The 70,682-nt window shown below is 39.7% G+C and overlaps 6 protein-coding genes across 15 annotated transcripts in view; 3 read left to right on the top strand and 3 right to left on the bottom strand.

Annotated features, from left to right (window-relative positions):
* Positions 1-2,773: 2,773 nt before the first annotated feature.
* psme1 (proteasome activator subunit 1) lies at positions 2,774-8,931 on the top strand. The gene is made up of 12 exons (XM_074622415.1): positions 2,774-2,863; positions 2,989-3,034; positions 3,360-3,392; positions 3,896-3,958; positions 4,178-4,279; positions 5,927-5,984; positions 6,412-6,509; positions 6,709-6,777; positions 6,880-6,947; positions 7,744-7,798; positions 8,057-8,143; positions 8,702-8,931. Exons 2-12 carry the CDS (start codon positions 2,996-2,998, stop codon positions 8,780-8,782), a joined length of 753 nt encoding a protein of 250 aa, XP_074478516.1. The 5' UTR covers positions 2,774-2,863; positions 2,989-2,995; the 3' UTR covers positions 8,783-8,931.
* Positions 8,932-8,969: 38 nt separating this feature from the next.
* On the bottom strand, positions 8,970-11,553 carry fitm1 (fat storage inducing transmembrane protein 1). Its single transcript, XM_074622413.1, has 2 exons — positions 11,145-11,553; positions 8,970-9,788 (listed from the first exon to the last, which is right to left on the bottom strand). The coding sequence occupies exons 1-2, from the start codon at positions 11,432-11,434 to the stop codon at positions 9,116-9,118; spliced, it is 963 nt and encodes a 320-aa protein (XP_074478514.1). The 5' UTR covers positions 11,435-11,553; the 3' UTR covers positions 8,970-9,115.
* A 2,326-nt stretch (positions 11,554-13,879) lies between these two features.
* dcaf11 (ddb1 and cul4 associated factor 11) lies at positions 13,880-28,630 on the bottom strand. The gene is given in 16 exon segments (XM_074622412.1): positions 13,880-15,108; positions 16,014-16,120; positions 16,833-16,985; positions 17,442-17,595; positions 17,811-17,996; positions 19,830-19,862; positions 19,864-19,888; positions 20,107-20,175; positions 20,555-20,609; positions 20,947-21,093; positions 21,933-22,033; positions 22,219-22,283; positions 22,553-22,671; positions 24,071-24,198; positions 26,567-26,807; positions 28,384-28,630. Coding segments are annotated over 15 exon segments (1,668 nt in total). The 5' UTR covers positions 26,794-26,807; positions 28,384-28,630; the 3' UTR covers positions 13,880-15,009.
* Positions 28,631-33,489: 4,859 nt separating this feature from the next.
* On the bottom strand, positions 33,490-41,287 carry thtpa (thiamine triphosphatase). 4 transcript variants are annotated; one of them, XM_074621816.1, is made up of 4 exons: positions 41,239-41,287; positions 34,869-34,938; positions 34,093-34,590; positions 33,490-33,991 (listed from the first exon to the last, which is right to left on the bottom strand). In XM_074621816.1, the coding sequence occupies exons 1-4, from the start codon at positions 41,275-41,277 to the stop codon at positions 33,891-33,893; spliced, it is 708 nt and encodes a 235-aa protein (XP_074477917.1). In that variant the 5' UTR covers positions 41,278-41,287; the 3' UTR covers positions 33,490-33,890. The 4 variants fall into 4 exon arrangements, with proteins under 4 accessions (XP_074477917.1, XP_074477918.1, XP_074477920.1 ...); XM_074621817.1 differs by having other exon boundaries at positions 34,093-34,587; positions 41,239-41,282; XM_074621819.1 differs by lacking the exon at positions 41,239-41,287 and adding an exon at positions 36,154-36,310 and having other exon boundaries at positions 34,093-34,587.
* zfhx2 (zinc finger homeobox 2) lies at positions 37,614-53,164 on the top strand. 4 transcript variants are annotated; one of them, XM_074621815.1, is made up of 6 exons: positions 37,623-37,750; positions 41,848-42,006; positions 44,542-44,602; positions 44,808-44,880; positions 45,008-49,206; positions 50,075-53,164. In XM_074621815.1, exons 5-6 carry the CDS (start codon positions 45,109-45,111, stop codon positions 50,498-50,500), a joined length of 4,524 nt encoding a protein of 1,507 aa, XP_074477916.1. In that variant the 5' UTR covers positions 37,623-37,750; positions 41,848-42,006; positions 44,542-44,602; positions 44,808-44,880; positions 45,008-45,108; the 3' UTR covers positions 50,501-53,164. The 4 variants fall into 4 exon arrangements, with proteins under 4 accessions (XP_074477912.1, XP_074477916.1, XP_074477914.1 ...); XM_074621811.1 differs by lacking the exon at positions 44,808-44,880 and having other exon boundaries at positions 37,614-37,750; XM_074621813.1 differs by lacking the exons at positions 37,623-37,750; positions 44,808-44,880 and adding an exon at positions 38,038-38,185.
* A 2,363-nt stretch (positions 53,165-55,527) lies between these two features.
* pabpn1 (poly(A) binding protein, nuclear 1) overlaps positions 55,528-70,682 on the top strand; it is a 15,283-nt gene continuing 128 nt past the window's right edge. Inside the window, exons 1-7 of one of the 4 annotated variants that reach the window (XM_074622547.1) lie at positions 55,528-55,999; positions 58,874-58,982; positions 59,726-59,793; positions 61,289-61,395; positions 62,430-62,517; positions 64,004-64,155; positions 70,089-70,682. The exon at positions 70,089-70,682 is cut by the window's right edge and continues 128 nt beyond it. In XM_074622547.1, coding sequence (XP_074478648.1) covers positions 55,865-55,999; positions 58,874-58,982; positions 59,726-59,793; positions 61,289-61,395; positions 62,430-62,517; positions 64,004-64,155; positions 70,089-70,284 — 855 coding nt within the window. In that variant the 5' untranslated portion in view covers positions 55,528-55,864 and the 3' untranslated portion in view covers positions 70,285-70,682. Of the gene's footprint in view, positions 56,000-56,270; positions 56,431-58,873; positions 58,983-59,725; positions 59,794-61,288; positions 61,396-62,429; positions 62,518-64,003; positions 64,156-68,913; positions 69,675-70,088 lie in introns of those variants that run through there. The other 3 variants (XM_074622549.1, XM_074622546.1, XM_074622548.1) reach the window with 3 other exon arrangements.

Here is a 70,682-nt window from a genome sequence, read left to right on the forward strand (position 1 = left end):
TTGGTCTATAAGATCTCGGAAAATAGTAAAAAATGTCAATCAGTGTTTCCCAAAGCCCAAGATGACGTCCTCAAATGTCTTGTGTTGTCCACAACGCAAGGATATTCAGTTTAACATCATAGAGGAGTAAAGAAATCTGAAAATATTCACATTTTAGAAGCTGGAATTTTTTTCCTTAAAGAATTACTCTGACTAATCAGTTATCAAAATAGTTGGCGATTAATGTAATAGTAGACAACTAATCGATCAATCGTTGCAGCTCTAGTAGACTCAGAATCATCATTTCTCTGTCAATAATCTACTGATTAATCAAGCAAATGAATAATTAATGTTCAAGCCTGAGTGAATAGGTAATTATTCTGATTTCTCCATTGTCTGCAAGAAGACTGATTTGTGCGGTACACTGTATGGTTACCATTTAAAAGATGTTGGACGTATAAAGTTCACCAAAAATAATGTGGTTAAAGTACCAGGTGATTATTAAGTAGTCCTAAGACTACTATATATGATCAAATGCTGACTGTATGTGTCTCTGAATTTTCGTTTCCTCACCCAATGTGGCACATAATATATACAAAAAGAGTGTTAACATTTTCCCATCAGCTATTTTCAAAGGTCATATTAGCTATATTAGCAATTCTTAATCAGAGTGATATGCAATGCAAGCAGTTTCTAACGAGCTAGACTGTGGCTTTCTGCAACCATTTGGATCTTTCACAATGCATTGACTCAGTCAGAGAGTAACTGTGGAGGGGGATGTTGACGTCCTGTAGAAAGAGATAATTTACTGACGTGGTCACAAATCCTGAAGTTCTCTACCTCCCACCTCTACCCGCCCTACTTTTTTGTTCATACACGACCTTTGTCCGCAGTATTTCTCAACAGCCTCCCTGAACTCAACAACACACGGCACTGAGTTTTTTTAATCACTCACTAAATCAAATCAAAGGATCAATAACTAATGATGCTGGCCCTGTAAACATGTGCGCTCTTTGACCTTTGGATCCAACTTTGAAAAATGCCTCATGCCCGATGAGTGATGTGTTATTGTGTCTCAGTGTATGCTACTACACACTACAGATGTTCAGTTAGTTATATTACAAAGATTTATGCAGCAGTAAAGCAAACAACCATCACATTATCACCTATTGATCAGCCAAGTGATTCAATTTATGTGTGGCCTATTCATCTCCTGACGTGATTAGAGATAATGGTTTTAAGTCTGAATCTAGTATAACACAGAGTATGTTGGCATAATGATGGCACGTAACAGTGCAGATGACTTTGACACTGCTAGTGTTTACAGTGGGAGGCTCTGACGTCCTTTCTGTCCTCTCAGGATCTTGTATTTATTTTAGGTTTTAACCATGACTGGGTCAACCTGAGCTCTGTCCACACAGCTCCTGACGAAAGAGCGTACGCAACAGCACACACACACTTTGGCCTTGGGTTTCTAGTGATCAATACTGAGATAAAGTGGTGCTCTCCTGCTGATGGGGTTGTTTGATTGTAAAGACCTGCGGATATTTTACAGAAGAATGTTTATATCATTTAGGCTAACTGGTTCACACCCTTTTATATAAGCATATGATTTAGTCTTTTAAAAAACACATATAATGACATACCTTCACAGGTTTACTCTGGTGCTGTTAATCATTATCTATTAACTGTAGTTTGCCACAAAGCACTTTCATGTACTCCACTTGGAACAGCACCATCACCTAGTGGACACAGTCAGAACTTACTGTAGTACTGAAGTACTGAAGTAAACTGTAACAAAATGTTAATGAAAACCATTGTAATATACAGTACAGTATGTGATAACTTGTGGAAAAGGGCTTAATATGATATATGGAAAACAAGTAGTTGTGCACACTACTCAAGCAAAAAATGTCAAAATGCATTGATTTTTCATAATGCCTTTTTTCAGTTATTGCAGTTGATGCATTTTTTTTCTTTATTTGATTTTTTTTATATAAGTATTTATTTATTTTACAGATTTTTAGATGTATTAATTCTAAATAATACATGTTATCATTATAGCTATAATATAGAATTATTATGCATAACTACTAATCTAAAAAAGAAACTTGATTTCAGTTTTTTATTCCCAAGGACTGCTTTATATATATATATATATATATATATATATATACACACATATATATATATAAGTATTTATTAAACATATACAGTATACTTATACTTATACATTTCATTGGAAATACAGGTCGGTGTTGCTACCTGCTTGGCATTACTGCCGCACCTCCAGCGGTGCCTTATATATATATATATATATATATAATATATATATAATATATATATATATTATATATATATATTATATATATATTACATATTTTATATTTATTTTACATATACAATACAGTATATACATGTATATGTATATATGTATATATATTATATTATATATATATATATATTACATATTTTATATTTATTTTGCATATACAATACAGTATATACATATATATTTTACATATTTTATATTTATTTTACATATACAATACAGTATATACATATATATATAAAAGTATTTATTATACAATACAGTATATACATATATATATAAATTCTAAATAATACATATTGATGATTATAGCTATAATATAGAATTATTATGCACAACTATTAATCTAAAAAAGAAAACAGTGTTAATTTCAGTTTTTTAGAGATCTACAGTATTTCTAATCAGTGGCTCCTGTTATAGGAAATGAAATGCCAAAAGCTTCCTTAAAAACTACAACTCCCACAATGCACCAGGATGATGTGATATTGAATCTGGGGAAAGTACGGAACTGCCTCGACTAACTTTCATTTTCGTTTTTTATGCTGAGTAACTGTGAGTATCGCACCGTGTCGTGCACGGCGTTGAATTACACAAATTAAAGCGCTTATTCTTCGTTATCTCGGCTTTGTTGAAGTTTAAACGCTTTTATAAAGTTGATAAAGTAACTTGCTCCGCAGAGACGACATGGCTGCTTTGCAGATCCGCGTCGAGTCCAAGAAACAGGTGAGCATGAATGTCTGCTAGCATGAGTTAACCCTGCTGTATAACGTTACCGACACGTTAAACCCACTTTCCCTTCATACTCCTGGTCGGTGACGCTGACAGGTGAGCAGGTGTTCAGATGAGTGTTTGTTCTGATAACTGGACAGACAGTAAGGGTCATATGAGGTCATAGGCTGTGTAAAGTAGGAGGTGAGCAGACAGTTGTTTAATTAGCTGCTATTTGTGTGAATAGGAGCTGTTTTACTAAATATCCTTCATATAGCAACAATGTCAAAAACATACATGAACATGATGATAACTCAATCATATAATCTCTTCATTGCAGGTGGATGACTTCTGCCAAAAGCTCAGCAAGGAGGTAATTTATCCAATAGTTGCAAATCTCTCCCAACTAGGGATGTCACGGTACCAGAAATCTAGTAGTCCATACCAATACCAGTGAATTTACACGATTCTCGATACCAATTCCATACCACGGTAAAAAAATAAATAAATCCCATGTAATTCAACACGCACTCCTTTATTAAAACATTTGAACATTACAAAAAACAGAGGCATGTAGCCTTTAAGTAATAAATAAAATGTCTATTGACATGGCAAAACAGAACAGTGGCATGTAGCCTTCAAGTATTTAAAACAAACAATATTGTCTGGATGCTCCGGTACCAGATGACCATCACAGGCATCGTTCGGTACCTTAAAATACGAGTACCGTCATATTTTTCGAATTTTGGTACCGAGTTGGTAACGAAGTATCTGTTCTCGTGACATCCCTACTCCCAACTGTCCCATTAATTTATGTCTGTCATTGATATGAACTGTGCTTTTTTTTTTTTTTATTTTTTTTTTTATAAATAACAGGCCGAAGACCTGGTTTCCAAATTCTTCCCACAGAAGATTGAAGAGCTGCAGATGCTGTTGAAGGTATCGATCTGTGGCCATACTGGGGTCCTGCAGGGTGTGGGGGGGGAGGGGGGGGTTCTTTAGCAAAATAAGACTTCCTGTTCTTTTCCTTAACAATAAAAGTATTTTATTATAACGTTTCTTTTTCTTGAGCCAAAATTCCCTCAGATGATGGGCTGTTCTGTCAATCAGTCCCTGAAAAGTTGTCAGACGTAACATGACATGTATGTTTTCCGTCAGACATCTTTCAGCTGTGATGACCTGGCATCCATGAAGGCTCCGCTGGACATCCCGTTCCCAGACCCAGCTAAAGAGGAGGCCAAACGCAAGAAGAAAGAGGAGGTACAGTACGTCCCACCCTCAGGAGGTTTGAGGCTGTATTGTCTTAAAAAATGATGTAACTCCGATGATGTGAGCATGCTGGTTGGAAGAAGTCCACATAAAGCATTAGAGGGTTAAGACATTTCTTTCTTTGAGTGCTGCAGTGATGATGTATTATTGTAGGCCAACCAGGAACTTGGCATCGCATTAGTTCTCTTGACAAAAAGCCAATGAGATTATTGCAGAAAATAAGCTCTGTGGCAAACACACGTTTATGATACTTACATGTTTTGTTCAGCAAGATAATCTTCACAAATGAACACCGCTTTTATGATTTTTAAAGCGTAAATGCGATCGCCAGGAGTAAACAGTTAACGTTAGGTTATAAACAAACTACACCACGGTCACATGACGTCACCACCACTGAACTGGGTGGACTAGTGTTCGGCATGATGACGTTTTGTAGTCTCTATAGCCACTTCTTAGCAACATGCCGTAAAAGCTTCAAAATTCACGAGTGGGATATTTACTACTGACATATATTTTATGTCGTAGAACAAAACTTTAAAATCTCTTTAGCTTCAGCCATCTAATCAAAAACCCATTTAAAAAAAAAAAACCATTCGACTTCAAGACGATGGAACCAGAGGTGCAAAACTTCAAATTCATATCCGGGTTTGAGGACTCATTCCTGCAGCACTCTATTGCCACTAGGTTTAATTTAGCTATCACCTGCAATTTGTTAAGTATTTGCTGAATTAAGAACACTTCAGGGGGTTTAAGAGGTTGAATGGATACTAAACACCAGTGCCGTATTATATAAATATCATAGGCTTCATAATAAGGAGTCTTACTTAAGTATTTTATTTTCCTAACCGTTGAATTTCTTCAGGAGCGCTGCATAAAGCCTCTCAACTGGGATCCTCAATCAAGGGTTTATATTTAGCGCTTCATGTAATATCAAGACACAACACTAAAACTGAGTCATTTGTTACCATGGCAACCAATCGCTGTGCAATTTCCAAGGACTGCTTTACAAATTGGCAGTGAGTGGGCTTTTTTTATTTTGGGTGAGTAAAAAAAAATATCTAAATTGCCCTGAATTATGTGTTTTATTTGGCTTCAAATCATATTCAGGCTATAGATTTTTTTATTAGACAAGTACTCAAAAGAATACCCATTTAAGGGATTGAAGTATCCTGCAGGGGCTTTTTGCAGCACAAAATGATCATTGATTTTAGGATGAAAGCAGAAAAATCACTGAAGCACAAGATATTTATTCACACTTTATTGTATCCCTTATTTATACAGATGTCCCCTCTATTTTCGCAGTTGCTGTCATATTGTGCAAATTGATTTAGAGGAGGAAAGAGTGCATCGCTGCCAGTGTTAATAGTTTTATGTGGGGGGAGGGAAATGGGTTTAAATACTATTTGGGATCATACAGCAGCTCAGGGGAACGAACGTGAGTCTGTTGGAGTGCTTTCAGAAGCTGTGTGCGAGGAGCAGAGACTGCTGGAATGAGGTTACATTTCTTATACAAAGAAAAAAAATCCAGCATTTGACATCTTCACTTAGCCAGCTACGGAAAGATGTGGGAGAGCTGTCTGAGAGATTAATAGGCGGTGAAAACTCTCTGACCTGCTGCCTTCTGTTCTTATGTTACAGAAGGAGAAGAAGGAAGGGAAGAAAGACAAGGACGGCGATAAAGAGGATGAAGACTCAGGTAGAGATGATGACGACGGCGACAAGTGATAAATCAACATACGGCAGTGGTTGGCAAACACTGTGCAACGCAGTCACTATTAAACAAAGATATCTCTGTTTAAAAAATGTTTATATGCCAGGATTGTGATATGCAAAGTTTAATTTCACAAATCTCATTGCAAGAGGTGAATATTTTAGCTACATCCAATCCCAGCAAAATATTATTGCTTTTCTACCGACTCCCTAACCAATAGTATTGAAATTCAGTCCAACTGTAGTAACTGGGGAGCAAGTGAACCACGTTTAATTGTTCATGAAATTTTGATATGCATGTTCTAAATTAATAAAAGAAATCCTCTTAGAAAGCAGCCCAACTGAACCAGATTGTTCTGATATTGTGACCAAGTGAAAGAATATTTAAGGATGTTTTTTTTTTTGTCCATTAGGTCCTCCTTGTGGTCCCATCTGCACCAACGAGCGAGTGGAGAGTCTCCTGGCGGAGGTCAAGCCTCAGATCCAGACACTCAAGGAGAAGCTCAACACGGTCAGTCTCTTAAATAGTCTCTTTGATTCGTTTTATACCAAGAAATGTGGTTATTACCTTTACTTATCTAGTGCACAACACGTGTAAATAATATGCCTTTGAGTGCATATGATTTTATGTAACAAAAGACAGAAGAAATAACACAATGACAAACTCGTATATCACACCACATATTAATAAATTCTGATTTCCCTGGCAGGTCTCAATGTGGGTGCAACTCAATATCCCTAAAATTGAAGATGGTAACAACTTTGGAGTGGCTGTACAGGTTGGTACCTGCTGATGATTTGGTGTTTGAACACTTTCACTTTCTCTCGTGTTGTGAAGTGTCTCCAGTTTTAGATTTTAACATCCTTGTTTGTCCAAACAGGAGAAAGTGTTCGAGCTGCTGACCAGCACGCGCACCAAGATCGAGGCGTTCCAAACCCAGATTTCAAAGTAAGAGCCCACGCCAATGCTGCTCATTAAGTGGTAGATTTTGTTTTATTTGAATGATAAACAAAAGATGCAGTCACACCAACAAGGTGCATCATCTCTTTCATCAATGCATCTACACCCACACAGGTGTTGCCAGTTATTTTGGCTGGTTATAGCAGCTGGGCACAGTCATGCTCGTCATTCGCTGAGATCATCAAACGCCAGAAGCAATTGTCAGCATTATAAATGTGTTAGTTGTTGAGCCCAAAATAGGTGCAACAAAACACAAGTGTCAGGCAGCTGTTCATGGACTGTACACACACACACACACAGTCCTGAAAACAGATACAAGTAGTCATAATAACTGAATACACCATAATTAAGAGCTACAGGGCATTACAGACGTTTACAAATTTGAAGGTTTGACCATTATTTACCTCTCATTCAGGAAAATCTGTGTAATGAGTTTATGCATCAGTGCATTCAGTGTGATATGCAAAAACACCTTCATTTTAAAGCAAAACTGTCACTTTTGAGAAAAGAAATAATACAATTCACCCCTCACAAATTAAAAGTTGAATTCATAAGCATTAAAGCACACCGTTGCTCGATTCAGTACACTCAGGTTTTGGTAGCTTGATCAGCAAAAGCTACGGTCTTGCTTTAATCAAAACTGGACTGGGGGTTTCTTGGATATCACAGTTACAACAGAAATTTGGGCACTCACTGATATTAAAGATAATTATGCAGTAATATATATAATTTTTATGACTGTTATAAATGAACAAAAGTAACTTGTCTTTCTCCTGTTTGTTAGATATTACAGCGAGAGAGGCGATGCTGTGGCCAAAGCCTCCAAGCAAAACCACGTGGTCAGTATCTCATATGTTGTCACAAAGTAATACACATGTATGTGTGTTTCTGTGTATTAATGGTCACACACTCAGTGATAGAATAAATTGAGATGAATGTCCATTGTGTGCCACCTGCACACCCTGTATGCTCTATTTGTATGTAAAATAATGACTTGTTATGATAATCATGTTGCGTAAATTGGGTACATACTGGATGAACCATGCACTGTATGCTTTTGCATATAAACTCTGTGTCTTGTGTGCTTTCTGCCGCAGGGAGACTACAGACAGCTGGTTCATGAGCTGGACCAGTATCAGTACAATGAGCTCCGCCTTATGATCCTGGACATCCGCAACACATATGTAAGACACCCAACGCCCTCTTGTTTACCGTTTGCTTTCTGAAAAGATTGTTTCATGTATGAAAAATGGATCAAAATCAAATTGTATAAAGTCCGTGTACATGTATCAAACCGAATATACCATCTGTTGCAATCACGCACTGTACTTTGAATACAACCACCCACACATCTATAAGATATTCCAGTCGTGTCCCAGCAGCAGCAGGGACGGTGTCTAAATGGAATCCGTTCCTTCTTAATAGGAGGGTAATTAAACTAATTGCTGTGCTTGTGTTAAATTGATTGGCGCTCCATCTCCTATCCATTAATCACTGTTTGTCTCCTTCCTCTGGCTATTGTCCTCCCGTGTTTGATGCTGTTAATGAACAAGGCGGTACAGGTGATGATGAAAGGAGCTGTTTGACACGATTACAGCTCCGGATCTGGGCGTCTCTCTCTCTTTTATTACTGCCTCTGACCTTTCTGTCTCTCTCGCATGCTGTCCATCTTTCTTATATCTTTCTCGCGCCACATTTCCACTGATGATTCCCTCTCTCTTTCTGTATCTCTCTCTCTGCAGGCTGTGCTGTTTGACATCATTAACAAGAACTATGACAAGATTAAGAAGCCCAGAGGAGACGGCAAGGCTCTCATCTACTGAGACTCCAGCAGCTCTCTAACAAGATACAACTAGTGTAGTATGACACTCAAGTAACAAAACACCTGCCCTGACCAAAAAAAAAATCTTCTTTTTCTTATTCTGCATTCATTTTGGTTCAGATTACAAAATAAAGCAACATGATTCCGATACTTCTGTGTGCTCTTCTCTTGTCTGAATGGGAATTTAAAGCTGTAGTAGTGTTGTCAAAGGTTTTTAGGTGATACACTACACCTAGATTCTCCTCGCAGCCCTAATAAGAAGCCACTTTGACTTTCCAAAACTTGAGCCTGAGCTTTCAAGGTCACAACGACATCCCCAAAACAGAGTTTCACACTACTTATGTTGTTTATCGATGTCTGTGGTGGTGAATAATCCCTCTCCCGGCAAACCAGGACAACCCCAGCTCTGTTTGAGTCTGTACCACCCCTGATAGAGTCCTCGCCATCCCAGGTAGCCCAGAGCTCCACCCAGCTGCTGCGCGGGGAACTTGGGGAAGTGCGCGAGCAAACACAGCAGCAGGAACATCCAAACAGCGAGTAGAACCACACACAGGAGGAAGATGAACCTTAAAGGGGCACAAGGTGACCTCTGCAGAGGTTTTGTTTGAGCCAGGTGAGGACCAAAGACGGACAATTCCTCCGCAAGCAGCAGGCAACACAAGCAGACGATGAGGACGTCCTGGGATACTTCGTAACCTCTCCACAACATGTTGGCTCTGAGGCAGGAAGCCCGGGTCTGGTCTTCATGCAGGAGCAGCAGGGCCTGTACAGAGGAGGCGGTGCCTTGGATGTCCTGGGCAGGGGTCATAAGTTCATAACAGGTTCCTGTTGCATCCTCCAGCAGGTTCAGGAGACGCTGGCAGCCCCACCAGAGCAACCCCGCGACCCCTATCCGAGAGAGGTGGCGGAGGAGGAGAGAGGGGGAGTGACGGGCGGAGGCGGAGAGGAGAAGGATGAAGGAACCTGTGAAGATGCAGGTCCAACCCCATGTGGACTTCAGGAACTTCCTGCAAGAGAGCAGAAATTAGCGTTACTTGAAATGTTACTCGTAAAAAAACAATACAATAATGCAATTAAAAATAGTCCCACCCAGTCAAATCCATAGGTACTTTACAAGGTCGACACTTCACATAGTTCAACACATATACAGCACTGCAATGGATTTATTACGGTTGACGATAACGACAAGTTAGGCAAGTACGTTCGTCCTTTTGAATCCGCTCAAACTTGTTCTACCAAAGTATGCATGATCGCTCCGCTAATGGCTTCACATTCATGAGGTACATAAGATCAAAATAACCTCACAAAAAAAGCCTCACGGGCATTCGGTTCATGTATTAACTGGTAGTAACTTAACTCCTGTACTTTAAAATGTGCGGTTGGATAGGTACCAATAAACATACTATTAATATTGTATAACTTTAACTGAACAGTGACCGCATTTGTGACACTGTCAGTGTAATGGGTAATTCATGGTGTAAGTGTTGTATAAGTAGAGAGGAGTCAGTCAAAGTTAGCTAACATTTATGGAGTTATAGGAGTGTCATAAAAAAAGAATAAATCTATAAAGAATAAGAAAATAAATGTGGAAATATAAAGATAAATAACAAGATATAAAAGAATAATTTTGAGCATTTTCTATTATCGATTTGTTCATCTATTTCTGTATACATGTATTTCTATATTTTAAAAATATGTCTTTTTTGCATATAAATTACTGAAATAAATAAATGTGAAAAATAAATGAAAATACTTAGATATATTCTATTATATTTTTTTATTTACCTTTATATTTCCAAATGATTTATTTACTTATGTATTCTTTATTTATTTCCCTTGATATTCACACTTTTAAAAGATACTTATTTTTTATTTTATTTATTCCTCTTTGTATTTCCACATTTATTTTCTTATTTTACAGATTTATTCCATTTTATGTCTCCTATAATAAAAAAATACAAAAAAATACATTAATTCTCATAATTGTTTACATTTATTGTATGTTTGGATTAATAAAAGAAATTCTTCTTCCTCTCTTCTTAATAATGTCATGATTGGCAATAACTTGATTTATGTAGTAATGTCATATAGCCTAGACCATGTTCAGCCATGCAACATATTAATGACTATACCTACTTAACTATATTTGGTGTGAAAGTGCAGTTTTAAATTTGAACTCCTAAATTGAACTGTTCTTCAATGCACCAGGTGAGTTTAATGACCTGTGGGCTCGTAGTGACAGCCATTGAGGACAGGCTTTAAAGGAGCATGCAGATCCAACTGAAAATCATGCAGCCACTTTATTCATTTCCAACAATAGCAACTAGTTATTTCCATTTAAAAGCAAAAAAACACAAGCATACCTGTACAGGTAGTTGTTGCTGTTGGCGAAGATGCTGTACTTTGACACCCAGAAACTCAGCACAGGACCAAACAGAACCACAGCAGACAGCATCAGGTGGAAATGTCGTCTGACCAGGTCGCTTCCTAAAATCCTGGCCAGTATGTTTGTTACAAACACCAGAGCGGCGTTCAGCAGTCTGAGGATGAACTTTCCCAGCAGAATCACATCTGCAGCCATCATGTGTAACTTCTCCAAGTTGATCTCTGGTGAGAAGAAGCCATTTGAGGAGTTTTCGGTCTTTCCATCCATGTTTCTCTGCTCCGTTTGCCTTCTTCTTGATGATACCTTTTGTGCTTTTAGATTCAATTTTGACAGTGTTTTTTCCTCTTCTTCTCTCTTTGTGTCCAATTAAGATCCCTGTGGTGGAGTCTGCCTCACTTTATTTTGACTTTGAAAGGCACAGCAGTTCTACTCTGGGGTGCCTTTCTACTTTATCACTGTCAGGAGTGCAGGAGAGCACACATGGTTTATAAAAATACAATCCCTCTCTCCCCTTTACCCTCTGAAGCCCTCCCCCTCCACAATGTGGACATGGTAACGCCTGCTGCTGTAACTGACCCCGTTATTCTCAAAACAACGACCCAACGCTTTGTGAATTTGATCCCATTAGATTGCAACAAATGATAAGAAAAACTTCAAAATAAAACTCTAAATTTTGCAAGATGGCTTAAAACAACTACTTTGCAATCACACTGGAATAACATTTGCATTTAGCATAAAAAAAACAACCTGCGTAAAGAATCATTCTGGCTTAAAAGGGCTCGTTTGGCTCCCTCTTTAAGGTTCTCCTTTAGTCTCTCCATTCTTAGAATCAGCTGTTGGAGCCAAAACTAATTTAAGTTATAAACTGTTGGCAGTCTGCATTTGGCGCCACGAACAGCTGCGTTTCTCACAGTGCTTTCAGTCTTCTTTATTTCCAGGCCCAGTCCCCAGGCCTGAGCCTCTTAAACCTCTTCAACTCCCAGAGCCAAATTGAGTAAATTTATCCCTTTCCGAGGGATTTATGCTCAATAAAAACATACTCGAACTGTTTTCACAAGCCAGGACATCCAGTCCCACCACTATATATAGAGTCCATATCCATACCAGTACTGCTGGAGTCCATATGTGAAAAGTGGTGTGCTAAAAACATAATAATATGTAAGGGATTGACATCTTCTGTTACTTTCTTCCATTTGCCTTTTCAGTAATTCAAGTGTTTCTGTGGCCTCCTCTTCCTGATAAGTGATCTGAAGACCTTTTCCTTTGATTGAAACTGTAGCTGAGATGATACATTATTACCACCACTGTGTTGGTGTATTAAGTATTGTATTAAATAGGAACACTGAAGTGTAAATGAACCCGGACGTGCCAACGAATCTCTTGTCTAATTTTAGACCACTTAACTGCACTTAGCTGTCATTACAACGACCTTCAGGCGACTCTGCCGTGGTTCCTGTAGCAGCTAATTGTAAGTCGTCTGTTATGTGTTACTGGCAAAAGAAACTTTTCACGTGATGTTTAGTTCAGTGTGACGAAATATTAGTTAAGTGCAAATGGAAACTGATCTCCCTTTAGTTCAACAGGATATGAAAATGCTGCATTTTCTCAGGGCCTCACTTTTTTGCAGGTTTAAAGGGGAACTACACACATTTTAAAAATTCATACATGTTATTCCTATGGTCTAAGACAGTCCAAAAAATATTAGTAAACATGAAGTAGTCTCTCCCAAATCAAAAACTAGAGTGCTAAAACTCAAACTTGTGATGTCATAGGGTATAAAGTGTGGAGCTGCTCCATAGACGGTGAATGGGAGATTGATTTTGTGGACCCACAGAATGTTTGTTTTCTTTTTTATACCTAAAAAGAAATGGGGAAGATAAGCTTCGTCCAAAATCACAATCTTTGTACTACATACCCAATTTGTGTACTATCATTCAAGATACTTTTGTATTAATAAACATGTAGTATGCATCTTTTCGGATGCACTGAGCAGTAATTTACGTCGTCACTTCCTGAGAGCCTCCTTGCCTGTTAGAGATGTGTAACCATGGTAACCCGTGCCAACCTCATGTAACCAAAACGACTGTTTGTGAGAATCAAAGTCTGAATTAAATTTAAAATATATATTACACCTAATAAGTGAAATCTTATATTTACAGTTGAATTGAAGCATTATTGATGTTACAGAGCTGTCCGTCACCGTCTGTTATGAACGTTGTCGTCACTACTGCATTGCATTGTGGGATATTTATACCGCCGTAGTGTCCAGTGTTGCATACAGTAATATTTCACCGGAAATAGTATGCAATTCGCGTACTAAGGTTTCAGACATACTAAAATACCACACACTGTTTTAGTGAACTAAATAGCATGTTAGTGTGGAATTTCGGACGCAACCGAAATGTTCCCATATACTCAGAACGTTCCCCTGGGTGCTCTCAGTGTCATCAAGAACATCTTTCTCATTCATTGTCTGCGGACTTTATACCCTATGACATCACAAACTTGAGTTTTAGCACTCTAGTTTTTGATTTGGGAGGGAGTACTTCATGTTTACTAATATCTTTTGGACTGTCTAAGACCATAGGAATAACATGTATGAATTTTGAAAATGAGTGTAGTTCCCCTTTAAACCCTGATAGAACACATGTAAAACTAAAAAAGTAATTTCTTCTCAACAACAGCAGCAAATACTCAGTAAAAAAGCTTTAGTTCGTGGCGATACACTGAAAGAAAGGTTTTATTGTTACTGTAAAACAACGGTCTTAGAGTGAAATATGGGCTTTGATATAAACACCTGAAAATTGCATATACAGATCAGTGTGTGAGTTTTGATCCGCGCACACATCCCCAGTCCCTTCACCGAGTCCCAACATGTTAACACACACATTCAAATCTTTTAAATGGATCACAGGTTTATATTGGCCAACAAATTAATTTTCTTTTATCGACTCAGGGCTCGCAATTACACAGCTAAATGCTGACCCATGATCAATAATAAGACCTCTGTGTCTTGAGTCTTGTTAGACTTGAAGCGATCTAAAGAGGTTTTAACATAAAATCATTGCGAGTTTGACATTAAAAATGACGTGACTCTGTAAACTAAGTGCTTTTGGGGTGTCTTGGTCAGCTCGGTATGCTGGAATAGGACGTTTTTGGGAGTGGTGGACCAACGGTAAAATTAGGAAAGTTACGCTTGCCAGGTTTAGGAGTCGTGACTAAGGGCAATTGGTAAATAACGTACTGGATTATTATAATATAATCAGTCTTTAAATGTGGACTTTGAACGTGAGGGCCCCCTTGAATAGGACACAGCTCGTGTTACTCATAACAGCAAGGTCAAAAGTCCAAATCAGCACACCGACAGCTATCTAAATACACTCCCTGAATGCACATACCATTAAAATACTATACATTTATACAGAATTATCATCGTCAGTTTCTCCCTGCAATATCCAACATTGATTTTTTATAGAACTAACTTACCATTAAATTTCACGAGCTCATTAAGTAAGTGCGGTGCTTAGCGTTTTCGAGCTTCAGCACATTTGCGTGAAGTGTTTCAGGCCTTTGTGCCTGACAGTGAGGCAAAAACAAAAAGGAAAAACAGAAGTAGGCCGTCCCACCAACGCGAGGCTATAATGCCTTCCAAACGAACACTTCACAACCACGCTATAACTGTAATCATTAATATCCAGCATTGAATTAAAAAAAGATATTGAAGTCTCTCCCGGTCTTTCTGAGCGTATTGCCTTCCTGCGTTAGGGCCAGCCTCGCCCCTTCTGTGGTGATGTCACTTCCTCCGACATCTTTTTCCTTTGTCAACCTTCTTCTGTCGCTGTCTAAAGGTCTTTCTCCTGTTGTGAGACTTTCTCCCGCTCTCTCTCCTCCTCTAGCGGATGGGTCTGTCTGTGCTCCCACATTCGCACCGCTCCGTCCCACTGTGGAGAAACAAAAAGGAGGATGAGGAGAGGGATCAGAGCTAAAATGCCCTGATGTTTTTACTGATGTTTTTACTGAGGTTTTACTGATGTTTTTACTGATGTTTTTACTGATGTTTTACTGACGTTTTACTGAGGTTTTACTGATGTTTTACTGATGTTTTTACTGATGTTTTACTGACGTTTTACTGAGGTTTTACTGATGTTTTTACTGATGTTTTTACTGATGTTTTACTGATGTTTTACTGATGTTTTACTGGCTTCCCACAGTAGTTCTTCTGGGACTTCTCTTAACTGAAGTTAGACTTTCCCTTTACTTAAAAAAGTTATTTCTTCTGTATTTTCTGCAATCTGTAACATATTTTTAATTAAAAAACACGTTCACATTAAACTTAAATTATTAAGCCACTTTGCTCGGGGTAGAACCTCGCTAACTTCCTGGCTGAAAAGGCTTTCTCATTTGCCATTTTTGTACTGTCATTAATTAAAATCATCAACAAAATGAATTAAGTAGTGGATGAACTTTTCAAATAGTGCATTAGCATGTGAGTTTACTAAAATATTCACGGTGGCGGGAGCATCTCAGTACACTCTGCCAACTTGATTGCAGTTTCGTCAACTTATTTCGTGCCGCAGTACAGGGCGACAACATTAGGATTACGGCTTTAATGGGTTTTTTCCAGCTATGAGTAAATAGTAGAGAAACTGCTAAAAAGTGCAATTTAATGCAATGTACATTAGAAACAAGATATAAAATACGCTCGTATAGTTTCGTAAATTATCCATTTGATTCTCTGTTATTACCAGAACACATTAAACTAATTATCTTAATTCCCCTCAATAAAAATCTTTTTACATTTTTAATGATCACACGCTTTTACACAGTTTGCATTAACAGCACTCACGGAACTGCTGACGATGTTGTCCTCGTACGGGTGCCAACTGACGTCCCTCACACACGCGTCATGGCCCGACAGTCTGGAGACCACGCCGCCCGTGAGGACGTCATAAACTGGACAGACACACACAAAGAATTCAACACATTTAGCTACTTGTAGTCATGTACTGTATGTCAGGTCCCTTTAAAGCTGCAGTATTTTTATCAAACGGTCACTATATCCTGACAGTAGTGCATGAGACAGCTAATCTGTGGAAAGATCATGTTCCTCTGTGTCGTCCTAGTGCTTAAAAATGGCGTTTGCAAGATTTCACTGCTTCCGAACGAAAACAACCAATCAGAGTCGAGTCTCTACAGCAGCTGTCAATCACTGCTCGCTAAACTCCGATCAAACGGTCAAACTAGGCAGCGCTGATCAAATATGACACAATATTCTGTTACTGTAATGGCTATTTCTCACCTCAAATATTATCAGAAACATCTTGTAGTTTACTGTTTAGCTGTAAAGTGAGAAAGTTTGTGACCCGGCAGCCATGTAGAAAACGCTCGAGCCAAAACCAAGCACCGCCTATCGGCTGGAGCAAACTTTCTCATTGACCGTTTTATAAAAACTTTTTTTTTTATCATATTTCAAAATTACCAACTGCAGCTTTAATTGCTGTCATACACATCCAAACTGCATTGATTTTCCATGTAAAAAATAACTACACAAAGAGTTAGACTGGGTTCATTGGTTGGCTGACACATTACAACGCAGTTATGAGACCGACACCCTGGGTGGAAGACTACACAACTACACATCGCAAAGGCACGTGGTGAGACTCACCGATGATTTTGCCCGTGGAGCAGCCGGAGTAGATGAACCTCTGTCCAGTGGTGAACTCTGGAGAGAAACGGCAGCGGATGAGGGTGTGCAGGACGCCGTGACCACGGTAGGTCATCACCGAGGTGTCGCCTGACAGCTTGTGTTTCTTCAGGGCTGAAAGAGACACGTACTATTTTCAGAAGTCATAATTTACCTCCCGTTATTTTGGTACTAGGACATACATTTGCATCACTTACATCCTACACATCTGTAATCAGGTGAAAAAAGTGGGTGAACTAGAACTTCTTTTAAAAAAATGTCCTTTCCCTCTCTGCTCCATACTCATTATCCAAGCTCCTATCTTTCACCTTTCCTCTACTCCTCCCCTCCTCAATGGTAATCACTCATTTCTCTATGCAGTGGTTTTAATACCGTCATATCCCCTTACCCCCACACCCACGTTTCACCTCTCTGTCATTTGCCTCTCTCCTTTCTTTATAACGTCATTTCATCTTTTATATCCTCCTCCTTTTGTCCTCTAATTTCCCTTTTCCTCTCCTCCCTCCTGAATCATTCACTACCAGTGGCTCCTTCTCTCCTCCTCCCGGTCTCCTCTCTCACCTCCCTCACCTCTCTGGGGAACCTGCTGCCAGCGGTAATCCCAGTTTTGTTGGGCGACGGCCTGGCGGGAAGCTGCCAACCCCTCTTTGGGCGAGAACTTTCTGACGTCCCAGAGTTTGATGGACTGGTCCTTCGAGTTGCTGATCAGATAGCGGGCGTCACCCTGCCGCAGTCATGGCACAGACGAGGAAAACACACCTCAGGGTTAGACCAACATGCTGGACTAAAGCCACATTACACTGGGCTAACATTAGCATTTAATTAACCAACTTCCAACCAATCATCAGTCAAATCCAACTACCCATAAGGCTTTGGGGAACTTGTCATTGACAGATTGCTAAAATACCAGCAGCATTCCTCTCCTCGCCGCCCCCCCACCTTGCTGTGGATGAAGGTGATGCCGTCTCGGTGGCCGGCCAGCTGTCCGACAGGCTGCGGTCTATCCTCCCGCAGCGTCCGTCTGTCCCACACCTTGCACAGCGCGTCGTCGCTGCCAGAGAAGAGCAGCTGGGACGAGCTGTCGGCGAACGCCACCGCATTCACGTCGTCCTCGTGGGCATCAATCTGACGAGCGGACACGCGAAAGAAAGAGAGTCAGTGTTTTCTGTGCGGAGCGTGTGTGTGCGAGCCAGGGAGCATGTGTGATTTCCTTTGTGAGAGACGGTGTGTAATGTACACGCTCGTGTGAAAGTGTCTTTGTCTGTGTGTACGTCGAAGTCGTGACGGACATAAACGTTTTCTAGAACTGATCCGGTATATTTCCTGTTTGATTTAATGGCAGACACATTTTTCTGCAAGATTAAAGGACACTTGAGGCTCTGACAAATTACATTATCAGAACAGTTCTCTGCAGCAGATGAGCAGGGAAGTGCGACAAAACAAGCTTTGGAAGTGTGGCTACACAACTGAGCTGCTGCATACCTTTATCAGAGCTTTTGTGACATGCATGTCAGTCCAACTACAGGATGACAGACACTCTGCCATTACAGCCAAACAAGTACAAACTAAAAAATGCACAGCCATAAGTGTAAATGAGGCTGATCCTTCGATCCATTATCCAATAGATTAGGAATCCTGTTCAAGCAGTAATCGTGACAATTGTTCACCCGTTCTGCTGGGAGATGCACGGAGGACCGTTTTAAAATAGAGCATTTGTTGGGGACTATTTTTCACCCACTAATTTGGTGCTCCAGTGACTATTTACAGCAGCAGAACGGTGTATGTGGGATCAACTCAGGATAAACTACAGTGCAATTGTCTATTGTAATAAAGGAACATGTCACTCATTCTACAGGTGTGGCTCATTGGTGTGTTTTTAGCAGTTTTAACAGCGCTCTATGGCACAGAAGTCCTAAAACCAGGAAATGAGTTCGCATTTTATCACTTCTGGTTCCTTCGTCTGGAAGACAATGGGTTTTTAGTTAGATGCCTGACACAAGCTTAAGAGATTTCATCGTTTTGTCCTACGATATAAAATACATCAATATATATCCCACTTGTGAATTTTGAAGCCTTTATCTGTCTTTAAAAAGGCGGTTGCTAACAAGTGGCTAAATGAGACTACTAAATGTCACCTTTACAGCCTTGTTTTGTATACTAACGTTCATGCAACCGTAGTGTAGTTCGTTTATAGCCTATGACGTTAGCTTTGTACTTCTGCATTCAAGCTCGGGTGTTCATTATCTTGCTGAACAAAATGTGTAAGTATCATAAACGTTTGTTTGCCACAGAGCTTATTTTCTGTAATAATCCAAAACCCAATGGGGAAATCCCATTTTGCTAACTTCCTTGTTGGCCTCAAGGAGGGTGGAAAGAGGAGACGTCACGCGTCATATCTTTGGGGTATAACACATGTGCGGTAAAATCTGGTCTGCTCTTTCTGAAATCGGAATGAACAACCGCAGCTCCAGTTACACTGTGCATGTGTTATACCCCATATCCCAAGACCCGTGTCCGCCCATGTCCCAGCCTCTTTCAATAGGCCTACATCTGGCCACAGGTAATACATTTGTTAACAATAAGAATAATAAAGACCACCACCAGACTTATCCTTTAGGTGACAGCAAAACATTGGCAAAAGGAACAAGTTCAGAGATCAAGCGCAGACACACTGACGCAGAGGTAATAAGAGGGACAGAATGAGAAAGAGCATGAGACAGTGGTGAAGCAGATGGTAGAGGCCAGCTACTGACTTCTACGCAGAGGGGGGTTGTGGGAGGAGGAGGAAGAGGAGGAGGAAGAGGAGGGTTTAACCCCTCTGTCCCACCGCAGGGTGGAGTTGGACACTTTCAGGTTTCGCTAATGTCCGGCTCACCTTGATCGCAAGATGAGGCCCAAACAGAGAGAGGTGGACGTGACTAAGAAGCAGGTGCAGAAGCAAAACACAAAAACACTAACCTTCAGCGTTCGTTTATTCTGCTCAAGATCAAAAAACGTAAAGGCAGCCGTCGTTTGCTCTGAAAGAAGAGAAAAGAGAGAGAGACTGAAACACATTATAATCAAGTGATTAAATGCATCTGATCACGCTGGTCTGCTTTATATTACATAAAAGGTGTTTTAGCTTTATAATTCAAATATTCACATCCTATAGGGACTGAATTTCTGAAAGAAACTTCCGTCCTGGTTTCAACTCTGTCAGTCGCTGCCTTGAAACATAAAAGCAAATTGTACTCACCCTCCCAGGATCTCGTTGCCATCTGTGGACGCAGCCAGTGAGAACACACAGAACCTCCTCTCATCTGGACTACAAAGCACACACACAAACACACAGGCAGGTTGCAGCAGTAGCACCATTATTGAATCACAGCTACACCGTCTACTGTCAGCATCCCAAACCAAAAAAAGCTTGATGAGGGCACGCATCACCTCTTACAACAATGCTATTGTTAGGAATGCTGTGAGTTTAATGGTGGTGCTTTGTTGAAATAATGAAAAGTCTCCAGTTAACAAAGTAACACACACACACACACACACACACAGAGCGAGAGGATGGATGTTGAGGTGACACGTTCTGACAGCATCATTCATCCAGGTGGTAATGAAGGGAGAGGAGGGCCGGCTGGTAGGGAATGATAGATTACCTGCTCCGTAATGTTTTAAGTTACTATGAGGGAAACACTAACTTGAGGTCCAAGGCGGTGTGGTTCTCGCTGTCTCCATCTATACTGCACAAATGAACTGTGAGAAAGACACACACAGATAGAGAACATATGAATAAAACAACATATAGGAGCTATCTCTTATATATATTTAGGACAATTACCTATCCAATTTGTAGGTAGGAAACTTTCAAAAAGAAATGAGAATATTTGGTTCAGTCGCACCAACTAGATGATCAGATCTTTATTAACTGACCATTAACCTTTTAAAGCCTGTTGGAGCATCAGTAAAATTTGAATATGGATAACATGGATGGATCTTGGGGGATCATTAGCTGTGGCTCTAAACAAAACGCTACAATAATCATCATCGGCTGATTGCATTATATTGTATCTTACAGGTCCGTTAGCCTTACTGTAGTCAGACCAGCTGGAGTAGAGCACATTTTGTGCGTCGGGGGTGAAGCAGACGTCCAGCACACTCCAGCCCACATCCCGAGCCTTCACTGTTTGTCGTAGGTGAAAGCGTCCCCTGGTGGTGTCGTACAAGCGGATGTTCTGGTCTGCGGCGAGCAACAGAAAAATATATATATATATATTTATAATCAAATAATGGGTGGCTGTTATCACATGACGCATCTGGTTGAGGTCCGTTGTCCCTCGCCTGTATTGTTTGCTTATAAAAGAGAAAATAAATCAGTAATATGCATCAATATATGTTAAAGAGGACCTATCATGCTCACTTTCAGGTGCACACTTGTATTTTGGTTTTCTACTAGAACATGTTTACATGCTTTAATGTTCAAAAAACACTTTATTTTTCTCATACCGGCTGTGCTGCAACACCTCCTTTCACCCTCTGTCTGAAACGCTCTGTTTGAGCTCCTGCAGCACCCCCCCCCCCCTCCCGAAAAGCCCAGTCTGCTCTGATTGATCAGCTGGCCCACTCTGTTGTAATTGGTCAACCGAACCAACCTCTTCAAACTCTGCTCTCACTAGCTTTGTTTGAGGGTGTGCCAAACTAGCTGCTAGGCGGGTATTATGCAAATATGTAACTTGGTGACATCACCACGTTACGAAAGAAAAGGCGGGACTTCAAACGAGGCGTTTCAGACAGTAAACTCCCTTTGACGTGGACTTTGGCCTTGGAACTTTTGCAGACCTTTTACATGCACTAAAATCCATAGAACACACTAAAGAAAAGCACAATAGATCCTCTTTAAAAAAGGAATTCAAAAGTCAATAATACTTGTCCGTCAGTGACCACATTCTGTCTATAATGACACTACATGAACGGCCCTGATGATTTGGTGGTCTGCTCAATTTTAAACAAACACTAGGAGTCATTATCAGATCTGATTCAGTTCCTCTGGGTTCTCATGTTGGATCTCGGGTTATTTACCTTGGCAGGCGGAGAGGAACATGTTGCCATCCTCGCTGTACACTCCACAGAAGGCTTTCTGCTGGTACGTATCCTTGTGGGATACATAGTTGGGCAGAAAACTGTGAAGGAACAAGGGGTCAATATCAAGATTTTCACCAAATATATACAGCAATCATGCTAAATCAAGAGTTGTTTTTTAATGTGTCACTTTTCTGAACTAATTGATTTTTATTCTTTCTCTGTGTCACCTTCTGGTAATTCTTTGAGGGATATTGGAAACATGTAGAATTTAAACAACACTTACTGTGTGCGGATACGACTGCACTCCCCATGAGAAAAACTGGAGCCTCTACATCTGCCTTGTTCCCTCTAAAAAACACATCAGCAAAGAAAACTGGTCAACATTTATTGGGAATTAAACTGGCTGACAAAAGCAAGTGACTAAAATCATTTTAATATTTGGACAAACTGGGTTGAAAATAAAATACATTAAAGTAGAGCTCTTAATTATTTCACATGTCTGTGGATGAATAAGATGAAAACTAATCATCATCATCTTACTACATCCTTAGTTCTCGAAATTCAAGAATAGCACTCTAGTCTAACGCTGCTTTCAGGTTGTATATCTGCGGTCTGACCTCTGTCAGCATGTGGGTGAAACTCTGTGGGCCTTTCTGGGTCATGGAGCCAGTGGCCAGCAGGATCTGAGTTCGGATCTCACTTCGGTCCACCTCATTTGTGTCGGGTTGGGAGTCCACTAGGAAGAAAACACAAAACAAAACAAGTCTTGGTATTAATGGTGCCTTCAAATGGGCTCCTTTTTACCGTGTTCATGAGATGATTCCATATGAACGCCCCTCTCTTGTGGTATTCACAACCTCGTAAGTGGAAAGTTTCTGAAAGCTCCGAGTTCACGACTTGTGACGTGTTTGTTGACGTCATTGATTGTCACTTTAGTCGTATATTATTATTCATCGTACATTTTATAATATGTCTGAGGAAAAAAACACGGGACTCACTACTCACTAGCTAAGTAAGTTGTGAGTTGTAAATTGAGATTTAAACATTTTAAAAGATGATTTGATTTGTACATGCTTACTTAACTTAATTTTATACTACTTACTTAATTTCCTCTAACACTAATAACATTTATTTTGGATCTTACTGAATAAAAAGACGATAGCATTACTACAACATGATTTACATCTTTATTCGGAAGACACTGACACATGACTGGCGTGGATTCATCCTGTTTCTGCCATTCTGGGTATTGGGTGGATTCCAGCCACACAGAATCCAAACAGCCAGAAGCACACTGTCCCAAAACACTGTTAAAAGTAAATGTTTTGGTTTTAACAGACTGTCATAATCTTTCCAATGGATATGGCTGCTGAAACTGTATGCTTTAGAAGAAGAGTAAGCAAGATCCAATTTATCTTTCCACCCATATGCCTGGAAAGTGAACAGCGTCAGCAGGAGGGCTGTCAAAGTTGGCCAAAATTGACGTTCAAATATTTGTTCTACGAAACACGTAGGTTCAAACTATTCGAATATCTATTCAACCCACCCCTTTGCTAAATATAATGACAAACATCGCGAAAAAACAACAACCGACAATGTACTCAGCCAATCGCCTATTGCCGATATATTCATCCAACACCTAAATGAAGGTGGCAGCTGGCTGGAGATCGCCTGAAAGTCATTTCCAGTAAATATCACAATATAAAACGTGTGTTTTCTGTATAAAAAGTACACACGTCGGAAGATAGTAAGAACTACTCACCCATCTTTTAAGTTGTTACGTCTCCAGTCTGATCTTGAGCGCACAGCTGATAGCTACGTGGTTTGTTTACATGACGTAACGTAACACTGGCTGTCAGGACACAGTGTCTCTCTCTCTCTACGGCTGAGATCTCTCCGTCATTACGGTTGTTGTTGTTGAACTATTCCTCGTTCAGCTTGACCTAATGTTACATTTTCAATTAATGAAAGTGATGTTGTGTGACTCCCGTCATGCGGCGCACTCGGTACGCGCCACGGTAGTGCTGCCTTTTTTCACAATCGAATGCTAATTTTCATATTCGAATATCTTTTTTCTTTTTAAATATTTGAATATATTTTTGAATTTAGGATAGTCATTAACAGCAGGACGTTACCTGGTGGATTGTATCGGTCACCCAGCCGACCCTCCCAGGCTCCGTCGCTGTCCTCATCCGAGTCAGAGTACGACTGGACCAGCTGCAGCCCGGTGGCTCCACTGCCATGGACCAGTCGCACCTGGCCCCTGCACACACAAAAACACCACATCAGTTCAACAACCGATCAATCCAAAACGGTGAGACATGATCAAATGAATCTACAGCGAGTGTACTGTGAGTAAAGCTATAGTCTTGTAATGTGTGTTGTTTTTTTCCACTGAGCAGCAGCTCCACTGTAACAGATGGGGGGGATCAGTAGCTCGCTCCAGGCAGGGTAGTTTAATGCTTACTGAAGTGAGAAGCGAGAATGCTACTTATTCATTTCAACTCCTCCAGATCCCAGTACTTACTAGTTCTGGCGCCTCTGCTGTGTTATTACTAGAGGCCCCTGCCGCTGTCATGGATCTGTTACAAGTGCTATTTAGAAGTGGTATTTAACAAAGGAATATTCAAAAATTTCCCAGCCACTTTAACAGCATTTAAATCAAACAGGAATAAGGATGGGAAATTCCCAACCATCTCTCAGCTTTAGCAGCACTGAGATGTAATGTAATGAGATGTATGCTCTCTTGACAGAGAGGAAATAAGCTTTCCCTCTGCTTAGTGCCATTTGAATAGTGTCTAATAAACTCATAAGATACAAGTCATCTTCATAGCAACTCACGTAGATGTCACAAGTGTTACTTCTTTTCCATGTAATTGGTCTCATATCTGAAATGATCTACCCTAAAAATCTCAATTAGATATAGGCTAATCAATTTAGGATGATCTGTACTAGGGGTTTCACAATATACCAGTATTGACAATAACCATGATATTTAAAAATGAAATATTGATATCATGTTAATAATACACATATGATAATATTGTGTAAATAATCCAGCACCTCTTAAATCATTTTATATATAAGTTATGGTTACAGACTCTCTCTCCATCTCCCTACACTCGTATTTTGAGTGTAATCCATTTGCCAAAAAACAGACAAAACGCACAATAAACAAAGTTTAAAATTAATTTGACAAAACAATTTTTTGGGCTTTGAATCTTCAGTCAGAAATATTCAAAGTTATTTGAAGCTTCACAGCACAGCTGTACGATATCCCTCTGAGAATAACTAATAATTATTAATTATGAATATGAATAATGAATAATGTTGTGGGATTATTCCTTATTTCATGGGCTATTTCAGAATTTATACATTATTATTGCATGCTTATATATAGGGATGCACCGATCCGACTTTTTCACTCCTGATACCGATAGCAATACCTGGGCTTTGGGTATCGACTGATACCGAGTACTGATCCGATACCATTGTTTAATTAATAAGCTGTAGGCCTCACTGTGTGGAAGTGACTGGGATCATTCTTTTATCAGGCTTGACATAAACACTGCTTTTCTAACTTTGTAAAACAAAATGTAACCAATGAATACATAGATATAAATTTACTGAATTGTAATTTATTGTTAAAATAATAAATCGTACATATTACGTAAAAAAACTTCAAAATTGACAGGGATTACAATTCAAATGTAAACCTGTTTAATGCAGCAACAAATTGGTCAAAACTTAAACAGGAATTAAAATGACAGTATAAAATGTATATGGTATATAAATATATAATTGAATTGAATAGATCGGCCCCATTGTCACGATACCCAATCCAGCTATTTAAATCAGTATCGGCCCGATATCCGATCCTGTATCGGTGCATCCCTAATAAAGAAAGTTAAAGATGAATTTGACTGAATTTCCAAATTTTCTATAGACATCACAATAACATCGTTGTCGTGAATTCTTTTGGTTGCAATAATCGTGTAGTGAAAATCTGATATTGTGACAGCCCTAATCTGTACATTTCAAGAGTTTAAAGTGATGAGTTGGTGCATGTTTTGAGTATTGACCCTCACTCAAACTACTATGCTGTGTGACCTGAAAAATAGAAATTCCTTTACATTTATGTAAGGTAATATACAGCATATTGAGGAGAGGAAAACATGCACATTCTCAAAATTGTTTGTGGTGCTGGGAGTAGATCCCCTCCAATATGTACTTTTTCAAAAAAATGACTTGCTCCCGCACACACTTTTCTCTGCTTTATTAGTCAACGTTTCGGTGAGGTGCCAGAAACGTTGACTAATAAAGCAGAGAACAGTGTGTGCGGGAGCAAGTCATTTTTTTTTTTTAAATATACAGCATATTGCACAGAACTGCAACACACGATTGTTTGTATTGTTCCGGTCTCTCAGTACTGCACTTCTACTACTTTTAGTGATTACCTACTTTTCCCAAAATTACTAGTTATTATCTCAGCTATCCCCACAGCTTTATTTTCTTATGTCTGGGGTTGTTGGATTTGTGACACTCCCTACATGGATAAAAACACCACAAAATGATAAACTGTGCCCAGAAGTGTCCAAGTTATTTGTTGTGTTAATATTAAAGTATTTTACCTCCTCAGTAGGTAAGCCAGCACTTCAGCTAAGTCAACGTCCTCCTCTGATGCTGTCTGTCTGTCTCCCTGCTGCCTGTCAGCCGTCCTGCGGCCTCGGCTGCTGCTGCTGCTGCTACTGCTGCTGCTGCTGCTCTGGTTCGGTTCTGATGATTCAGACTGCTCAGCTGGGTTGCCACTGGAAGAACCCCTTCCACCAGACATCCCAGAACTGGACTGAGAGCCCATAGACTGAGGAGGGCCTGGGAGAAGGGAGAATCATATGACATTAAATTACAGATTTACCTGGGGGAAGCCAGGTGAACACATGATGGATGAATAGAAATAGAATAGAATAGAAAGCTTTATTGTCATTGTATTAAATACAACGAGATTCACAGTTGCCACTTCTGGTCAGTGCTTTAAAACAAATACTTGACAAGACTAAATGAGGCAGATAAAACATGGTACAGGTAAAACACACACACAGTTATAAAGCAAATAAAACAGGAATAAAACAGGTAAAGTAGATGTATTAAATAAAATAGATTTAATGTAAACAGAGGTAATTGCACTTGTAAAATAGGTAGGGTAGATGTAATAAATAAATATAAACAGAAGTGTTACACTAGAAGTATAAAATATAAAAATAGATGTAATGTAAACAAAGGTAATTGCACTTGTAAAATAGGTAGGGTATAGATGTAATAAATAAAATGTAAACAAAGGTAGTTGCACTTGAGGTGTATATTGCATCAAGGATATATTGCACAGACAAATGTACTTCACATTCAGTGTATTAATATTAATACATTAATATAAATAAAAGTGATGTAATAGTAGGTAATAATGGCTGCAGATCACAGGCTGCTTTATTAGCTAAACTGGCAGTGTATTAATATTAATATAATAATATAAATAAAACCTAAAGTAGGTGATATTGGCTGCAGATCACAGGCTGCTTTAGCTAAACTGGCAGTGTATTAATATTAATATAATAATATAAATAAAACTGAAAGTAGGTAATTGCACTTGTAAAATAGGTAGAGTAGATGTAATAAATAAAATGTAAACAAAGGTAGTTTCAATTGAGGTGTATATTGCATCAAGGATATATTGCACAGACAAATGTACTTCACATTCAGTGTATTAATATTAATACATTAATATAAATAAAAGTGATGTAATAGTAGGTAATAATGGCTGCAGATCACAGGCTGCTTTAGCTAAACTGGCAGTGTATTAATATTAATATAATAATATAAATAAAACCTAAAGTAGGTAATAATGGCTGCAGATCACAGGCTGCTTTAGCTAAACTGGCAGTGTATTAATATTAATATAATAATATAAATAAAACCTAAAGTAGGTGATATTGGCTGCAGATCACAGGCTGCTTTATTAGCTAAAACTGGCAGTGTATTAATATTAATATATTAATATAAATAAAACTGAAAGTAGGTAATTGCACTTGTAAAATAGGTAGAGTAGATGTAATAAATAAAATGTAAACAAAGGTAGTTTCAATTGAGGTGTATATTGCATCAAGGATATATTGCACAGACAAATGTACTTCACATTCAGTGTATTAATGTGAATATATTAATATAAATAAAAGTGATGTAATAGCAGGTAATAATGGCTGCAGATCACAGGCTGCTTTAGCTAAAACTGGCATCAATTCAAGCTATCAGCTCAAGCTATTATACCTTTGCCTCTTCAACATTAACAAACAGAGAAATCAACCATAATAACACATCTGTACTGACATGTTATCTGATCATAATCAGGATGCAGAGGTGGATGTTGTTGAGCTAGCTATGGATGCTAACGACTCACCGTTTCACTGTCAGACGGTCTCTTGTTGACAGCTCCTCGGTCCAGCTCTCTCTCTACAACTAATTACCCCGACAAGTAACTTCCTAGAGGTCTGCCGTGGGTCGCTTATGAGGCCAGATAGCTGTGCTCTGACAGCACAGTGTGGTTGGATCAGTAGCTACCAGGCTAGCAGGGCCAGACCGTGAACAGCCATGTTGTTTACAAAAGTGTGTAAAACCCTGTCCTGCCCTTTAGCCGTCACGTGATCAGACCCGTGCTGTTCATCCTGCCATACACAGACCTGCTCCTCCTCTCCATGCCAGTTCAAAACACAGCAGGATTATTTAACTATTAACTACTATTTACTATATAGGAATAAATTAAAATTAAATAAACTAAATACCAATGTAAAAAAAATGTTTTACACAAAACAAAAAAACTAAAAACAAATACACAGAGTAAAAGAAACCAGGCAGAAACCAGTAGGCCCACAAAAAAACATATATATATACATATATCAGCAGACTGAGGAACAGTTTTTTCCCCCAGGCCATCAGACTTTTAAATAGATAATTAATTTGACACATTCTTACACAAAAATATTTCTTATACTGTATATACTGTATATATTGTTAATACATATGTTCTTAATATGCCCTTGTATAAAGTATTTCCTTTTATAATTGTAATGTAAATGTAAATGTAATATAATTTATTATTTAATGGAGCTTCCTAGCGAAAAGTATTTCACACGTTTGTACCTGTACAACCGGCGTGACAATAAACATCTTGAATCTTGAATCTTGAATCTTGAATATGTATATATATATATATATACATATGTATATATATATATATGTATAAATATATATGTATATATATGGCATATTCCAAAATGTGTCAAAAATCCAATTTATTTGATACATATATAAGTAAAAAAAAGTATACTTCACTCAAGTATACTTTGCTCATACAAGTATGCTTGGCTTACAAGCCTACTTACCAGTAGCTTATTAAAGTGCGCCTCTACATAGTGCATATTCTTAAATAAATATATGGCTCACCACATATTTTAAGACCCTCTTCACTCAAGTTATATTTACCTCCTCTTTAAATGTTTGACTATCAATTGTATGTTGTATGTATTGTGTGAGTTGTGTTAAAGGTTGGTTATATACTTTTTAACTCCGGATGTATTTGTGGGTTGTAAATAAACTTGGGATGCTGTTCATATATTCAACTTGGGATGTAAATAAATCTGGGATAGTTTTTATATTAATTATATTATCATTGTATGATATATGAGTTAATAGAGGAGAAGTGAGAAAGGGGTAGGGTAATATACGTTTTTCTTCTACCTACTCCTTTTCGGACACTATAACTCTTGTTTTGTTTGTTATTATTTTGTATCTGTTTTTATTTATTATATGTTCGAAATAAAGTCTTTCATTCATTCATTCATTCATTCATTCATTCATGTATTGATTGATAAACTCTGTACACATGCAGACACTTGTGACATCACAAACCGTGAAGCCAATCATGGTTCAATATGTCAACACACTGTACATGCACACAAGTGTCAAAGTAGACATGTGAAACTTGCAGCACAGAGTAAAGGTGGAGTGGCTATAGACTTGCTGTAACTATGTCAGACTGTACTTGTGCTGTTCTGGGCTGCAAACCAGAACCGGGATCTTCCATCCACTACTTGCCCAGGAACCCTGTGCTGAAGCAGCTATGGATGGACTTTATTTACAGACACAGCAGACCTGCAAACACAGTGGTGATCCGGATCTGCGGCGCACATTTTAGCAGCGACTGTTTCGTGAACTTTTGTCAAAGGTCCATGGGTTTTGCCAAAAAGTTGATCCTGAAGCCTGATGCAGTGCCATCAATTTACCCAGGCAGCCACCCAGGACTTCAGCACGTAAGTATTATATAAAGTAACCGAATGTTCGTCTTTTGTGGTTTTAAGCATTTAGGACGAGATGTCTTTTGCTTCAGGTCGTTCATCCGTTAAGTTATGGGCTGTGGTTGTGTGCTTTTGTAACCGTAAACCTGTCCTGCAAGAATCCTGCAAGAGGAGCTTACTTAGCACGTAAGGACGTAGCTGTGACGCAAGGACGTTGGTTGTGACGCTCTACGTATTGATTAACACGCTCCTGCAAAACCTGTGTCAACAACATTGGAACTGTAGTTTCTTTCTTACATAAAAGCCCTTAAAGTCATGAAAAACAAAAAATGCATTGAAACTTGAAACAGGTACAGACCTATAGCCCTTAATTTAATTTATTATTATTTTCATGTATAATTTTACATATTTTATCTGTTCTTGTTATGTATGCACCTTGTCCTTTTACTCCAATGCAATGATCTATGAGCCATGTTATTTGTAAATTTGAATTTGTTCAATAAAAAAACAAACAAACAAAAAAAACATTGAAACTGTATGTCTAGTTCCCTCTTTGATAATTTCTTAACTTTATACATTCTTTTCTATTTTATTATACTTGTTTGATATATATATGCCTCGTTTCTTATTTATCTTGTTGTTCCCTTAGCTGTAAAATGAGAATTTTTTTATTTATTTATTTATTATTATTATTTTTAAATTTTCTTATTTTTCTGGGGTTTTTTTGTCCTTTCCTTTTTTTTGTATATGTTTCATTTATGTTGCTATCGGATTTAATTCATGTATATGTATAAATGTAATTGTTTATGAAATTAATATAGGCAATACAGTAACAGAATATTGATTCATATTTGATCTGCGCTGCCTAGTTTGACCGTTTGATCGGAGTTTGCGAGTGATTGACAGCTGCCTCCGTTGAATGAACAGCCAATAGGAACGCCCTCTCTCTAAAATGACCTGTGATTGGCCAAAGTCTCCTGTCACGGGCTAGATTTTTTAAAACCTGAAAACAGAGCCATGATGAAGTGTAGAAGTCTAGTTTGAATTACAATATGCTGAAAGGTTATTATAGATTTTTTGCACAATGATACCAAATATATTCTGCCTACAGGTTTAACACCCCCACCCCTCAAAAAACCCAACAAGGCATATTGAACCCTGAATCCTATAGACAGAATATGTCTCACCTATTCGTATCATTCTTTAAAGTCTGGCTGTGTACACTAAATACACATATTTGCTTTTTTCATGAAACTTCTATGTTAATAATTTGTAAAGAATTTATCCAGTATAAGTTTTGTATGAAGGCTGCACTATATAGCTTTCTAAATCAGACATGCTGCAGTCTGCTATACCAAAAACAAAGCTGAAGTAAAGGTGGGTTAAATCAGTCAACATAGGCGTGGTTTAAAAGGTTAAAACTGTTAGAATATCATCTTGGTAACATCTATATTCATTCATGATGTGGTTTGTAATTACTGTGCGTTTCCTGTGAATTTAACGCAACATTGAAATATTGCTTTGTTTTTTGTCTTTTATGAAGGGGCCAGCTGCATTGTGTTTAAAAAGAGCAGACGTGGCCTGTCAGTGTAACTCAGTGGTCTTGCATGACGTCGGCCTCCAGTGTAGTCTTCCTGTGAAAAGGACGAGGACTGTGGGGACCCAGCTGTCAGAAGGCAGACTGATATACAGGAGAAGCCTGGGTGGGTGTCTCTCAAATGACTGATGACTGCTCTCTGTGTGAAAATGCTTACCCGTGTATCACATTACCCTATATTGTATGCAATCTGTTATTGTGTGTGTGCATCACAGGTGTCCAGACAAAGCTGCACACAACAGGTGTTGCTACAGTAGAGACGAGAACAGCAGAGCAATCCGTCGGAAGGCTAATTTCAAGCTCTCAGAAACCTCCTCCATCACCTCCGGCTGATTGGCCACAGCCTGAAATTGAAGATGATGATCAATGCGTGACAGTGGTAACTCATCTTTTGTTACAAGTCTCTTTCTCTCTCTCTCTCTCTCATGGAGGAATCACATAGTATCATCACAGTACTGCAGAAATGGATGAGTGTGAGGATTTGAGTGAACTGACCGAATCCTCGTTTTTATAGATGAAAACGCAGCAGACTAAATCCTCCAGTGTCTGCATACTAATTACTATTTAATCTATCTTGCTTAACAACAGCATGCTGCAAAAATGAAAACAGTTCATTAAGTGCTTCCACTCATCTATTTCTACAGCATACCATTGGCAACACTACACTTTTAAGTTATCTCATTATAATGAGAAAACATCTGTTGTTATTGTAAAAAAAAAGTTTTGTCAATTTAACTAGATTATTCTCTCATTTAAAGGAACAGTGTGTGACATGTATGGGAGTCTATTCACATCTATATTAGTGTATAATCACCTGAAAATAAGAATCATTGTGTTTTTGTTACCTTAGAATGAGCCGTTTGTATCTACAGATCTCTTCCTTCCTCGGCCGCCATGTTTCTACAGCCCAGAACGGTCAAACCAAACACTCACTCTGGAGAGGGCCATTCACATTTTTGCGTCAGCCAGCCACCGTAGTTCTTCTACACGTTTGACACACGGGAGCAAAGCAATGTACTGTTGTGGACGGGAGCAGCAGAAAAACTTATTTTAGCCACCTACAAGAAAGGCCCACCTAAAAAAAAATCAATATCAGTTTAAGTGTACGCTCTGGGTAGAATAGGACCAGATCTGGGTAGAATAGGACCAGATCTGGGTAGAATAAGACCCGATCTGGGTAGAATAGGACAAGATTTGTGTAGAATAAAACCAGATCTGGGTAGAATAAGACCAGATCTGTGTAGAATAAGAATAGATCTGGGTAGAATAGGACTAGATCTGTGTAGAATAAGACTAGATCTGAGTAGAATAGGACCAGAGCTGAGTAGAATAGGATCAGATCTGTGTAGAATAAGAATAGATCTGGGTAGAATAGGACCAGATCTGTGTAGAATAAGACTAGATCTGAGTAGAATAGGACCAGAGCTGAGTAGAATAGGACCAGATCCGTGTAGGACCAGAAAAGGATCAGATCAGGGTAGAATATATTAGGACCAGACCAATGATGTCATTGGTCTGGTCCTAATGATCATAATAACTACTCATCACTAATATACTGTATGGGTTTTTTCATTTTATTTCTTTTCTTCAAAGAAAAATACAACACGATCAAATGCTTTCCAAAACGTTCCCTTTATACAATTCAACAGGTTTTTCTTTCTCTCATTCAGAACATATTGAAGACACAGAATCCATTGAGTTTGTTTTTGTTGCAATTTGTGTGAGGTTGACCCACATTTTTAGGTAAAATGCCTGGATTATATAGGACACAGCCGCTGAGCACCCCGCAAGTTTTAATTTCAAGGACCTAATGCTGTTTTCTAAAGTTTCTAATTCAGGAAGTGTCTTGAGAGATTCAGGTCTGTATGGTGATTAAACACAGTGCATCTTTACATTTTTGTTTTAATAAAAATAGGCTTTCTAATACATAATACCCCAGTAAACAGATATGACTATGTACAGTACATTTTAAAGACTATTTATCCCTTACAGTTACAGATAGTGTATAATAATGTCTTACAAAATATGTTCACTCAGTAGTTTAGCATAGTGCTCTGGGTGATTTCTCTGGAGGTAAACATGCATTTTCCCTTCAACTCGCTTATCTCCAGTCAGACCTGTGAAGAAGAAGAAGAAAAAATATTTATAGAATGGAAATTGATATCTTACTTGATGAATATAAAACATGATACTGAATGCGTTTTTATTTAGAGCTCACCCAGCTTTCCAGCCGCTCTCTCGATCTTCTCCAAGGCAGACTGCACATCTCCTCCCTCTGGAACTAGGACCTCTATCTCTCCCACGTGGTAGCCAAAGTCAGCTTGGTCGAGATCTATCTGCACCCCTTCCTCCTCTAAAGTGAACGACCGCCGATCTGTTGTAAACTTTGCGAAGCACACTAGATTAATTTTGCTCAGCCAAGAATCCTCCTCCTGTGAGTGGCTTGCCTCTGTCTCTCTGTCCTCACAAACATCTTGTATGACCTCTTTCACTCTCAGTTGAATTTCAGGCAGATTGGTTATCTCCTTGTAGCGGGAACACAGTGCTGCCGCTTTAGATTGTTCCTCAGACGTCTCTTCTGTCCCGTTGACCGTCGTCGGGCACTTTAACTCCCAGTATGCTTGACGTTTACGCAGCCACATGTCCCTCAGAGTCAGGTCAAACTTGGGGGTGTCAAAGTACTGGTCACAAAACTGCCGCTGACCAACACACACTGCTGAGTAAAAGAAGCAGGAGGAGAGATGGATGATTTAAAAATGGATAAATAAATATAAAAATACTAACGAGGCTGATACAGATAATTAAACTTCATTATTAACAAGAGACAGATTGTTAGTGTCACCACAGTTACAGTGCAAATCACAGCAATTAGTGTCATTAAATGAATTCCTTCAGTGACCATTTGGAAGTTGCTGCGGATCACAGCATCAGTTAAATGCCTCACTTCTAAATTCACCCATGCGTAAATGTGTGGTAGACAAATTAAACACGTACCCCCGATCTCCTCCAGTGTTTTCAGAGTGTCAGCATTGCACAGAAATTTTCTTTCCACTTCCACACTCATCTGAAATGACATAGTAATAAGATCAACACCTACAATAGTGTACGATTACAAATCCAGCTAAAGACTGCAAGCTTTAAGACTGATGTTAATCTTTTTAGTAAGTAACCTAATAGGAAGGTGTACATTTCATATAAGAATGTGTTTTTTTTAATCATTAATTAAGAAGGCATTGACCATATTAAGAAAAAAAAAGTTTTGGGTATTTTGTTTTTTGACGCTTTTTCTTAGAAAACACCTTACAAAGTTTACACTCAAGATTAACAATAGCAGGGATCACTTATTCTAACACCTAGTCAAGATGTCAACATCTTGATTCCATTTTTTAAATGTATACATTAACCAATGGTAAAAAACAACAACAACTAAGTACATTTATTCAAGTACTGTGCAGTAAGTAGAGTACGGTTTTGAAGTACCTGTACTTTACTTGAGTACACACATTTTTATATGCTACTTTTTTTTTGCTTTGAACGACTATGTTTCAAATGGAAATATTGTACTTTTAGCTCCAACAGCTGTAGTTACTAGTTGACATTGTACATTTTTTATTTTTGTTTGTAAAATTATATAAATTATTTAAAGTTACCTTAACTTCAACCTGCTACATTAAAATGCATTTGACACAGTAATGAACCAGTAATGATAATATAATGGAACTATATATACATACATACATACATACATACATACATACATATGCATTTGACAGTGACAAACCAGTAATAATAATATATTACAACTACACATACACACACACACACACACACATATTCATAATATTATAGTATTAATATTATAATAATATAAATCCCTTCTGATTTTTATGAGTAATATTTGTGGTATTACTTAAGTATAATATCTGCTTACTTTTTTCACCACCACTACATTCAAACTTTATTTACTCTGGGTTCTCAAAATTTTAGCTTGGTTGGTTTTTGAGAATTTCATAGTTATCCTTTTTAGTATTTTCAAGACCCATTGTAAACTGTCTCTGAATGCTCAAAACTAAACTGTTACTGTTGTATTCAACTATATTACTATAAAGTAATATAGCAGGTAGCTTCCTGTAGCCGCACCTGTGACATTATAAATCAGGGTGGATTCATTCAGCTGCTGTTGTAGACTCATACATGAACTACGAGTCAAAATCACCAAATTGAACAATAAAGTTAAAGAAAAACCATCATCCATGTAGCGACCCGCACTCTCACACACCTTCACAAGTTAAGTCCTGAAATCCAAGTAATTCGGCATCAAAAGCAGCTACACATCAATCCCATCAGCCCATACACGTCAGCGAAGTGTTGTTGTTTTTTTTGCACAGGCGCAATTAGAGCCACCTATCAGGGTGTTCAGGAACATCACTTCCTGTCCCAGTAACGCAGAGGAGCACATACAGATGGTGCAGCTTTAATCCTCTCTGCTGCTTCATGCATATTTATTGCACATACTCGACTGTTGTGATGTGCGCCACACCTATCATTTGATTAAAAACACATCACAATGTGGTCGCATGGTGCTGAGTAATGATATCTCTATTATTCAGCCTTAATTAACTCAGCACAGTCTTTGTGTTGGCACAAATTGGCAGAATGGGGATTTTTTATTCACCATTAATGTAAAAACGAGGATTTCACATTAAAGTAAAATAATGTTTTTTATTATTATTATTTATCATGCATTTTTTTCTTTTTCTTAAATGTATTGCTCAATAAATAATTTAATCATACATTAATTAAGATAATAATCGAATTTCTGCTGGGGTTACATAAGGGATTTGATTTCACATTAAAGGGGATTCCATGTAATCTAGGCATTGAAATGCTTCTTTTTTTTGGAAAATTATCTATCATGCATTTTTTCTTTTCTTAAATTTATTGCTTAATAAAATAATTTCAGCATACATTAGCTAATAATCTTAAGGCTACATAAGGGATTTTAATGTAAAATTTCACATTAAAGGGATTTCAATGTAATCTAAGCATTGAAATACTTTTTTTTTTTTTATTATCTGTCATGCATTTTTTCTTTTTCTTAAATGTATTGCTCATAAAATAAATCATTTCAGCATACATTAGCTAGTAATCTTAAGGTTACATGAGTACAGTCTTTGTATATCATATCTCTTATTATTCAGCCTTAATTAACTCAGTCTTTGTGATGTGGTCCAAGTTGGCAGAATGGGGTTTTTTTTATTCACCTTTTAATGTAAAAACGAGGATTTCACATTAAAGTAAAATAAATAAATACTTTTTTTTCTCATTTTTAATTATACATCATGCATTTTTTTTTCTTTTCTTAAATTTATTGCTCAATAAATAATTTCAGCAAGTTGGCAGAATGGGGATTTTTTATTCACCTTTTAATGTAAAAAAGTTCACATTAAAGGGGATTCCATGTAATCTAGGCATTGAAACACTTTATTTTATTAAATGTTGTACAATCTATCATGCATTTTTCTTTTTTCTTCAATGTATTGCTCATAAAATAAATAATTTCAGCATACATTAAGCTAATAATCCTAAAGTTACATAAGGGATTTGATAGCCCTGTCTCTGTCTGTCCCCTATCTGAATGTCAGCAATCAGCCTAGGGGGGAGCTGTGGTCTGTTTACTAGACTAGAGGAGAAGAGGGGAAGGAGAGAGGGATATAATGAAGAGAGGGAGGGGGAGAACAGGAGAGAGAGAGAGAGGGAGAGAGAGAGAGAGAGAGAGGAGGGCAGGCAAAGAAAACTTTTCACTTCTAGAGGAGCCACGGAGGAAAGCGTGTGTGTGTGTGTGTGTGTGTGTGTGCGCGCGTGCGACCATGCAGGTAAGAATTCGCTAATTGCTTCCGAACTTTAATTAATTAAAAACGTCGATCGCGTTAATTGTGCTGTGTTGTGAAGCGCCTTGCGAAATGGCCTTGCGACTAGAAAACGGAGCATACTAATCCGATCTCTTATAGAAACCCAACATTAAACCCAAACTTTTTCTCTGTCTCTGCTTTCGCCTGCTAGTCTCTCTCTCCTAACACCACCTAACACCACCCCCATCGTCGAGGCACGTATACTCTCTTCTCCTAGCGTCTAATTCCTGCGCCAATTACGCATCGAAAGCTGTAATAAATGATAGTTTACATGGCCATGTGTTGCACCGGGAGTGTTTAAGGTATGGATTAGGACGCGTCAATACGGGATAAGGGGTGCTGGGCTGTGGGAGAAGAAGAGGAAGAGGAGGAGGAGGAGGAGTGTGTTCTAACACATCTGTAAGCGGAGAGCTGCTCCACACGTTCATTAATTAGACTGGCTTTAGTCCGGCGGTTGCTAGGCCTCAATTTGCAGAGCTTGTTGAGTAGCAACCAGGCGGCGGGGCGGTGCAGCGCTAGATGCCCGGCTGGCAGTGCACAATCACAGGGGTAAGGTTAAACTCGAGGCCGAGGCTTTTTTACATAGTGTAATAGTGAGTTTGTCTTGTCCTGCTGGGTGAACTCTGCTCTGCTCCTCTGTGTGTGTTATTGAAGCTACCTTGAACCGAGTTAGTAGAGCAGGGAGTAGTTAATTATCTGAATGCTAAAGTAGCTTAGCATAAGTGACACGACTGTTATTAGCTCAAATGTTTATCATTTCTAACAACCGGTCCGAGGCTTTAACAACGGAGAAGTGGTGCCACTGCGGGTGTTTGTTGTTTTCAGTAAACTATAACTGTTAACCAGCTCTACCAGAAAGACGACTGGCTGTGTTAATGCGACGTTAAGAGGAGCAGGAGGGGGCTTCTTCTCTCAGCCTAGCTAGGCTAGCTAATTGATTCCTCTCTGGCTAATTAGACTGATCATTAATTAGCCAACTATGAGCACAGCAGAGACATTTGGGTTATATCTTTTGGCTTTTTTAATTATGAAACTCGACATGAGGATTCTTGTAAACGTGATGTACACTCTGCAGATGTGTGGACTTGTCGAAACATTATCTTGGTCATATATAAGCCTGCTAGCTGGCTAATTGGTGTGACGAGGAAGTGAGGATTTGTAGCTGTGTTGGTATGTTCTCCTCGTTTTGGTTGCATTTTGCGATCATGATTGCTTGCAGAACAATACGGCAAAACGCTGTGTACTAGTTGTCTATTTTGACTATTTGATCGTGCACATCGAGCTTTATGCAGCATATTTAATATATTGGTCAAAACTGTGGGGAAATAAGTGGTTGGAGAGACTCATTATAAATACAGTGCATGTTATGATTTAGATTGAGTGTTACTCCACTGCATTTAATACATTAGTTTGTTGAAAGTTGCAAAAAGGTATGAAACAACGGATCTTGAAATCCAGACTAGAACAGTTATTTGTGTATTCGTGCACGTCGAGCTTTATGCAGGATATTTAATATATTGAGTCAAAACTGTGGGGAAATAAGTGATTGGAGAGACTATAGTTTTTGTCAATACCGTGCATGTTATGATTTGGATTGAGTGTTACTCCACTGCATTTAATACATGTCATGTGCACATGTGATATCAGTTTGTTGAAAGTTGCAAAAAGGTATGAAACAATGGTATCTTTTATCTAGAGTTTACAACAGTAAACCTAATGAAAGCATTAGATGCATGTTCCTTTACAAAAAGCTGTGTTGTGAAATCCAGACTAGAACAGTTATTTGATCGTGCACATCGAGCTTTATGCAGCGTATTTAATATATTGGGTCAAAACTGTGGGGAAATAAGTGGTTGGAGAGACTCATTATAAATACAGTGCATGTTATGATTTGGATTGAGTGTTACTCCACTGCATTTAATACATCAGTTTGTTGAAAGTTGCAAAAAGGTATGAAACAACGGATCCAGAAATCCAGACTAGAACAGTTATTTGTGTATTCGTGCACGTCGAGCTTTATGCAGCATATTTAATATATTGGGTCAAAACTGTGGGGAAACAAGTGGTTGGAGAGACTATACTTTTTGTCAATACAGTGCATGTTATGATTTAGATTGAGTGTTACTCCACTGCATTTAATACATGTCATGTGCACGTGTGATATCAGATCAGTTTGTGGAAAGTTGCAACAAAGTATAAATCTTGTATCTAGAGTTTACAACTGTAAACCTAATGAAAAGCATTAGATGCATGTTCCTTTACATTACAAAGTGTTGATTTATTGTGCAATTTGTTACTGTCATTGTAAGACATAGTGAATGCTTGCAGAAAAATCGAGACTAGTGGTCTATTTTGACTAACAGTTATTTGACGGTGCACGTCGAGCTTTATGCAGCATATTTAATATATTTGGTCAAAACTGTGAGGAAATAAGTGGTTGGAGAGACTCATTGTAAATACAGTGCATGTTATGATTTAGATTGAGTGTTACTGCACTGCATTTAATACATCAGTTTGTTGAAAGTTGCAAAAAGGTATGAACCAATGGATCTTGAAATCCAGACTAGAACAGTTATTTGTGTATTAGTGCACGTCAAGCTTTATACAGCATGTATGTTCCTTTACAAAAAGCTGTGTTGTGAAATCCAGACTAGAACAGTTATTTGATCGTGCACATCGAGCTTTATGCAGCGTATTTAATATATTGGGTCAAAACTGTGGGGAAATAAGTGGTTTTGAGAGACTCATTGTCAATACAGTGCATGTTATGATTTGGATTGAGTGCTACTCCACTATATTATGCATTTAATACATGTCATGTGCACATGTGATATCAGATCAGTTTGTTGAAAGTTGCAACAAGGTATGAAACAATGGATCTTTTATCTCTAGAGAGTTTACAACAGTAAACCCAATGAAAGCATTAGATGCATGTTCCTTTACATTACAGTGACATACCAGTAATAATAATCTAATACAACTACACACACACACATATAGATCATATTATAGTATTAATATTATAATAATATAAACCCCTTCTGATTTTTATGAGTAATAATTGTGGTATTACTTAAGTATAATATCTGCTTACTTTTTTCACCACCACTACATTCAAACTTTATTTACTCTGGTTTCTCAACATTTTAGCTTGGTTGGGATAGCAAGCCTTTTTAGTATTATTTTTTTATTTTCAAGACCCATTGTAAACTGTCTGCGAATGCTCAAAACTAAAATGTTACTGTTGTATTAACTATATTACTATAAAGTAATACCGCAGTATAGTAGGTAGCTCCTGTAGCCGCACCTGTGTCATTATAAATCAGGGTCGAATCATTCAGCCCGAGCTGCTGCTGTAGACTCATACATGAACTACGAGTCAAAATTACCAAAATGAACAATAGAGTTCAAATAAAATCGCCATCCACGTAGCGAACTGCACTCTCACACACCTTCACAAGACAAGTCCTTAAATCCAAGTAATTCGGCATCAAAAACTGAGCAACACATCAATCTGATCAGCCCATACACGTCAGCAAAGGTTTTTTTTGCACAGTCGCAATTAGAGTTGCAACAAGGTATGAAACAATGGTATCTTTTATCTAGAGTTTACAACAGTAAACCTAATGAAATCATTAGATGCATGTTCCTTTACATTACAAAGTGTTGCTTCATTGTGTAATTTGATACGGTCATTGCAGACAAAAGATTTGGGAACCTCCCTACAAAACATGGTTAATGGTGAATGAAACTTCAAAGACCTGTAAGAGTGGGATACTGATCTAGGATTAGTTTTACTGTTTAAACGGGACACGGCGTGCCTATTAAAAAGATATGGTAACTGACTTCTGATTGTGGTTTCAAATAGTTAAATGCATCAAAGCATGATAAGTGCTCGTCACCTAGCTAAGGTGTGTAACCAATAAGTAAGAGTATACTTTTATCTTGGTGGGTGCAGCTCACATTTTCCTTTGTTTCTCTTTTCTGTTTTGCATTTGTGATGAATAATAACGGCTCCAGAAAGAGTAGGATTCTCTAACATCTATTTTTTGTTTTGTTAGGAGGAGTCTGGAGAGACAGTGAGCAGTGAAAGCAATGGAGTGGCAGAGTGGCTGTGCCCCCTGTGCCAAACAGGGCAAACAGACAGACCTTCCCTGTCTCTACATCTCACTGAGCAACACAGCGTACTTTCATCTTGTGTCGACAAACTGCTGGACATTGTAAGTACGGCCGGGCTATTCTCCCTGAAGGGTAGAACTTGATTACTTTGGGTAGTGCATCAATTATGTGCGTAATGTTTAATGAGCCCACTTGTTGCTGGCTGATATACAGGGGTTGGACAAAATATCAGAATGCCTTGCAATGCTGTGGCTCTGCAGTAAATACAAATTATGGGATGCGGCAAGGAAAACTGCATTAGCAAAGAGGAACAGCAGTCAACTTTTTTTTGAACAACTTTCACCAACATTTAAAATGACTCTTTAAAAACGCATGAGCTTCACCAAATCAGTATTCACTGCTGGGCTAGTGTATTATAATTTGTTTTACTTTGTAAATGTCCACCCTCTGTAGTATATGTTATGGTGTATGGGTATATGAGAAAGAAACCCTTAGATGGATATCTTTATTAAGCCCCTGGTTTGGTCACTCATGCAACATTTGAAAAACACACACACACACACAGAGACACAAATAAGTCGGGCACGTTTTAGTAAACCAAAAAGTTTATCCTTTGACGTTCCAATGTGTAACTATTGCTGGGTAATAACATATGTTATTACCAGGTTATAGCATATGTAAGTGCTCATCAGAATTCATATCTAAGTTTTTCTTTTTTTATTCAGCTGTTTTATCAAAATACAATGATGTCTATCTAAACATAAAATGTCTATTACATTTCTTAATAAAAACATCAGCTTAACAAAGTAATGTTCAAGATTATTTACACACAATCGTGAAAATATACACTTACTTATGCATAATCCATTAATACATTAGTTAGATGAGTAATTAGTAGTGTGAATTGGGACAACAGTTTTATGACATACTGTTTAATGACTTGTTTGTGCAGATTCACTTTTGGCAGTCAGCATTTTAGTAGGGCTGTCCAGAATACCATTTTTGGGTTATGAAGCTTCGGTGAGAAATATTTAAAGGTATTCGAAGCTTCGGGACAGCGCTGCTGCTGCACTACTGTACACAGACGCACCTCTACACATAACAAACAGCAGTATCCGTCAGAGAATAACTAATAATTATTAATATTAAGTATGAATAATGTTGTGGGATTATTCCTTATTTCATGGGCTATTTTGGGATTTATACATTATTATTTTTTATTATTATTTTTATATATATATATATATATATATATATATATATAAATAAATTTAAAAAAAGCATTTGAATACTGATTTGGAGGTTGATTACCATGGCAACGGTCAGCCCTACACTTTAGTGTTAGTGTTAATTATTTTTAATAGTTTGAATATTTGTATGTTTGCTAAGGTAACGGTACACAAAAAATTCCCGGTTCGGTATGTACCTCGGTTTTGGGGTCCCGGTTCGGTGCGTATTTAGTACAATAGAGAAAACAAAGAAAATGCAAAAAATAACTTTTTCATTTATTTTGAGAATGATAAACATTCAACTGTTGCTCATTGGTCCTAATTCTTAGTTTATCTAAGGCACTCAAATACTGGCACATTGTCAATAAAAAATAGGTAAATAACAGAAACGTCTCTAATGTAAATGTAACCCAATCAATAAATTATTGGATCAATAAAATGTTTCTGATTCGGTAATGTCCCATCATAAGACTCTGACCTATTGATCATTCCTGAACTGCATCTTGTGCTCGTTCATACAGGGCAGGCACAACGGACTGACTGTAATGTACACGTGAAGGCACATTATAGCGAGGCTCAAAACACTTTGACCATATGCTTTAATTCTGTATCGCCTGTGGTCACACATGTAGCGATAAACACTCTTATACCATCATTGGCACGATCTGAATCTGCAGTAATCTGCGGAGAGAAGGACCCGCAGTCCAGTCTGTTTTTGTTTCATTTTGCCCGACACTTTGAGGTGACACCGTTGTAAATTAAATGTTTGAAGTGTATCCACAGACATAGCCGCTTTCAGTTTAGCAGTGTCGGCATACAGTTTGACTTAAATTGTTGTCAATTGAGCTTGACTAACCGGGCTAAACCAACTAGCATGCTGCCAAAACTTTCCCGGATTAAACATAATCGCGCGCTAGAATTTCTGTTCTGCGCGTGCGAGTAGGGGACCTAAACAGCTGGGTGTACCGAAAGGATGCCTCATACCGAACGTCCTATACTGAACAGCTCAACAAAAAAAAACCTATTGTTTGGATTAACCAGCCAAATATGTCAGTGTGAAAGTATTTGCTGAGTACAGATCAAATTAGAAAAAAATTAGCACCTCAATGCACACACTATTTGTAACGGGTCCATAACAATTTAGTATGTTGAGTGTTAAGAAATAGAGGGAATCTTATTGGTAGATGAAGTGATCAAAGACTGCGTAATTTATACCCTCAGGGTAATTTGTAAATTAGAGGCTAGCCAAGTTTGCTATGTGTAATATAACCACACATCAATGAGTCACGCCCAAATGTTGTGCTGCTCCAAAGCTACATAGCATTCAGCTCATCTGAAAGGAGGCGTTGCAGAGTTAAAGTTTGCTATGGGGATTTTGTTGACACTCCTTTAATTTTCTTTTAACAGGCTGTTCTGAAACAGGGTGCCATTGGAGGAGTACAGGACAAAAGTGCTCTGAAGTCTTTAGGTGAGTGTAAAAAATACTTAAGAAAATCACAAAAGAGCACTGTAAAAACACACATGCGTCCTTTTCTTCATGTTTTTTAAATAACATTGGAGAAGTGCAGTAATAAATGCCCTTTTTTCCCAGCCAAAGCTGATTTAGTCCATAAATTGATTATTATAATGTGGATTTTTGTGTGGCACTAAAATCGTGTTGTGCCTATTTCAAGACTATGTAAAGAAAAAACAAAGAAAGGCATTATAGATGGAAAGTTGCCCCTGATGTGGTTTGGCTGGCTGCAGGTGGGTAAAAAAGGTTGATATTTACTGATAAACTGTTACATTCAGTATGCAAATGTGCACTTCTGTTATCAGTTAGACCTCCATTTATGAGAACATAAAAGTTAAACCTGTGTATTCATTTTACCAGGTGCCGAATCTTCACAACTGAAGCACGCTGAAGACGTCTGTTCAGATCCCTGCCAGTCTAGTGAGAGTTCAGACGCTACCCAGACGCTTGGAAACAAAGAGATGGAGGAAGAAAGAATAATGAAACAGGAGGGAGGTGAAGCTGAGCCAGAGCCAGAAGAGGAGGGAAATCCACTCACAGGAGCCAAACAGCAAAATGCAACTGAAAACAAAGAAATCCCAGACGGTAGTGAGAAGTCAGTTGTTAAAAACGTTGCGCCAGCTGAAAATAACACCCAGTCATTCAAATGCAATGCCTGCCTGGAAACTTTTCCTGGCAGAACTGCCTTGAAAGTTCATTACAACTCTGCATCCCACATTCAGAGGATGACAACAGGCTCTGTAAAACAAGGTGGGGACATTGATCCCCCGGCCCCCTCAGTTCCTGTGCTATCTCGGCCATATATATCAAACAAACCCTACCAGTGTGCTGTATGTCGAGTCTCTTACAATCACGCCATCACCCTCGAGAGCCATATGAAATCTGTGTTGCACCAGACCCGCAGCAGAAATGCTGGAATTGCCGCACTTGCTGCAAACAGCGCAGTTTCCACTGCTAGTTTGGGAGGTACCACCACCAGCGCTCTAAACACTGTAGTGACCACATCTGGAAGTGGAACCAGTCAGTTAGTTACCACCACCAACTGCACTGCTCCCGGGACCTTGATGGTGACTACCACAAAAGACGGAGAGCAGATTCAAACTTCCCAAGTGGCTCCCTCCCTCCTCACCTCCCCTGTGGCCTCGGCTCAGGCGGTCTCAGCCTTTCTCACCCTCCTCACATCTAGTCCCAACACCCTCTCGCACTCCCTCCTCCCCTCCCTGTTCGCGGCCGGTGCTGTTCCTGGTGCCGCCATGTCTCAGCTCGTGCCTCAGCCTCAAATGGTCATGCCCTTGATCTTGAATGGGCTCCAAGCCCAAACCCAGCAGCACCAAGAGAACCAGCAAGGCCAGCTCCTAGCCCAGTGTGTGCCATTTGTAGGTCTCAGCACAGCCCAGCAAGCCCTCCTAACCCAAAGACTTAACAGCTTACAGAACCAGTGGCCCTCTGCAGGAGTTCCAACAAACATACAGCTCTGCCAGGAAGAGCAAAAACAGACTATAAAGAGTGAGAGAGAACAAAAAAGACAGGACAGTGATGAGACAGCTGAAGAGAAGGTCTCAGATCAGATCAAGGACAGGAATAGCTGGACTACAGAGAACATTAAAACAGAGAAGCTTAAGGATGAGGACAGTAAAGAATCTGCACAGTGTCCTAATATAGAAGGCAAAGTGGAGGTTGAGAATAATGAAGACAATGGGAAGGCACATAGAGATAGCACAACAGATGGAGACAGCTCGACTAATCAGTTGGACCTGGAAGGTGATAAAGCAGCTAGCCTCAATCTCTCCCCAGCGGGCACAGAGAAGAGCCTCCGCAATAAGAATCTCTCGCCTTCTGCATCTGTGCCCAGCAACTATAGCCTCAGTCCTTTAAATTTAAACCTTACACTTAGCCCTGATTCCACTCCTCAAAAATCACAATCGGGCACGAGCCCTTGTGGCTCTCTTGGCACCCCGAAATCCAGCCCGAGGACAAATGCCTTAACTAGCAGTCAAGCTCGACCCCATTGTAATGCAATGGGATCAATTTATCCAGACCTTCCAACGCTGTCAGAGTTCCAGTCGGAGGTTCTCTGGGCGTTCTTCGAGTCGCGTAGTGAGGCTGATGCTGCGAGTCCTCCCCGCGAGGACTGCGAGGCGCTGGGCAGAGAGGTAGGGCTTTCAGAGGAAGAGGTACGCAAATGGTTGAGCCAAGCCAGACATGCAAAACAGAGGCAGAGGGCGGCAGAGATGGAACACCTGCGACGCTTGGCAGGGTATACAAGGCATGCCCAATGTTCAGACAATGACTATGATGACGAGGAAAGCTCCCTGGTTATAGCAGAAGGTGAGGATGACGTTGAAGCGTCAGGTAGTCAGGCAATGGATTTGTCTAGTACAAGAGGGAAACGCAGACGGAGAGTTTTGGGAAGGGAGGGTCAGGGAGATTCCTGTCTTACTTCTGACTCAGAAAACGAGGTATACACCTCTGTCATTGTGTCGGATGAGGAAAGTCAGAATGGGTCTATGAGGGAGGGTCCTGAGAGCCCTGCTAAAGATGAGTCACAGTGGGAAGTCCACGGTGATAAGGGGCCAATGGGAGGAAAGGTCTTGCGCTCCACAACTGTGTTTCTCTCCGATGCAGAGGATGAGTATGAAGATGAGGAGGGTGGAGGGGGTCAGAGGGCCAAGAGGAAAAAACGAAAGGGGGAGTTTGAGCGTGACGAGGTGGAGGTGAAGAAGGAGAGACAGGACCCAGATGTGGATCTGGAGTTGGAGGCCCAAGGGGATCCCCCACAGTCCCACGCTGAGATTCCAACCAGTGCTCTTCACTCACTTCCCCTGTCCCTTGCTCCTTTTTCTACTCAGTTCCTCAGCCCCTATGTCCTCTCTCTTACTCCTTCGTTGATTGATGGGAGTAAAGTACCCATCTTTACTAACCCACCAACTATCACACGCTTCTCCAGCTCTCTTCTCTCGCAGTCTCTCTCCTCCCACAGCCAAACTTCCCACTACCTGTCCAACGGGGGTGACTGTGAGTCCGCTCTGGATCTCAGCATGGGGAAAAACAATAAATCTGCTTCTTCCTCATCATCTATGGCTGATAAAATTGCAGCACAGAAGGGACAGCTGCTAGACGGGCTTGGCTTGAGGCCCACATCCAAAGGTCTGGTAGTCGTCCAGGTGAAGCCCGAACCCGTTACTTCCATGCTCTCTTCCAACAGCAGTATGAGTCTGGTGCACTGCAACAACATGACAAAGTCCAGTATTTACATGAGGGCAGCAGAGAAAATGAACGCCACACTAATGGAAAGGGAGCGAGAAAAGGAGAGGGAGAAGGAAAAGGAGAGGGAGCAGCAGCAGAGGAAGTCCAAAGGAAAAAGGTATCGGGATATGCGACGTTCAAGGACCATCATTCAAGCTGAACAACTTGACATTCTGTATGGCTGCTATTTCAAAGACCCGAATCCTGGGAAACATGAGTTTGAACAGATTTCAGAGTGGGTCCACCTTCCAAAGAAGGTTGTTCAGATTTGGTTCCAGAACATGAGGGCAAGGGAACGAAAGGGCGAGGTCCGATTCATCAGTGATGGGACCCTGGCGGCGGTTGGCAAACCTCTCATCAAATTTACATGGCCTCTTTCCAAACCCATTTTCTCCAACAAGCCAGCTCCAAATAACACTGGGTGCATTACAACTACTCCAATTGTGCGCACCCTCATAAAGACCGAGAGGGAGCAAGTAAAGGAGCTGGGCAAGCCTATTGTGGTGAAAAAAATTGCTCCAGTTCCTATCAAGCCCAAGGAGATAGTTTCCTCTACCACAGTGTCTACTGTGAGCAGCAGTGCTTCTGCAGTGCCAAAGACCAAGCTCGAAACCACCAGCAACATCACAATGGTCAAAGTTGCACCCAAAGTCAGCACCCCTGTCCTTTTACCACCACCCAAGGAGCCAATCCCCATTGCCCCACGGCCGGCCCAGAAACGAAAGCTAGAAGAGGAGAGCGAGGAAGAAAAGACTGATGAGGAGAAAGACAATGAGAACGAGATTGGTCCTGGACCAGGGACCACTAACCGCATGGTGCCCAAAATGTCCACAACTCCCATCAACAGCAGGCCTCCTGCCACAACAGTGGTGCCACAAAAACAGAACGGGCTCAACTACTGGACCCCCAAGATCCCCATTAAGATCAACACTCTATCGAGAGAACAACTGGCTCTTCCAACACACGCGTCTCCTCGTACCATCCCCCCTCCTCCCACCCCCAGCATTGCGCCAGTCAGCCCGAATACACCCAGCTTTGCCAAAGTGGCCAGCCCCTCCACCCCGATGCTAGCTAAATCAAGCCCGACGGAAAGCAGCTTTCTTCCCCACTCATCCAGCCGTAGGCCACGCACACACTTGTCCTGCCTACAGCTGTCCATTCTGCAGTCCTGTTACGAGACCTGCGCCCACCCTAATGCCATGGAGTGCGAGGCGATCGGCACCGAGCTCAACCTGCCGCTCAAGGTGGTGCAGATCTGGTTCCAAAACACCAGAGCCAAGGAGAAGCGCTGGAGACTGCAGCAAGAGAAAATGGTAAGCTGACAAGTAGATGTACAGTAAAGGTTTTTTAAAAAGTCTTTGGTACAAAATCACATCATTGTTTATACAGTAAGAAAGACAAATCACAGCAAGGTAGGTCACTGACTTTTTTCTTTTTTTTCCTTTTATTGGCATCACATTGTTGCTTTGCATCTTTTATTCTAGGGTTAATTTTATATTGTATGTTTACTTTCGGTGGAATCAAATTGTCATGCACTTGTTGTTTTACTAAATTTAATGAAATTTCATGAATGATTTCAAGCAAATTGTACTTAAAATCAGGGCTGCACAATTTTCAAATCGCAGAATGAGGAGGAAATCAGTATTTGTTAAAGGTGAAATGTGTGTCAAAATACCATTCTGAATTCTACAGACTTAAGAAAACAAAATGTTTGGTACAGATCCCCACAAAAATCACACCAAACTCATTTTACTATATTTTTCAATAGAATTGAGAATAATTATGTAGATATTATCATTTCATCTCATAAATATCGTAAATCATATAGAAATTGCAATATCAGTCAAAATAATTGCAATTAGATATTTGAAAAGTTGTTTTCTGCATAGCAGTGGTGCACAGTTCATTATTTAATTCATTAATTGTGATAAAAATCGTGTGTTTATATACTTTTGTAGTACTAGTATTGCTTAGTTTTGTATTCTCAAACTATTGCTCAAGAACACATTGTCTGTAAAAAAATGTAATCAAAATTAAATATTGCTGTCAAAAATACAGAATTGTGCATGTTGCAATTATGTAGATGGTTCAGTCAAACTTGTAACAAAATGTGAACTTTAAATGATATATGACATTAAACCACTCTGGTCCTGTCTATCCACCCCACCTTCCCATTTCCAGTCTCCTATGGCAAGTGGAAAGGTGGACATGAGCTCAGGAAGCTACCTGCAGTACAACGCTCTCAAAGCCAATCGTCCCATCCTGCCCAAACCTGTTCAGCTCACCGTTACTGAACCTCCAGCTACCCCGATGGCCGGCCAGCCAGTGCCAAAGGAGACCCTGACAGGCCGCTGTGACGCCTGCAACGTCTCCTTTGAATCCCGGGCTGCAGCGAGGGCCCACGTCTTCTCCCCGCGTCACCTGGCAACCCTGAGAACCACTAACTTTGGCCAGCCCACGACGCTCGTCAACAAGAACGGAACCGGTAACGGCGGACCTGGCAGCATCGTGCCGGGCTCACAGGTCCCTCACTCCACTCCGGTAACCAGCACCGGAGGGGAGCTTGTTATCGAGTCGCCTCCACCGACGGCCACCAGCAACAGTTAAAGACTCAGATCAGGATTGGTCTGCACACTGACTATTCTTGGACCCATTTGGGCTCCTCAGATTTTAATAAACAAATTTGAGCACTAATCCTCAAAAGCTAATATTCTTTAGTTTTTGAAGTTGGCTCCCCCTGCACCTGCTATCCCTTGCTCAACCTTCACTGACTCAAAATCCATTAATCTATAAAGTTCACCTAAAATCCAATACAACAGCAGACTATTTCCATGCTGCTTCACACTAACTCAGTTGCTGTCTGATAAGTGATGAACACATCTCAAGTCTCCCTCAACCTTCACACACTTTATCCAAACATTTTTGGTCCTAAGCCTGTGGTTATATATTACCTTTCTTCAATGACCTTCCTATAATTTGTAAAGGCATTCTTGCCGTGCTTGAACTGTGCTACCCTAAAGACTGATGCAAAAGTGTTTCCTCTTTTGGAAGTGGCCATTTGATGGTAGGCCTGGAAACTTTTTGGGATAATAACATAAAATAACTCCCAGTTTTCTCCTGTGGAATTGTTTTTTCTCATGCCTACTTTCACTTCTAGGGCAAAGATTGCTTGGATATAATATGACTGGACTGAACCATTGGGAGAGGAAGAACTGGTATTGACTGTCACCTTTTTTATTTGCTACAAGAGTGTGATCTGAAGAGTGTTGTGTCCACTTATTTGGGATTTTAAAAAAAAAGAGGTACTTTAGAGAGAATAGGGCTGTTGAATTGTCCCCATTTACATGTTTTCACGACAATCCAAATAGACAGGGCAAAAAGAGAGGCTGAGGAAAGTAGAATCTTGGCATACCGCACTTTGACACATTTTACATTGTTTGAAATGTTTTTAAGCATTCTGATGCAGGTGTATTTTTATGAAAAGATACATTAATGCATGTTGGATTCCTTAATATAAATCACGTGAAATAAATTTTTGCTAGTCTAATGAGACATGCTTTAGGTGTGAGCATAATATTGTGCAAGAAGCAGACCTGGGTATGTAAATGAAGAGCTCTGTGGCAAAATGCTTTTATATCCATCTTTGGGGAAATATCTGAATGTCATATTCTGTATCTAGATCATAGCAAATCCTGCCTGTGAAGTCGTCAGCATCCTCTTGGCCAAGGACTATAATTACATATGTACCAACTATCTTGTTTTTTTAAACATTTTGTTGATCCTGTGTATTTCACTTTTCCTCAAAATGGTGTATATCTCATTTTGAAATGCAGCTCTTCAAACCTGTTGGGGGAAAATAAACGCTTCCACCCACTGTGGGTGTGTTTAGAAATATGACCGCCTTAAGACGAAACCCCACCAGGTATATGAATTCAAGCCCAATGTAATCAATTTCATCCTCACCTGGCTCTGAGGGTCAGACCGATTTTCTTAAATTTACAGTTTCCTTTGCCACGAATACTGTGCATAAGACAGGAAAGTTAAGTACTCATTTTATTTGCTTCGATATTTATACAAATGCCAATAGAAGCAATTAAAAACTGGTGTAACAGATTTATATTTAGGTCAAAAGCCAAGCCTCTAGAAATATTAAGAGAACAGGGCTTGAAATGGGCTGTTCCCCTTACTTTTCCCTCCCTCGTTTTGTTCAGTTTTGATACAGAGTTCCTAATTCTGGTAATGTACGTGCTGTGAAATGAGATCTCATATCTGGAAACCATGACAAGGGAGAAAGTTGGGTATTACTAGTATCCTCAAGGGACTAATGAATACTCGAATACTACTTTCGAATTGAAAGCAAATTTGGGAAACATTAAATGTGTTGACTGAGAGCTAATAAGATGGTGCTGTGTTGAAGGACACATAACATACTAAAGATGTTTTCCTTCGAATTAAGTTGTATATTAATGTTACTATTGATAGTTTTAACAAAATGCAAAACTAAAACGAACTTTTGTAAAGAAATATATTAAAAAATAACTGATATTCCAAAGTAATCCTCCCTTTGCTTTCTGTCATTCAAAAACCAAAAAGCAATCTTGAGGTCGACAGAGAGCAGGAGAGGTGTTCGTAAAATGCAAACTGTAAAGGACATCCCACGGCTTGACACTTGCACTAGTCCACAATTTTTGCACAAGCTACAGACATTTCAAATGAACACAGCCATTAACACGACATTAAGAGTCACTTGGTGTGGTTTTTTGGAACGAGGAGGGTAACAATGTCCTTTCATGAGTAATAATTTGTACTCCTGTTGGAAACTGTATCTTGTGTGTAAAGCAAGGACTGGAGTGCTTTAACTTCAAGACTGGGATTACACACACGCACACACACAGACACGGTGTTGCACTGTCCAAACTAGATAGGTTTTTATGGAGATCTGCTTTTTATTCTCTTACGTTTCATTGTCACTTTGATTATCACTATTGTTATAACTGTACTACTACTTATACGATTTATCATTACTACCCCATCACTGTTTTTTGATTATTATTGATCCATAATGGTTTTTAAATGCCACCTCTCTGCTCAAAAACAGTATGGTATTCCTATGAATATTGAACAATAATAGTGGCAGTGTTGTTATGAATTGTTAGATTTTTGATTAAGCTTATTTCTTTTCCTCCTCACTTGTACCGGCCTTTTTTGTGTTTGGTCTCCATTATGCTTTCTTTGATATACAGAAAAAGAAATAAAATCAGTTGAACAACAACGCCCTATGTGTGATTGCGGTGCCATTGGGGGGCATGTGTTTGTACTTTTTTTGTGTTTTCAAGATTCAACATGTTTATTGTCACGCCGGTTATACAGATACAATCGTGTGAAATACTTTTTGCTGAGAAGCTCCATTAAAATAATAAGTTATATTACAATTATAAAAGGAAATACTTCGCACAAGGGCATATTAAGACCATATGTGTGTGACGAGGGTTTAAATTCTTGATATAGATCTTTTTACCTGAGGGGTATATTTTAAATAAAGGTCACTCAGGTTACACTGGAGGAGACAATTTTATATGACACTCAAAAATGTGCCTGGAATTAATTTGCTGAACAATTTTTTATTTTTTTTTATTTCAAAATGACAGAATACATAGTAACAGCAGAAAACATTAAAAATATTTACATACAGAATTAGCATAGCGAAAACATAAACAAGGAGCTATGCCAAACAAAAGGACAACAGAAATGAAACAACCAACATAAAATAAAATAAAAAAGACCACGCGAGTATGACAATAATTTCACTTAAAAACTAAAGATATTGCACACATTCATTGTTTTCATTGCTTTTTTGTTTTGTGAGGAAGAAGTTGTTGACGCATATAATTCCATTTCTTTCATAAATACAAAGAAATTAGGCTTTTTTTGGGTAAATTTACACTTGTGAATGTGGAACTTCGAGAATTAAAATTAAATTAATAAGAAAAAATGCATTACTGTCTTTGTCACTGTAATCATAGCAACCAAATATAATATTTCTATAGTACAGTGCAAAATCAGAGAAAATATTAACAAGTATAAAATCATTGACATGTTTTCCACAATTCACATGTAAATTCACAGGACCAAAATAAATGAGAGCAAGTTTCAGGATGTGAATCGCAGAAGGAACAATTTACATCTATGTCACTCTTTAACTTTTTAATTTGCTGAACAATTGGTTTGCCAATTTACAGATACAATCGTGTGAAATGCTTTTTACTGGGAAGCTCCATTAAAATAATAAGTTATATTACAATTATAAAAGGAAATACTTTGTACAAGGGCATATTAAGAACATATGTGTGTGACAAGGGTTTAAATTCTTGATTATAAATCTGAGGTTTTACCTGAGTGGCAACAACAACGCATATGTCTGATTGCGGTGCCATTGGGGTATGTGTTGTGTGTGACACGGGTTTAAATTCTTGATTATAAATCTGAGGTTTTTACCTGAGTGGCAGTATTTTAAATAAAGGTCACTCAGGTCACACTTGGAGGAGACAATGTATATGACAAACTCAAAAATGTGCCTGGAATTAATTTGCTGAACAATTAACCAATTTACTCTCTACCACTGACAAGGGGATAGGATTGACAGAAATGTAATCCAATTAATCATGTGTTTGTACTTTTTTGTGTGTAACAACGGTTTAAATTTAGGTTTTTACCTGAGTGGCATATTTAAAATAAAGGTCACTCAGGTCACACTTGGAGGAGACAATTTATACAACACACTCAAAAATGTGCCTGGAATTAATTTGCTGAACCACTTTACTCACCACTGACAAGGATATGATTGACAGAAATGTAATCCAATTAAAAGCACACATGCATGATTTGGGAACTGGAAAGTCCTGGCGCGATTATCCAATAGATTCACAGTTCAAGATGTTTATTGCCACGCCAGTTATACAGGTACAATTGTGTGAAATGCTTTTTGCTGGGAAGCTCCATTAAAATAATAAGTTATATTACAATTATAAAAGGAAATACTTTGTACAAGGGCATATTAAGACCATATGTGTGTGACAAGGGTTTAAATTCTTGATGTAAATCTGAGGTTTTTACCTGAGGGGCATATTTTAAATAAAGGTCACTCAGGTCACACTGGAGGAGACAATTTTATATGACACACTCAAAAATGTGCCTGGAATTAATTTGCTGAACAATTAACCAATTTACTCTCTACCACTGACAAGGGGATAGGATTGACAGAAACGTAATCCAATTAATCATGTGTTTGTACTTTTTTGTGTGTAACAACGGTTTAAATTTAGGTTTTTACCCGAGTGGCATATTTAAAATAAAGGTCACTCAGGTCACACTTGGAGGAGACAATTTATACAACACACTCAAAAATGTGCCTTGAATTAATTTGCTGAACCAGTTTACTCACCACTGAGAGCGGATATGATTGACAGAAACTCTAATCCAATTAAAAGCACACATGCATGATTTGGGAACCGGAAAGTGCTACGCGATTATCCAATAGGAGCACTCCATACACCAAAGAGGCGGGTCTAGAATCCTCCGTGGACCAATAGGATTGCGAGTTTTCCGCCCGCAGTGATACGTTGACTCCGCCCCCTCGAGGCTTTCATTACTGAACTGAAGAAACGCCGCCGTAGAGAGTCCTCGCCTTTTTTTTATATATACTCACTCATTTAAGTAAATAAACTAGGTTACTCGTGAATTAGGTGACCGTCGAGTGAAACACTACTCCCCTAGTCACCGTGGTATGCTGTTTGAGTAGTAACCGGGAGTGTAGTTAGCGTTTTATTCCCCCGTTTTAACTTTTTCTTAAGCGGCGTTTTTTCCGCCGTTGCTCTCCGCTCTCTCTACCTAACTCTCTCTGTGTGCGAGCAGCGCGGCCTGCGACGCTGGTTTGGCCACGAGGCGCCGTCGGTACTAGTCGGTTCAGGGGCGATGGCGGAGTTCGGTAACGGACTGGCGGAGGAATCCCTGCTAGACTCAGACCCGGGACATCCTGAGCTGGAGGACCCGGGCGTCGGCGACGAAGAGCCGGGGCTAGAAGAAGGAGAGGCCGCGATTGAAGACCCGGTGAGTGAAAGAAGGAAGAAAAGGCATTGTTTCATCTGTGTGTTTAGAGCCATAATGGCTGCTCATGGACACGTTTTTATAGGCCAAAAAAGGGGGGAATAGTTAATGAAAGAAAGGTTATTTGTTGGGTTTTAACACATTAATATGTTGGGTCACATGTACGTTGTATTATCCGACATTGTGGTTCACGCAGTGCAGTAGAAATGGGTGGTGACATGCGTGGTGTTGGCGGCCATCTTGGCGCAAACCAGCGGCGCCAGTTTCTCTGCGCCAGGGAGAGAAGTAAGGGGGGGAGGAAATCCTGGTCTAAAAAAAAAAAAAATGCGAGACGGAGATACAGGAGACAGTCAGGGGCGAGGGTAGGACAGGCCAGGCCGCCATTAGCCGCCTGCTGTGCGAGTCTAACCAGCTTTGAGACGACCTGCTTTGAGGTAATGACATCTTTTATAACATCTAGTTGTGCTGCTGCAGGTAAAGCACATGGTGTGTGTGTGTGTGTGCATGCTAATAACCTGCAGCCGGCTAACACTAGCTTAGCTCTAGCATCAAAGTGCTGCAGCTACAATGACCAGAGGACATGTCGACCATATTCATTAGTAGTCACGAGTTAAAAAAAATGTATTTGCACCCTAAAAACTAATATCTAGCAGAACCCTGGCATGCATAACATGCTAGCTGATGTTAACAAAGCCAGCAGGGTGGAGATGGCAGTTTAGACATACGGATTTTTGCATTGTATGATGATGATTCAAGATGCACAATTTGGTGCCTAATTTTCATTTTCCCAACACCTTGCTGCACACTCCCTGTGCATATTCCCTGATGATAATGTCTGTGCAGAACCTTCCAGGTGGGGTTTTTGAGGTTGTAGTACAACAGCAGGAGAAGCAGGGGGTTGCGGTATATTTGAGGGGCTGGGTTTGCATCCTTCAATGTTTTTGCCAGAGCAAGGAGAAGGGAGGGGAGTGAAGGAGCTTGTACTGAATATGCGACAAAAAATAGCTGAATACTTTCTCCTCTTCCATGATCTCGACATGATGCATGTAGCTAAAGGTTGCAGGGTTGGAGAAATGATGGTGCCATTATCATCACATGTCACTGAGAGACCTGAATATGGGTGTCTATGTCACTGCACCCAGTTTGTACAAAGAGCCTTTACATTACAGACCCTGTCAGCACAGGCAGCAGCAGCAGCAGCAGCAGCCCTGGATGGAGCTGGAATGACTCCCACTGTGCTGCAGTGCACCACTGTCAGACAGGAGGGTCCGCTCCCCACGTGAGGACACACAGCCATCTCTCTGTTCACTATAGGAATATTTAATTTTTGTGTGGCAGTGATGCCTTTCACTAGGTCTTCGGTCCGCTCAGATCAGATCATCGTCACTAGCCCCCATATACATATTTCCAGTTCCAAAAAAGCTCTTAATTGAATTTCAGTTGTAGTAAAGCTGCAGCAAAATCAATTTTCTTATTGATGAATACACCGATTATTTATTGACATGTTCAGGGTCAAAATAAGCCAATGGCAAAAGCTTATCAGGTGCAAGAGCCCATGTGATGTGATGTCACCCAGAAATATTGTATTTATAGCAGAGAGAAATGAGCACATATTCACATTTGTATATGTACATGGTAAACGGCTTAAAAATGTCTTGAATAGTATTGGTACCTTGTGTTTACAAATATTTTTACGCATCCTATGGATTCTGAGTTGTATGTCTGTTTCTGAACATAGGCTTAATAGTCATTGAGAAGTGACAGGAAACTGGAGAATTTAGCGTGCCATACTGATTTTTATCAGTTTTGTTTGTCTATCATATTTTGAATTATGAATATACTGATACCGGATCTGCTATCAGGCCGATGCAGACTCAAATAGCTGGATTAGGTATCACTGATAATGGGGCCGATCTATTCAAATCAATTCTGTTTACATAATATATACCCTTTATACTGAAATCTGAATTCCTAGTCCTATAAGTTTTGACCAATTTGTTGCTGTATTAAATAGCTTTACACTAGAATTGTAATTCCTGTTAATTTTGAAGATTTTTTACCAAGTTGGTGGTGTACAACTTATTTAATAATAATAAATAACAATTCAGTAGATTTATATCTATGTATTTATTTGTTACATTTTGTTTTACAAAGTTAGTAAAGCAATGTTTAAGTCAAGCCTGATGTGGTCTTACACATAAAAGAATGATCCCAGTCCCTTCCACACAGGGAGGCATACAACTTATTAATTAAACACTGGTATCGGATCGGTACTCAATATCGGCTGATACCCAATGCCGAGGTATCGCTATCCTTATCGGGACTGAAAAAGACGGATCGGTGCATCCCTGTTTTGAATGCTACTCAAGCATATCATGGCCTGCTGAGGCACATTTTTCAAATGGTTTTACAGTCAACTTTCAAGTTGTAGGAGGCAGCGTCTGCTAAATTTGGGCTGTATGGTAGAAAACACTGTAAGATGTGGGGGATGAGATGCATTGCAACTACAGTGATGGTTCAGGACCAGTCAGACGGTAAATTTTTAGATGGAAGTAGTCCCAATGTGTGGGTTTTTTGATTTGGGCAGAAACAACGTACACACTTGCTTCTCTTTTAGATTGAGGTCGTGCTGTGGCAGCACCATCACTTACACAGATTCAGCATCTCCTTGCTACTCTGCCATCTTCCTGGCGTTGTTAAAGAGGTGTCATGGCCCCATTTGTTAATGATGAAATTTTCATGGCTAGATTTGTTAGTTGGTCAGCACTTGTTAGCCTAGCATAACTGTCATCCACATTGTGTGATTATGGCACTATTGAGTTGTATTATGCTTATGATGGACTGACGGCTCTAATGAAACTTGTTTTTGTGTTGCAGGAGCTGGAGGCAATCAAAGCCCGGGTGAGAGAGATGGAGGAAGAGGCAGAGAAGCTGAAGGAGCTCCAGAACGAGGTGGAGAAACAGATGAACCTCAGCCCCCCACCAGGTTTGCATGTGTTTTTTGTGAGGGGGACACCTCTTCTTTTATCCCTATCCCACATTTCCTATCTCTCGCTCTACTGTCAAATCATCGAATGAAGAAAGTATATCATAATCTTAAAATAATCTGATACTCTGCTGTTGTGCCTTCTTTAAATAACAAATTTAATCTCAAACAGTAAAAGGAATTGCCACATTCAACAAGTGACCCAAAACTAACAGTTTCTTATTAAAATTCAAGTGTAGTGCATGCAATTAATTATTAGAAAGCCATCCACAAGGTTAGAGTAAGGCATCTAATCCTATATTTGGTGCCTGAGTTGGTTTAATAAAACATATTTGTTTTATGGCTGTATACTTAATTCAACTCAATACAATAGAGCAATAGCATATCTGCAAGAGACCGCATTGTGCTATTGGAAGGCTCGTTTCAGACTGATCCATTAGTAAAAGGTCTATTACTTGATGCTCATCCTACAAATCAATTTGTATATTATAGGTATGATAGTCTTGCAAAAATAGACACAGAGAATGTGGTGAATCAAAAGTGAAAAAATAGTCTTGAAACAGACAAACCTTCAGTTAGAACTTTTAATCTTAACAGGTAACAAGATTAACTTCTCTCAGCTCGACCTGAAATGGGAAATTGAGTGTCGCCCTCAGACTTGTACCTGATACACCACTTATTCATTGTTGTTATATTTTGTTGCTCATATAGATGTGTTTTATCCCCCTCTCTCCCATGTGCAGTCGGCCCCGTCATCATGTCCATCGAGGAAAAGATGGAAGCAGACGGCAGATCTATTTATGTTGGAAACGTGAGTAATTGTCTCATACACATGCCATTTTAGCCACATTGTCTCATTTCTTGTTACAACTTTTGAGATGACGTCAAAGAAAAATTATAAAATTATTTAAGAAAAGGTTCATCACAGAATTGTAAAGTTCCTATAAAAACTCCCCCCTTGGACTCTTGCAAAGTTTTACTAGTTTAAAGTGGATGTTGTTGTTTTTTTTAGTCTGGATTTGTATTAGTTTTGTGCATCTGGACACTGCAGTTCTCCCCCATTCTTCTTTGCAAAATCACCCAAGCTGTGTGAACTACCATGGTGACAGTCAGTGAAAACAACAATTTTCAAGTCCTGCAACAAATTCTTGATTAGATTTAGGTCATGCTAGTGCCAGGGCTGTAATATTGTTGTTTTTCAGTATTCTTAGCCACTTTTAATAGAAATAGAATTCCTTTATTTTCATTACGAGTACAATGAAATTAAAATTATTAAAATTAAATTAGCAATCCTGACGGTACATACGCATCTATTAAAAAATAGTAAAAGTGAATAAAGGAGTAAACTTGGCGGCCGTAGATGGGATTCACAAGACTAGACTTAACATTTGTGAACAGATATGTGAACAAAAGCACTGAAAAGGAGAGCGTTGAGCCGCTGCGTCTATGCAACTACAGTTGCTTTACATTACACATTTCATTACTTTGTAGCTTTGCCATTATGTTTGGGTTGTGGTCTTGCTCCCTGTGGCTTAGTCCCAAGTGCATTGTTTGGGTCTTCAACTCTCAGAGTGTCCTGTGGGTTTTCTGGCAAACAATGGCTTTTTCTTTGCTACTCTGCCATAAAGCTGCGATTGGTGTAGCACCCAGGCAACAATTGTTTTATCCACATTGTGTTTAATCTCAGCCATAGAGCCCAGTTGCTTCTTCAGAGTTGCGGTTTGGTAGCCTCCCACACTGGTGCCCTTCTCACACGGACACTTTTAGGACAATGATTGTGTTTTATATTCAGGCTTGATTTAGAACAATTTGTAGAAAGATTTTTAATCAGTTTGTCAAAGACATTTCCAGTTCAGTGTCAAATCATTAATAATAATAACTTTATTTATATAGCACCTTTCAAAACAAGGTTACAAAGTGGTTAAATACACCTACTTAGATTTCATGTTGTATAAACTCCAAGTGGGTAAATACTTTTTTTTATAGTCAACATACTTAACACGTGTTTCTATTGCTGTCTGCATCTATAGTTTGTTTTTTTTCTTAGTATTTTTGAATGCGTCAATCTTTTATTTAAAACTTATACGGTATTTTCTGTTTTCATTACCAACTCTCTAATTTAGTACATTATAGGTGACATAAAAGTCTTCATTTGGATTCTTGGTCCAGGATGTGTGGATGTGCCTAATAGACAAAAACTAATATAAATGTTAAAGCATAAGCTGATAAAAAAATATAATCTTAATTAGTAAGTATTGGTGATGCAGCTCTCTTGATGTCTAACCTTTTATCCTGTCTTTCTTCAGGTGGACTACGGTGCCACGGCAGAAGAGCTCGAGGCTCATTTTCATGGCTGCGGTTCAGTAAACAGAGTCACCATCCTGTGTGACAAATACACAGGGCATCCCAAAGGGTAATACACCATCATTATACTCTATCTTCTCTCTATGCAGTGGATGAATCAGTGGAGGGGTGGATGACAAGTTATCATTTTCAGTCTTATGTGGCAAATATACCAAAGTCGTGCTGTTGGCAGAGAAATAAGACAATCAAAGAGTGGGTGGACAGATTTTTACAAAGCATCAATACAAATAATGAAGTTTCACTAAAGCTGGATGGATAAATGTGATTGCTTTTGTTAAAAAAAAAGCCAGGGCTCAACAGTAATGATTGGCTGGGACCAGATTGATCAACTTTCACCATTTTGTGAGTTCTGGTTTCACTTTTCCTGTGTTTCATAATTATAAAAAAGCAAACACCAAAAATTGGGTCTCCGCTGCTGTCAGCATAGGATCTTCTGTATAGGTAAATAAAAGTTGCATTAAATCCCACCAGAAGTGGCTTTTGACTTTATACAAATTAAATATTCACCTGGAAGAATAGATTTCTTTACCAGATAGATGTTTGTGACCCTCTTTGAAATACAGCAGTGGTATTTCTATCAAGAATCAAGATACTGTTGCTGTCATGATCTGCATGTTGCTGCTTTTTGGTTGGAATACTTCTACGTGTGGTAGACATGTATTAGACATGAATGTTTTGTGCATTATTCTGGGTGAATAACCTAAAGGGCCTCAGAGTCTCTCACGCATGGCCTGTTTAATGTGAGGAGGTTCTGGGTGTGCGGAGGTAGAGATAATATTAAGACCTTGGAGATGTTATGACTCCTATGATATGGATGAGTAACTGTCTTCATCGGGGGTTACGCACATCGTCTCCCTCCTCTCTCCTTCATTGCATGATTACACAAGTATCTAGGTACCATATAAGGCAGAGTGAAATGTAAGGAGACATTTTGGTTTGACTGTCCCTGCATACATGCTGTACGTCAGACTGATGTTATTCACATAAGGACAACTGAAGCTCATCCAGTTTATTTTTTCTATTATTCATCAAAGTGAAGATTAAGTTTTCTACATTAAGTTGATTGATTTTTTTTTTCTTCAGGTTTGCCTATATTGAGTTTGCAGACAAAGAGTCGGTTAGGACAGCCATGGCTTTGGATGAGTCCCTTTTCAGAGGAAGGCAGATAAAGGTAAGAACATTTTTCTTCTTTTTTTCTTCTTTTTTTTCAACTGTGAGGTTCTCACATTGAATTTCCAGCAGTCATGGGTCAAAATAACAAGAAAACTGACAACATTGTGAGAGGAAGTAAGAAAAGGGCAATGTGACGGTTTTGATTTAGTCTTAATGAGAAGCGTAAACGAGATTAACCCTTGTGATCAGAAACTGTGGCTTCATCATAGCGAATTGTTGAATATTGGTACATTTACAAAAGTGAACTGAATTGAACCAAAAATAATCACAGTGACTACCGCAACAAAACAGTTAAGGAATAAGCATTATTTGATCAATTTAGGTGATGCTTGAAGCGGCAAAAACTACTTTGATCTCTCTGCCAGTTGTGGGTTAGTTTTGTGGGCTTGTCCTGTTTGGCTGAGTGGGTACAACCTCCTTTGTGCTTATAGAAATATTACAATGTCTTAAGGCCTTTGCACACCAAGACCATATTTTTCGTCTGAATTTGTTGCATGTTTAAAAATGAATACAACCTCAGGTCGTGTCAATCGCGTTTACAAACCGACTTCGAAGCTTTCGTCCGTCCTAAGTTTTCGGAACAGGTTTGATTTTCTGTTTTTATTCCCATTCATCAAAAGGCAAAAGAGGGTAGTTTGACCACTCAGAGCCACTGTCCGTGCAAACATCATCCTCCAAAATGGCTTCTGATAAACATTCACTTCGTCTCCCAGCACAAAGCTCTTGTACGATAAAGAAATAAAAGAATACAGAGATGCAGGTTTTAAAGATAGATTTTGGCCGGTGATTGCAGAACAGCATGGAGTCAGTGATGTTTGCAAAACAAATTATGTAATAATTGTGCTCTAGGCAGCTAAACGATATTTTCTTGCTAATGTCATTCCTTCATAAGCCCTGTTTTGGACAAGTGCTATCCATTGCACCCACATAATTAATTCAGTTTTGTCTCATAATGCAAAATTTCGCAACAAATAGAATAATGCAAATAATTGGACCCAGTGTGAAAGGTTTCTGTGTGTAATATTTTTTTATCAGATGATGGATTTAAAAACGCATACGAAAAATACAGACTTGGTGTGCAAAGACCTTTACCTTCATTCTTGCTGCTTGACAAGGTTTCCGACCAGGCTCTCTCTAGCTCGTTTAATGATGATTTCTTGTTCTCTGGTTAATGTTTTCCTAATATTGACACCAGCCGATCTGCAGTTGGGTTTGAATTGAAAGGCGTTAAATGCTTTTGTCAATGTGGCGCATGGTTGGAACCATTTAAATAAAATCATCCATAGAATCCTAAATAGAACTGAAAGGAGAATCTCATGAAACACTTTTTGGAATGAGATTTACTTAATCTCTCACTTAAAAAATATTAAGAATTTAAGCAGTTTCCTTTAAATCTGACAAAGTAAAATCTGTTTAGAGGAGAGCCACAAAATCGATGGATGTTAGTTTGTGTAATGGTCCCTCGCTTGATTATCACTCCTCAGGTGGGCGCCAAAAGAACAAACAGACCAGGCATCAGCACCACAGACCGCGGCTTTCCACGGGCTCGGTTCCGGTCACGGGGAGGAAGCTTCTCATCGCGTGCACGCTACTACAGTGGCTACACACCACCCAGAGGCAGAGGACGGGCCTTCAGGTGAGCTAACGCCTAGACGCCTCACCTCTGACACTGTGGGAGAACACTGCACCTGCATGCACTGCACCTCACTCACTGTTTGCTCTTAGAGAAAATTACGGGATAAACAAGGCAGACCCTCATGGCCAACCAGAATTAACAGCTGCTCTTACAAGATTTACATACATTATGATTTATTGTAGTGGTATTTGTTGTGCAGACGAGGGATTCAGGTAAGGAGAAAACAAGGATTAGTCTGTTGATAAAATATTCCACAGCAAGTTAACATATTGCCTGTTTTGGCCCTCAAATTTAGTCAGGGTTAACACTGTCCTTAGGGCTGGGCGATATGGCTTATAAAGAATGTCTATTTTTAGAGTATATCACGATATACGATATATATATCAGACCTATATCCGATAAATTATTTTTAATAATTACTTCGACAGAGCGTTTCCATTTTAATCGGCGCAGCTTTACAGCACTGGTTTAGCCGCCCAGGAAACTCGCAGACCAATTACATGCATTGTAAATCTTTTCACGTATTGCCAATCAAATCTGTGCATTCCGTTACATACTGCGACTCGCGAAAACAGCTTTTTTCCAGAATGGACAGACTCTTACATGTTCATTGTTTCCATCGGCAGTTCAAAACCAGTATGTCTCATATGTTCAGAGACCGTGGCGATTATTAAAAGCGTCTTTTTTGAAGCGGAGGCCGGCATCTTCCATTACCTTTTCTGACCTCAACACGTATGAACTCGTTTTGGCATTTTACTTCTTCCGCTCTCTCGAGACTCTTTCCCTGTTCCCTGCTTCCCTCCAGATACAAAAACACACACCCCATACGCACGTCCATGCTCATACGCCACACACACTCACCCAGGAGACTGCCTGCCCTGTGAGAGGGAGAGAGCCTTGGGAGAAGCGAAAGACCAAAGGCGAGTCTCATGCCCGCAGCTTACAAAAATGACAATTAATATTTATACTCAATGTTGGCGATAGTCATTTACTAAATCCCACATAGAACAAGCCGCAATACATCAAGTATATTCGATATATCGTCCGCCCCTAACAGTCCTCTCCTTGCATTTTATTACAAGAGGAACAGGACAAGCAAGTTGGAGGACTCACTGATCATCTCCATTTGATATACTTGATAGGAAAACTCCCAGGGAAAGAGGGGATTTATAAATATATAATAAATGGATAAAGAAATTGCTTTTTAACTCTAGACTTATTTGGGCAGGATAGTACGGTGTGAGAAAGGGGTATTAAATGTGACCATGTTGAAAGGACTGGATAGGATGAGCAAGAAAAGATTGGTTAGGTAGACATAGAAATGCAGGTACATGCCACTCAAACATTCCAATGTTAGAAATCACATCACATCAGTTGTGGGACTGAGGGGCTCATTGCATGCCACATCACATATAAACATTTCAATTGAGCTAAACTGTCTCGGTGCACATCAGTTTGTTCTTCCCAGGCTGTACATACATTCTGCATTAGTTGGCACCATACTTGGGTTAGTGCCAATGCAATCTCCTGCAACTTAATGATAACCGAAAAGGTACTGGTGTAAAGCTCCAGTGGCTGTAATTGGACCATTTATGCCAGCGGAAAGTGCGAACCATTTTGCACAACTGAGAGTTTTGTGACCTGTAATATTGCTTCACTCTACTGTGGCATTGTGGTAGTTGCGTTTGATGCTCCATCCCATCAATAGTATGTCTCATTACTGCCATTACTGTGATGTGTATCGAACAGCAGAATAAGCCTGGTGTTGATCAGAGTGTGGTGCACTGGGATTCTGGTGGCTTTTTTACATACAGTGTTTTGATGGGCTGTTAATTCAGAGCTCTGCGGAGGGGACCTGTGAGTGTTTTGTAGTCTAGTTTCTACTGCAAGGCCACTGCAAACTTAAACTGTTTACAGTGTGTGATTATTGGCCGTTAACTATTAACTAGAGCTGCACAGTTCCTATAAATGAGATGATGCAAAAAAACAATCAGGTTGGTTTAAACATAATTGAACAACATAATCTACTGTCCCTTTCTGTAAACTATGGTTAGCCCTTGTGGGCAGTGAGAAATGAAGGCTACAAGGAATCTCACTGGTAACTCCATATAAGCCCTGTGTAGCCATCTTGTTTTTTTCTGTTGAGACTGACAAAGGAGGTGTGGTGCCAAACACGTTGCTCAGCATGCCAACTTCCCCACACATGCACTGAGCTTTGAGACGGAGAGATTCTGATTGATTATCCCTGCAAAGCATCTGGAGCCTTCGGGCCTTGGCTGTTGCTTCATACTTAATGTTCAACAAAAGAATATTTTTCCAGAAGAAAGATGCTGCAGCAGTAATTTTAGAAAGAGTCTAAAAAACCTTCATACAGAGTCCTTTATTTCAGCGATTTAAACAGTTTGCCAGGTTACCTTCAGAAAAGTCCCAATTTATTCCATTTTATCTTGTGTATTTCTCTTGTTTCATTGTTGCCCTCGCTCTTGACTCGAGTATTTGTGCAGTGAATTCCCATTTCAGCGAGGCTGCTTTTAAAGTAACCACAAGAAAGGGTTACATCTCTATTCATTCCTTTGTATGAGAAAGTGTCTGAACCTCAAGGTCAGAATCTCTCTAATCTCTGTATGCTTACCCCAGCCACTCCCACACATACCAAGAAACCCTAACCCTGCCAGTTTACTCACTGGGATTTGGCCTGAGCTGCAGGACAAGGCACACAAAGACTAGAGACAAGTCTCCAAAAGCTGAAAGTACTGATAGTAATGGGTAGTTTATTAGCTAATGGACTATTTTAATTTTACTTTAAAGGCTTTAAGTTGTTAGTTTGTGTGTGTAGGTGTAAGATTTACTGTGATCGCTGAACTTTAAAGTTCCGTCTGACTGATTTGTAGTTATGTGAAGATAATGAAAGTAAGATTGGACATCCCATCCAACAGAATAGCAAAAAAAAGTAACTAAATCTCAGAAGGCTGTGCTATAAAGACGCACACAAATAATTAAACGTCTTGAATATGTTATTCGCAGTCAGTCAGATTGAACCAGGCAGTTCCAAGGTCATGAAAGGATTCTTGTTGTTGCCAATAGTGATTTGACTGTAATGACTGTACTTGTAATCATAGAAAACACCCTCCAGAGTATTACTGATAACCACATAGTGTATCTTCCCATTATCTAACAGCATTGGTTAATATGTTCTAATCACACACAGAGAATAGCAGTGAGCAGAGAGTTGGCCTTGATCACTTCTTGCAGAGGAGAGCAGAAGGGCTGTCTGGTTGTTACATTAGGAATTCATCACTAGCGCTGCAGTTGAACAGAATCAGACTCGGATCTACACCAAATAACGCTTTTTTCCCCCCACACTCGTGCCTTGTCTTGTCGTTGGAACACATCCATGGTGAAGAAAAACACAAAATCTTTGCATTGACCCATTGTGTACTTGGGGAGATTTCACAGTGCTTGGCTGTGGTAATGCAATTGCAGTCCAAGAGATACGTTTCATTAAATTATCCCAAGTGTGCCTTGGCTTTGTTTATAAGAAGTTGAGCTTCAACAAGGCCACTGCAAGTGTGTTTTTTGTGCAGTAAAGTAGATCCTCTGCTGCCAAGATTTAATGGTATTAAAGGACAACAACGCCAAACAGTGGCGTCTGTCTAACACTTCAAGTCCTTGCACCCTGACTGAGAACAAAGAGTCATTCATGTTTACATGCACTTAAAATATTGGCCTCTGGCTGCAAAAAGTATCTTCTCCGGTATTGCATCCATTAACATCACCGTTATCATCATCTTCCCAAGTCGGCATGGTGAAAAGCCAAGATTTTGATGTGAGCCAGAAGACGCACATACTGTACTCGTGATGTGGAAGTTGGCTTTTCTGTGCTTATGTAGAGGATATGTCTTTGCATGTACATGAACCCCCCACCCTCCCCCACACACACACATACTCCAACCCAGAATCACCTTTTACAGCGTTCACTCCCAGAAACGAGGGTTCATTACTGCAGCCTGACCTCAGCATCTAGCCTGACGACCACTGGCTTCAGTCCCAGTGTGACATTTTTTTGTGTTTGTTGCCACTGAATGATGTGAGAAAGAGATGATGATGATGTGTGGAAGGTTTACTGCTGCCTGGCTTTTGTGTGTGTGTGTGTGTGTGTGTGTGTGTGTGTGTCAGGCAGCGTTTTGAGTGTATAATGATGGTGCAGTTGTGAGTCCTGTCCCCCAGATTGTCAAATGTGTGTGTGTGTGTGTGCACTGTGTCTTGCTGGGGGTATATGTGTGGTGCTGTTTGTCCTCAAGGTCTTTCCCCACAGTGACCCCCGAGGCGGCTCTCGCAGAGAGAGACGGAGAGAGAGAGAAAGAGGGAGAGAGAGTGCCTTGATGTCCCCTCACACCCACACACACTAATTATTATTATTCCAATATCTGGAAATTAAACACTTTTCCTCTCTTTGACAAAGCTGCTTTCAGCTTCTTTCCGCACTGTAGTTCCAGATTGACTTCTTGTAACGCAACACCTTGTGAGATCAAAAGCCCAATACCGTTTAAGTGACTTTGTGAACACTGTCCTAAACGTTCTGTCATTCATTTTGATACACATAAATATATTCTTTTCCCCTTCAGTTTGCAGACCCTTTCTCTGGCCACATTCACACACACACATATATCTATATATATATTATATCACACCAGGAAATTGGTGTCTTCTTAAGCCAACCAGAAAAAAACTCACCCTCTTTTTCTCTCTCTTTTCCAGGGGCCGAGGGCGAACAACATCGTGGTATTCCCCTTACTAAACACCCCCTCCCTCCCCAACACTCCCTTACTATCAACCCTCTCCCCTCTCTGTTCCCATTTAAAATAAAAAAACACACAATGAAAAAAAAGTCCTCCCCTTTCCCCAACAATAAAAGAAGAGAACCCCAGAAGAGAGGAAAAAAAAAAGACAAAAAAGGAAAAAAAAAAAAACACCTCTCCTGGACAGAGAGACTGACTGGCCGCAGTGTGCGATTGTGTGTGAGCGTGCGTGTGCGGAGGTTGATGCGGTCACCCCTGGTAAGGTATCAGTTGGCCATTGGGGAAAGAATACGGTGGCTTCTTTGTTTTCTGTTGGTTTTTGAGGGGCGGGAAAGGGAGGGGAGGAGGGGGGAGAGGAGAAGATGGTGGTATCTCAGGCTGCAGATGTGTCTCCTTTGGTCTGGCTGTGACCTCCTGCTTTCACACCATCACCAACACAGCCCACCCACTCACCCTCCACCACCACCAAAACAAGAAAAAAAAAAAAAGAAAAAAGAAAAAAAAATTGTGGGGGGAAACGGCAACAAGAAAATATACTGTTTATTTTTTTTGTTTTTAATGTACCGTACATATGTGAAACTTCCACTAGCCAGAGTATTTGTTGTTGTGTTTTACGTTTGTGGTTTGGAGTATATCATTACCTCCCCCACCCCTTCCCTCAACCCCTTCTGTGTCCGCCGTTCTCTGCCTCTCACCCTCTACCCTCGCTGCATTTTATAACTCATGCTTTTTTCTCCCCCCCTCCCTGCCTCCTCTTTGGCTCATCACACCATGGATTGTGTTTTTTTTTTCTCTGGACAGTGTTGGACCTTCAGTGTTCAGTGGGATTGTACATGCATAGATTTTTCTTTGATTTTTTAAAAAAAAAAATTTACTCGTGGGCGGGGTTCCTCCCGCTGCCATCTCCCCGCTGCTTGTCCATACCGCTCACCTCCAACTCAGGCATGGCCACAGCTCGTTTTTATTCTTTTGACAGGCATCAATGTTTTTATTTCGTGCCACCCTTCCATCCCCTCCCATCCCCACCCCTTGTTCCCCTCCCTCCCCTCACCCTCTGTGCTCCTTGTCTCCCGTGTCTCCTCCTCCCCTCCCCCATCCTCTCTCTGTATATTAGACCACTTCTTGTCGTTTCAGGTTTCAGGACCAGTGGAGGCTGACGACCCCTCCCCAGGTGGCGCAGGCCCCCCCCACTGTCTCCGCAGCGTCTCTCTCTCTCTCTGCTCCCGCTATGCACACTCACCCCATCCTGTCCGTGTGGGGGGGCGGGGGAGGGGGACAGGGCGACCACAGGCCCGCCGCGGGGGGCATTTACTACAACAGCAAACGCTGATGATGCTTTTAGTCCCTTTTCACACTTCAACTCACTCACACGCACACACACACACATGGACGACAAACACACACACACCTGTTCAACATGCACCACAGCACACACGGCACTTAACAGGCAGCCAATCCAACACATGATTTATATACAAGAGAGCTGAAGCCAACATAGCTGAGTGGCGGGCAGGCAAGTTTGCGTGAGAGTGAGGAAGGCAGGACCAGAGACGAGGGTGTTTTTTGGGGTGTACAGTGCGGACCTTAAGGCGCCCCCTTTCTCTGACTACGCGCAGTGCAGTCACGGCTTGTCTGAGGAAGGCTGACGAGCTAACGGCATTGATTATTAATTTAATGAATGGAGTGGGTCGGAGATGTTATTTTAGGGTGGGGGAAAATAGGGGTGGG

Source organism: Sebastes fasciatus, chromosome 21 (genome assembly GCF_043250625.1).
Source record: "Sebastes fasciatus isolate fSebFas1 chromosome 21, fSebFas1.pri, whole genome shotgun sequence".
NCBI classification, from domain to species: domain Eukaryota; kingdom Metazoa; phylum Chordata; class Actinopteri; order Perciformes; family Sebastidae; genus Sebastes; species Sebastes fasciatus.

What these genes read in the sequence shown, in the direction of transcription:
- psme1 (XM_074622415.1), top strand. Translation starts at nt 2,996, where the DNA reads ATGGCTGCTTTGCAGATCCGCGTCGAGTCCAAGAAACAG. An exon ending in TCAAGGAGAAGCTCAACACG is followed by an intron (nt 6,510 to 6,708) that starts GTCAGTCTCTTA and finishes TTTCCCTGGCAG; the next exon opens with GTCTCAATGTGGGTGCAACT. An exon ending in TTCCAAACCCAGATTTCAAA is followed by an intron (nt 6,948 to 7,743) that starts GTAAGAGCCCAC and finishes CCTGTTTGTTAG; the next exon opens with ATATTACAGCGAGAGAGGCG.
- zfhx2 (XM_074621812.1), top strand. Translation starts at nt 38,306, where the DNA reads ATGCCCGGCTGGCAGTGCACAATCACAGGG. An exon ending in TCGACAAACTGCTGGACATT is followed by an intron (nt 42,007 to 44,541) that starts GTAAGTACGGCC and finishes TTCTTTTAACAG; the next exon opens with GCTGTTCTGAAACAGGGTGC. An exon ending in GACTGCAGCAAGAGAAAATG is followed by an intron (nt 49,207 to 50,074) that starts GTAAGCTGACAA and finishes TCCCATTTCCAG; the next exon opens with TCTCCTATGGCAAGTGGAAA.
- fitm1 (XM_074622413.1), bottom strand. Translation starts at nt 11,434, where the DNA reads ATGGATGGAAAGACCGAAAACTCCTCAAATGGCTTCTTCTCACCAGAG. An exon ending in AGCAACAACTACCTGTACAG is followed by an intron (nt 9,789 to 11,144) that starts GTATGCTTGTGT and finishes GCTCTCTTGCAG; the next exon opens with GAAGTTCCTGAAGTCCACAT.
- thtpa (XM_074621816.1), bottom strand. Translation starts at nt 41,277, where the DNA reads ATGCCGAATTACTTGGATTTAAGGACTTGTCTTGTGAAG. An exon ending in AACACTGGAGGAGATCGGGG is followed by an intron (nt 34,591 to 34,868) that starts GTACGTGTTTAA and finishes TCTTTTACTCAG; the next exon opens with CAGTGTGTGTTGGTCAGCGG. An exon ending in GAGAGCGGCTGGAAAGCTGG is followed by an intron (nt 33,992 to 34,092) that starts GTGAGCTCTAAA and finishes TCTTCTTCACAG; the next exon opens with GTCTGACTGGAGATAAGCGA.